This window comes from Leptinotarsa decemlineata, unplaced genomic scaffold, assembly GCF_025532065.1.
Source record: "Leptinotarsa decemlineata unplaced genomic scaffold, Ldec_3_MD MMD2_tig00026305, whole genome shotgun sequence".
NCBI classification, from domain to species: domain Eukaryota; kingdom Metazoa; phylum Arthropoda; class Insecta; order Coleoptera; family Chrysomelidae; genus Leptinotarsa; species Leptinotarsa decemlineata.
The window spans coordinates 1-59306 of record NW_027412678.1 but is presented as its reverse complement, the minus strand read 5'-3'; the positions used below and the strand labels follow the sequence as shown (position 1 = coordinate 59306).

General features: G+C 36.8%; 12 long non-coding RNA genes across 12 annotated transcripts; all 12 read right to left on the bottom strand.

The window, feature by feature from the left end:
- Positions 1 to 16249: 16249 nt before the first annotated feature.
- Positions 16250 to 17460, bottom strand: LOC141485011 (uncharacterized). The gene is made up of 2 exons (XR_012466950.1): positions 17262 to 17460; positions 16250 to 17183 (listed from the first exon to the last, which is right to left on the bottom strand). It is a non-coding gene; the product is annotated as an uncharacterized lncRNA (long non-coding RNA).
- A 2145-nt stretch (positions 17461 to 19605) lies between these two features.
- On the bottom strand, positions 19606 to 20133 carry LOC141485010 (uncharacterized). The gene is made up of 2 exons (XR_012466949.1): positions 19935 to 20133; positions 19606 to 19856 (listed from the first exon to the last, which is right to left on the bottom strand). It is a non-coding gene; the product is annotated as an uncharacterized lncRNA (long non-coding RNA).
- Positions 20134 to 22276: 2143 nt separating this feature from the next.
- On the bottom strand, positions 22277 to 22804 carry LOC141485009 (uncharacterized). Its single transcript, XR_012466948.1, has 2 exons — positions 22606 to 22804; positions 22277 to 22527 (listed from the first exon to the last, which is right to left on the bottom strand). It is a non-coding gene; the product is annotated as an uncharacterized lncRNA (long non-coding RNA).
- Positions 22805 to 26107: 3303 nt separating this feature from the next.
- On the bottom strand, positions 26108 to 27342 carry LOC141485008 (uncharacterized). Its single transcript, XR_012466947.1, has 2 exons — positions 27120 to 27342; positions 26108 to 27041 (listed from the first exon to the last, which is right to left on the bottom strand). It is a non-coding gene; the product is annotated as an uncharacterized lncRNA (long non-coding RNA).
- A 1437-nt stretch (positions 27343 to 28779) lies between these two features.
- On the bottom strand, positions 28780 to 30113 carry LOC141485007 (uncharacterized). Its single transcript, XR_012466946.1, has 2 exons — positions 29792 to 30113; positions 28780 to 29713 (listed from the first exon to the last, which is right to left on the bottom strand). It is a non-coding gene; the product is annotated as an uncharacterized lncRNA (long non-coding RNA).
- Positions 30114 to 31456: 1343 nt separating this feature from the next.
- Positions 31457 to 32691, bottom strand: LOC141485006 (uncharacterized). The gene is made up of 2 exons (XR_012466945.1): positions 32469 to 32691; positions 31457 to 32390 (listed from the first exon to the last, which is right to left on the bottom strand). It is a non-coding gene; the product is annotated as an uncharacterized lncRNA (long non-coding RNA).
- A 3284-nt stretch (positions 32692 to 35975) lies between these two features.
- LOC141485005 (uncharacterized) lies at positions 35976 to 37210 on the bottom strand. Its single transcript, XR_012466944.1, has 2 exons — positions 36988 to 37210; positions 35976 to 36909 (listed from the first exon to the last, which is right to left on the bottom strand). It is a non-coding gene; the product is annotated as an uncharacterized lncRNA (long non-coding RNA).
- A 1437-nt stretch (positions 37211 to 38647) lies between these two features.
- Positions 38648 to 39845, bottom strand: LOC141485004 (uncharacterized). Its single transcript, XR_012466943.1, has 2 exons — positions 39660 to 39845; positions 38648 to 39581 (listed from the first exon to the last, which is right to left on the bottom strand). It is a non-coding gene; the product is annotated as an uncharacterized lncRNA (long non-coding RNA).
- Positions 39846 to 41318: 1473 nt separating this feature from the next.
- LOC141485003 (uncharacterized) lies at positions 41319 to 42516 on the bottom strand. Its single transcript, XR_012466942.1, has 2 exons — positions 42331 to 42516; positions 41319 to 42252 (listed from the first exon to the last, which is right to left on the bottom strand). It is a non-coding gene; the product is annotated as an uncharacterized lncRNA (long non-coding RNA).
- A 4820-nt stretch (positions 42517 to 47336) lies between these two features.
- On the bottom strand, positions 47337 to 47816 carry LOC141485001 (uncharacterized). The gene is made up of 2 exons (XR_012466940.1): positions 47665 to 47816; positions 47337 to 47587 (listed from the first exon to the last, which is right to left on the bottom strand). It is a non-coding gene; the product is annotated as an uncharacterized lncRNA (long non-coding RNA).
- A 2189-nt stretch (positions 47817 to 50005) lies between these two features.
- LOC141485000 (uncharacterized) lies at positions 50006 to 50494 on the bottom strand. Its single transcript, XR_012466939.1, has 2 exons — positions 50335 to 50494; positions 50006 to 50256 (listed from the first exon to the last, which is right to left on the bottom strand). It is a non-coding gene; the product is annotated as an uncharacterized lncRNA (long non-coding RNA).
- A 4839-nt stretch (positions 50495 to 55333) lies between these two features.
- Positions 55334 to 55848, bottom strand: LOC141485002 (uncharacterized). The gene is made up of 2 exons (XR_012466941.1): positions 55663 to 55848; positions 55334 to 55584 (listed from the first exon to the last, which is right to left on the bottom strand). It is a non-coding gene; the product is annotated as an uncharacterized lncRNA (long non-coding RNA).
- Between the last annotated feature and the right edge of the window lie 3458 nt (positions 55849 to 59306).

Genomic DNA, 59306 nt, shown 5'->3' with positions numbered 1-59306 from the left:
AAACAGATAGATATCAAGTTGACAATGTTATTGAATTTAAAATAAGATTCGTTGATAGAAAAGTTTACGCGGACGCCACCTAGAGTTGACTAGCAGAACTTACTGGAATGAAAGATCCAATGGAAATGTAGAAATTTTTGTGCCTATGGAATGTTTTCATGTCGAGGTTATATAGTTCACGCCTTCACAGATAGATGGCAAAGGAGGTCCAATAGCAATATAAAATAGCTCATTTTAATTTTTTTCTCAATCTATTTTGATACCAGATCATGTAAATGGTTTCACATACTATAATACTTTATAAAGTTTGAATAGTTCATAATTGAACAACATACATACAACAGAAGTACATCTATGTTGATTCTCTTCTTTACCTTGTATGAGACAGAAGCTTTACTTTTCCATAAAGTTAATTTTGTCTGAACTCGGACGTAATTTTACAAAACCCACAAAAAATCATGATTACTTTCATAATCGATAATGATCCCATGTTATTCAAAGTCTAAAGTCAGAAAACCGAGATTGAAGTCATTGAATAAAAATGAAGAAATCAAAATCATTGTGAAATGATATACAACAAAATAAATGTCAGGAATAATTCACAGATGATGTGTGTGCTGCAGGTTTTTCCGGGTTTTCCTGCAGCTGAAAAAGCAAATGCGCCACTGAATCAATGAAGTCGCCCCGAGCGCCAATTAATTTTTTATTGTTGTATTATTTTATTTTTTATCGTTGTTTTAACACATTGTAATAATTCTGTAATCAAATATTCCAGTCATTCTCCCCAAAATATGGTAGATCGGTGACCAGAGCCGAGTTTAAACTGTGATGTGATCTAAGTTTCAACTGTCTCAGGAGCCAAGTTTCGACTGTGAAGGATGACGGGTTTCAATTTTGACGGGGCTCAGTTTTCAACTGAGGAAAAAGACCAGTTGAACTGTTGCAGGAGTCGTGTTTCAACTGTGGCGGGTGCTGGCTGACGGGTCCCAAATGATATGCTATTCACTGGCTCGTATCACCGTTTATTCCTGAAGAGATGGATATTGAACATTAATAAATTGTGGATGTAGCCGTCACTACGTGGTAGAAAACATAATGAAAAAAAAGAAAGAAACTCTTTATGTTTTCACCGCTTTTATTTGTAACTAACGTTACTGCAGTTTCATCCTATACGGTGTTACGGTTTCATTTTGTCATTTATTCTGTTTTGTGAGGTCGACGACTATCTAAACCTGAAATGAATACTTCCTTGAAAGTTTTGGATATTTTAATACCTCGTCATTCGTTTAGTTCTCATTCCACTGACAAACAACTATACAAGGATAATTCGAACGCATTAATTATATTCGAACACATATTCGAATCCCTTTAAGGATTCCGTGCTCCGACGAACACGGAACGGTGAATTGACGACTTTGGTTCCGTGAATGTCTTGCCGCCGAAATTCAAAATTTGTTGTGATACTTTTGGTAGCCATTTGCTAATTTTCGAGTTTATGTCTAAACTTCTCGATTTTTCGGATTAATCAAGTATGATCATTCTTTTATAAGAATAGGAAATTTTTTATTCTTGGCATTTGGATGCTGGTAAAACATTCAACTCACTTGTTGGATTCGATTGCTTATGGAGAACAGAATCTTACTGATTGAATTTTGGCTTCTTGGGACAAAAGTAAACCTATAGGCCACACGACACTACAGGCGAGTTGATATTTATCAACGAGACAACTCATATATTCAGAGAATGAGCTTGATCATTCTGTCCAGACTCCAGACGTATCGTCCCGGACATCACTTCCAGTGAACCGTTTCCATCTAAATGAATGTTTTCATTTTAGGCTTTCTTTCATCTGAATACCGCTTCCTCGTGTTAGTATTGCTATAAGACTAGACATCCTTGCATGAATTGCCTAATACAGTAGTAGCAGTAGTTAGTAGTTAACCGCTGTTGTACCGATCACAATTGTTGTACGGACAGAGCACTGCAGACCTAAGTTTGTAACTCAAAACCATTCTTGTTCTGCAAGCCAACTAGGGAGACACACACATATAAGCTTAGTTATTAAGATAGGGACAAATAAAAACTGAGATAGATTTTTGATGCTTGATCTATTATCTCAACAAAGATTTATGTTCTTCAAACCTGCCCAAAAGGGGAAGAATATTAGTGTAGGAATATGCTTTTATGCCTATGTAGATGAATTCATTCTCTCGACCTACTGTAAGCTGGCGATATAGCTATAAAGGGGTGTTGGTGAGGAAACTTTTTTGCAGTTTGAGTCGAACTGCAGTTCATCGAGCAATACATGAAGTATCAATTCGAATAGTTGAAGTGATGGGTGCAGAATGTATAGTATTCCTCAGAATATTCGGGAAAGGAATGTATTGAAAATGGCTTTCATGGAGAAATGGAGAGGACAATTTGCTGTAGAAGGAATGAGGGTTAGAGATAGAATTGTCTAGCAGTATTACCTGTTGTAATTTGTAGGAAATCGAACTGTAAACTCTACTGAACCAGGTTTTAATCATGAATATACAAACGATACATTTTATTATGTATTAACAATGACATTAAAACTCATTCAATCAACAACGATTTCCAAGGAATCATAAAAACAAGATCAATCGAAATGAAGTGAACATGGATTACTTCAACACTCCCACTCTTTGTTCACTTCGAAGACGTTACCCACAGACCTTGTCGATTTGTTGAAAATTTTTCTCGTGGTAAGGGTTTGGTTAAAATATCTGCCAACTGGTTTTCTGATTGGGTGTAAACAACAGTGATATTTTTTTCGTTTGTGATGATCATTATAGCTCATCAAGTTTATAGCACTTCTATTATCAACAAAAAGTTCCGTTGGATTCGAAACGTCAACATCAATTTCTTTAAGCAACCTTCTCAACCATATTATTTCTCGTGCGGCATCCCAAGCTGCAATATAATCAGATTCTGTCGTGGATGTTGCAACACTTTTGTCGTTGAGATGTCCATGTAACTGGACAACCTGATAATAAAGTAACATAGCCAGTTGTTGAATATCTAGTATCAATGTCTCCTGCAAAATCTGCATCTGAATACGCTTTTTAAATATTCGTTGCTCCCACCATTGTATAGAATTCCATAACTTTTAGTACCCTTTAGGTATCTGAAAATACGTTTGACTGCTTTCCAGTGCTGCTTTCCTGGATTTTCCAAATATCTGCTAACTCTGCTCACTGAGAATGATATATCTGGACGAGTGACAACCGCTAAAAACATGAGACCTCCTAAGCTTCTCTGTACGGAATATTTTTCATATATTATTTTTCTTCCTCGTTTTGGGGGCTTTGAGCTGCATTCAGAATAACATTCATTGTGGAAGTCCATTTTGTGTCTCTTATGTGGTGGTTCCATCTCTGGGGACATCTCTCTGTCTTTGATGTTGACGGTTGGTTTATGTTCTTCAAACCTGCCCAAAAGGGGAAGAATATTAGTGTAGGATATATGCTTTTATGCCTATGTAGATGAATTCATTCTCTCAACCTACTGTAAGCTGGCGATATGGCTATATCTAAGGTAAAGTATAACTTCAAAACAGCGACGTCTCAAGTATCGAAGAGACATCCTCCTTTTTTCCTTGGGGAGCCTGGGTTCATTAAAGTCCCCTTAGAATTGAAACATTTGTGCTATAGGTGTAATATAATTTATATCTTATGAACATTTTTGGTATTGTTTACAATTAGAAAAGTGAAATCTTCTCACATTTGAAACTTTGTGGCCTCAGGAGCTCAAGGCTCCTTGCCCTGCCAGTATTATAGGGGAGTCCTATAATGACGGTTGAATAAAATTTATAAACTGACAGATAAATCAAGGGATTTGTTAACAAATTTGGAATCAACTGAGAAAGGTGTAGATGTTAGGGAAAGGAATTATGAATATTTTAACTGGATTCGAGTTTGATTCGATCGGTTACCGTTTAGAGTTAATTTCCCGTTTTTGTTTCGTATGCTATATAAGCTCCAGGGTTGATCAAGCGGGTGGCGCTCTACCCTCCATCTTATCCACGCCTTCTTCACTGTTAAACAGCTGGCGGCCTACCCTGGGAGCTATGATCTCTCTCTATCTAGTCTAAATTTTATTTTGTTAAAAGTGAAGTTCACGCGGACGCCACCTAGTGTTCACTAGCTGAACTTATTGGAATACGGATCCAATAGAAATGTAGAAATTTTTCTGGCTATGGAATGTTTCATTGTCGGGTTACATAGTTCGTACCCTCACAAACAGATGGCAAAAAAGGTGCCAAATCAATTTTTTTCTTTCCGTGATTTCGTTTTTGGAAATTACATCCGATTACATTACTCAAAGCATTGGGTATCATTATGAAACTATACTGTGACGCAACTCCCTCTCCTAACCCTTGAATTTTTTTAGTACAGAAGAGTCATTGTAGAAACCGAGTATTCCTATCGAGTATTCTAATTGGTTCGTTTACGAAATGATATGCTATTCAACGGCTTGTATTATCGTTCATTTCTGAAACAGATAGATATCAAGTTGACAATGTTATTGAATTTAAAATAAGATTCGTTGATAGAAAAGTTTACGCGGACGCCACCTAGAGTTGACTAGCAGAACTTACTGGAATGAAGATCCAATGGAAATGTAGAAATTTTGTGCCTATGGAATGTTTTCATGTCGAGGTTATATAGTTCACGCCTTCACAGATAGATGGCAAAGGAGGTCCAATAGCAATATAAAATAGCTCATTTTAATTTTTTCTCAATCTATTTTGATACCAGATCAATGTAAATGGGTTCACATGACTATATACTTTATAAATTTGAATAGTTCATAATTGAACTACATACATACAACAGAAGTACATCTATGTTGATTCTCTTCTTTTACTTGTATGAGACTGAAGCTTTACTTTTCATAAAGTTATTTTGTCTGAACTCGGACGTAATTTTACAAAACCCACAAAAAAATCATGATTACTTTCATAATCGATAATGATCCCATGTTATTCAAAGTCTAAAGTCAGAAAACCGAGATTGAAGTCATTGAATAAAATGAAGAAATCAAAATCATTGTGAAATGATATACAACAAAATAAATGTCAGGAATAATTCTCAGATGATGAGTTGTGCTGCAGTTTTTTCCGGGTTTTCCTGCAGCTGAAAAAGCAAATGCGCCACTGGAATCAATGAAGTCGCCCCGGAGCGCCAATTAATTTTTATTGTTGTATTTATTTTATTTTTATCGTTGTTTTAACACATTGTAATAATTCTGTAATCAAATATTCCAGTCATTCTCCCCAAAATATGGTAGATCGGTGACCAGAGCCGAGTTTAAACTGTGATGTGATCTAAGTTTCAACTGTCTCAGGAGCCAAGTTTCGACTGTGAATGATGACGGGTTTCAATTTTGACGGGGCTCAGTTTCAACTGAGGAAAAAGACCAGTTTGAACTGTTGCAGGAGTCGTGTTTCAACTGTGGCGGGTGCTGGCTGACGGGTCCCAAATGATATGCTATTCACTGGCTCGTATCACCGTTTATTCCTGAAAGAGATGGATATTGAATCATTAATAAATTGGTGGATGTAGCCGTCACTACGTGGTAGGAAATCATAATGAAAAAAAGAGAAATGAAACTCTTTATGTTTTTACCGCTTTTATTTGTAACTAACGTTACTGCAGTTTCATCCTATACGGTGTTACGGTTTCATTTTGTCATTTATTCTGTTTTGAGGTCGACGACTATCTAAACCTGAAATGAATACTTCCTTGAAAGTTTTGGGATATTTTAATACCTCGTCATTCGTTTAGTTCTCATTCACTGACAAACAACTATACAAGGATATATTCGAACGCATTAATTATATTCGAACACATATTCGAATCCCTTTAAGGATTCCGTGCTCCGACGGAACACGGAACGGTGAATTGACGACTTTGGTTCCGTGAATGTCTTGCCGCCGAAATTCAAAATTTGTTGTGATACTTTTGGTAGCCATTTGCTAATTTTCGAGTTTATGTCTAAACTTCTCGATTTTTCGGATTAATCAAGTATGATCATCTTTTATAAGAATAGGAAATTTTTATTCTTGGCATTTGGATGCTGGTAAAACATTCAACTCACTTGTTGGATTCAATTGCTTATGGAGAACAGAATCTTACTGATTTGAATTTTGGCTTCTTGGGACAAAAGTAAACCTATAGGCCACACGACACTACAGGCGAGTTGATATTTATCAACGAGACAACTCATATATTCAGAGAATGAGCTTGATCATTCTGTCCAGACTCCAGACGTATCGTCCCGACATCACTTCCAGTGAACCGTTTCCATCTAATATGAATTGTTTCATTTTAGTTTTGGCTTTCTTCATCTGAATACCGCTTCCTCGTGTTAGTATTGCTATAAGACTAGACATCCTTGCATGAATGCCTAATACAGTAGTAGCAGTAGTTAGTAGTTAACCGCTGTTGTACCGATCACAATTGTTGTACGGACAGAGCACTGCAGACCTAAGTTTGTAACTCTAAAACCATTCTTGTTCTGCAAGCCACCTTGAGGAACACACACATATAAGCTTAGTTATTAAGATAGGGACAAATAACTTATCAGAGACTAGATTTTTGATGCTTGATCTATTATCTCAACAAAGATTTATGTTCTTCAAACCTGCCCAAAAGGGGAAGAATATTAGTGTAGGATATATGCTTTTATGCCTATGTAGATGAATTCATTCTCTCGACCTACTGTAAGCTGGCGATATAGCTATAAAGGGGTGTTGGTGAGGAAACTTTTTGCAGTTTGAGTCGAACTGCAGTTCATCGAGCAATACATGAAGTATCAATTCGAATAGTTGAAGTGATGGGTGCAGAATGTATAGTATTCCCTCAGAATATTCGGGAAAGGAATGTATTGAAAATGGCTTTCATGGAGAAATGGAGAGGACAATTTGCTGTAGAAGGAATGAGGGTTAGAGATAGAATTGTCTAGCAGTATTACCTGTTGTAATTTGTAGGAAATCGAACTGTAAACTCTACTGAACCAGGTTTAATCATGAATATACAAACGATACATTTTATATGTATTAACAATGACATTAAAACTCATTCAATCAACAACGATTTCCAAGGAATCATAAAAACAAGATCAATCGAAATGAAGTGAACATGGATTACTTCAACACTCCCACTCTTTGTTCACTTCGAAGACGTTACCCACAGACCTTGTCGATTTGTTGAAAATTTTTCTCGTGGTAAGGGTTTGGTTAAAATATCTGCCAACTGGTTTTCTGATTGGGTGTAAACAACAGTGATATTTTTTTCGTTTGTGATGATCATTATAGCTCATCAAGTTTATAGCACTTCTATTATCAACAAAAAGTTCCGTTGGATTTGAAACGTCAACATCAATTTCTTTAAGCAACCTTCTCAACCATATTATTTCTCGTGCGGCATCCCAAGCTGCAATATATTCAGATTCTGTCGTGGATGTTGCAACACTTTTGTCGTTGAGATGTCCATGTAACTGGACAACCTGATAATAAAGTAACATAGCCAGTTGTTGAATATCTAGTATCAATGTCTCCTGCAAAATCTGCATCTGAATACGCTTTTAAATATTCGTTGCTCCCACCATTGTATAGAATTCCATAACTTTTAGTACCCTTTAGGTATCTGAAAATACGTTTGACTGCTTTCCAGTGCTGCTTTCCTGGATTTTCCAAATATCTGCTAACTCTGCTCACTGAGAATGATATATCTGGACGAGTGACAACCGCTAAAAACATGTTCTCTTCTGTACGGAATATTTTTCATATATTATTTTTCTTCCTCGTTGAGGGGGCTTTGAGCTGCATTCAGAATAACATTCATTGTGGAAGTCCATTTTGTGTCTCTTATGTGGTGGTTCCACATCATCTCTCTGGGGCATAGTCTTTGATGTTGACGGTTGGTTTATGTTCTTCAAACCTGCCCAAAAGGGGAAGAATATTAGTGTAGGATATATGCTTTTATGCCTATGTAGATGAATTCATTCTCTCAACCTACTGTAAGCTGGCGATATAGCTATATCAAAGGTAAAGTATAACTTCAAAACAGCGACGTCTCAAGTATCGAAGAGACATCCTCCTTTTTTCCTTGGGGAGCCTGGGTTCATTAAAGTCCCCTTAGAATTGAAACATTTGTGCTATAGGTGTAATATAATTTATATCTTATGAACATTTTGGTATTGTTTACAATTAGAAAAGTGAAATCTTCTCACATTTGAAACTTTGTGGCCTCAGGAGCTCAAGGCTCCTTGCCCTGCCAGTATTATAGGGGGAGTCCTATAATAACGGTTGAATAAAATTTATAAACTGACAGATAAATCAAGGGATTTGTTAACAAATTTGGAATCAACTGAGAAAGGTGTAGATGTTAGGGAAAGGAATTATGAATATTTTAACTGGATTCGAGTTTGATTCGATCGGTTACCGTTTACAGTTAATTTCCCATTTTTGTTTCGTATGCTATATAAGCTCCAGGGTTGATCAAGCGGGTGGCGCTCTACCCTCCATCTTATCCACGCCCTTCTTCACTGTTAAACAGCTGGCGGCCTACCCTGGGAGCTATGATCTCTCTCTATCTAGTCTAAATTTTATTTTGTTAAAAGTGAAGTTCACGCGGACGCCACCTAGTGTTCACTAGCTGAACTTATTGGAATACGGATCCAATAGAAATGTAGAAATTTTTCTGGCTATGGAATGTTTCATTGTCGGGGTTACATAGTTCGTACCCTCACAAACAGGGCAAAAAAGGTGCCAAATCAATTTTTTTCTTTCCGTGATTTCGTTTTTCGAAATTACATCCGATTACATTACTATAAAGGGGTATCATTATGAAACTATACTGTGACGCAACTCCCTCTCCTAACCCTTGAATTTTTTAGTACAGAAGAGTCATTGTAGAAACCGAGTATTCCTATCGAGTATTCTAATTGGTTGTTTACGAAATGATATGCTATGGAGAAACGGTTGTATTATCGTTCATTTCTGAAACAGATAGATATCAAGTTGACAATGTTATTGAATTTTAAAATAAGATTCGTTGATAGAAAGGTTTTACGCGGACGCCACCTAGAGTTGACTAGCAGAACTTACTGGAATGAAGATCCAATGGAAATGTAGAAATTTTTGTGCCTATGGAATGTTTTCATGTCGAGGTTATATAGTTCACGCCTTCACAGATAGATGGCAAAGGAGGTCGTTAGCAATATAAAATAGCTCATTTGTTGAAAATTTTTCTCGTGGTAAGGGTTTGGTTAAAATATCTGCCAACTGGTTTTCTGATTGGGTGTAAACAACAGTGATATTTTTTTCGTTTGTGATGATCATTATAGCTCATCAAGTTTATAGCACTTCTATTATCAACAAAAAGTTCCGTTGGATTTGAAACGTCAACATCAATTTCTTTAAGCAACCTTCTCAACCATATTATTTCTCGTGCGGCATCCCAAGCTGCAATATATTCAGATTCTGTCGTGGATGTTGCAACACTTTTGTCGTTGAGATGTCCATGTAACTGGACAACCGATAATAAAGTAACATAGCCAGTTGTTGAATATCTAGTATCAATGTCTCCTGCAAAATCTGCATCTGAATACGCTTTTAAATATTCGTTGCTCCCACCATTGTATAGAATTCCATAACTTTTAGTACCCTTTAGGTATCTGAAAATACGTTTGACTGCTTCCAGTGCTGCTTTCCTGGATTTTCCAAATATCTGCTAACTCTGCTCACTGAGAATGATATATCTGGACGAGTGACAACCGCTAAAAACATGCTTCTTCTGTACGGAATATTTTTATATATTATTTTTCTTCCTCGTTTTGGGGGCTTTGAGCTGCATTCAGAATAACATTCATTGTGGAAGTCCATTTTGTGTCTCTTATGTGGTGGTTCCACATCATCTCTCTGGGGCATAGTCTTTGATGTTGACGGTTGGTTTATGTTCTTCAAACCTGCCCAAAAGGGAAGAATATTAGTGTAGGATATATGCTTTTATGCCTATGTAGATGAATTCATTCTCTCAACCTACTGTAAGCTGGCGATATGGCTATATCAAAGGTAAAGTATAACTTCAAAACAGCGACGTCTCAAGTATCGAAGAGACATCCTCCTTTTTTCCTCGGGGAGCCTGGGTTCATTAAAGTCCCTTAGAATTGAAACATTTGTGCTATAGGTGTAATATAATTTATATCTTATGAACATTTTGGTATTGTTTACAATTAGAAAAGTGAAATCTTTCACATTTGAAACTTTGTGGCCTCAGGAGCTCAAGGCTCCCTGCCCTGCCAGTATTTAGGGGGAGTCCTATAATACGGTTGAATAAAATTTATAAACTGACAGATAAATCAAGGGATTTGTTAACAAATTTGGAATCAACTGAGAAAGGTGTAGATGTTAGGGAAAGGAATTATGAATATTTTAACTGGATTCGAGTTTGATTCGATCGGTTACCGTTTACAGTTAATTTCCCGTTTTTGCAAACAACTATACAAGGATATATTCGAACGCATTAATTATATTCGAACACATATTCGAATCCCTTTAAGGATTCCGTGCTCCGACGGAACACGGAACGGTGAATTGACGACTTTGGTTCCGTGAATGTCTTGCCGCCGAAATTCAAAATTTGTTGTGATACTTTTGGTAGCCATTTGCTAATTTTCGAGTTTATGTCTAAACTTCTCGATTTTTCGGATTAATCAAGTATGATCATCTTTTATAAGAATAGGAAATTTTTATTCTTGGCATTTGGATGCTGGTAAAACATTCAACTCACTTGTTGGATTCAATTGCTTATGGAGAACAGAATCTTACTGATTTGAATTTTGGCTTCTTGGGACAAAAGTAAACCTATAGGCCACACGACACTACAGGCGAGTTGATATTTATCAACGAGACAACTCATATATTCAGAGAATGAGCTTGATCATTCTGTCCAGACTCCAGACGTATCGTCCCGGACATCACTTCCAGTGAACCGTTTCCATCTAATATGAATTGTTTCATTTTAGGCTTTCTTTCATCTGAATACCGCTTCCTCGTGTTAGTATTGCTATAAGACTAGACATCCTTGCATGAATGCCTAATACAGTAGTAGCAGTAGTTAGTAGTTAACCGCTGTTGTACCGATCACAATTGTTGTACGGACAGAGCACTGCAGACCTAAGTTTGTAACTCTAAAACCATTCTTGTTCTGCAAGCCACCTTGAGGGAGACACACACATATAAGCTTAGTTATTAAGATAGGGACAAATAACTTATCAGAGACTAGATTTTTGATGCTTGATCTATTATCTCAACAAAGATTTATGTTCTTCAAACCTGCCCAAAAGGGGAAGAATATTAGTGTAGGATATATGCTTTTATGCCTATGTAGATGAATTCATTCTCTCGACCTACTGTAAGCTGGCGATATAGCTATAAAGGGGTGTTGGTGAGGAAACTTTTTTGCAGTTTGAGTCGAACTGCAGTTCATCGAGCAATACATGAAGTATCAATTCGAATAGTTGAAGTGATGGGTGCAGAATGTATAGTATTCCCTCAGAATATTCGGGAAAGGAATGTATTGAAAATGGCTTTCATGGAGAAATGGAGAGGACAATTTGCTGTAGAAGGAATGAGGGTTAGAGATAGAATTGTCTAGCAGTATTACCTGTTGTAATTTGTAGGAAATCGAACTGTAAACTCTACTGAACCAGGTTTTAATCATGAATATACAAACGATACATTTTATATGTATTAACAATGACATTAAAACTCATTCAATCAACAACGATTTCCAAGGAATCATAAAAACAAGATCAATCGAAATGAAGTGAACATGGATTACTTCAACACTCCCACTCTTTGTTCACTTCGAAGACGTTACCCACAGACCTTGTCGATTTGTTGAAAATTTTTCTCGTGGTAAGGGTTTGGTTAAAATATCTGCCAACTGGTTTTCTGATTGGGTGTAAACAACAGTGATATTTTTTTCGTTTGTGATGATCATTATAGCTCATCAAGTTTATAGCACTTCTATTATCAACAAAAAGTTCCGTTGGATTCGAAACGTCAACATCAATTTCTTTAAGCAACCTTCTCAACCATATTATTTCTCGTGCGGCATCCCAAGCTGCAATATATTCAGATTCTGTCGTGGATGTTGCAACACTTTTGTCGTTGAGATGTCCATGTAACTGGACAACCTGATAATAAAGTAACATAGCCAGTTGTTGAATATCTAGTATCAATGTCTCCTGCAAAATCTGCATCTGAATACGCTTTTAAATATTCGTTGCTCCCACCATTGTATAGAATTCCATAACTTTTAGTACCCTTTAGGTATCTGAAAATACGTTTGACTGCTTTCCAGTGCTGCTTTCCTGGATTTTCCAAATATCTGCTAACTCTGCTCACTGAGAATGATATATCTGGACGAGTGACAACCGCTAAAAACATGAGACTATTCTCTGTACGGAATATTTTTCATATATTATTTTTCTTCCTCGTTTTGGGGCTTTGAGCTGCATTCAGAATAACATTCATTGTGGAAGTCCATTTTGTGTCTCTTATGTGGTGGTTCCACATCATCTCTCTGGGGCATAGTCTTTGATGTTGACGGTTGGTTTATGTTCTTCAAACCTGCCCAAAAGGGGAAGAATATTAGTGTAGGATATATGCTTTTATGCCTATGTAGATGAATTCATTCTCTCAACCTACTGTAAGCTGGCGATATAGCTATATCAAAGGTAAAGTATAACTTCAAAACAGCGACGTCTCAAGTATCGAAGAGACATCCTCCTTTTTTCCTTGGGGAGCCTGGGTTCATTAAAGTCCCCTTAGAATTGAAACATTTGTGCTATAGGTGTAATATAATTTATATCTTATGAACATTTTGGTATTGTTTACAATTAGAAAAGTGAAATCTTCTCACATTTGAAACTTTGTGGCCTCAGGAGCTCAAGGCTCCTTGCCCTGCCAGTATTATAGGGGGAGTCCTATAATAACGGTTGAATAAAATTTATAAACTGACAGATAAATCAAGGGATTTGTTAACAAATTTGGAATCAACTGAGAAAGGTGTAGATGTTAGGGAAAGGAATTATGAATATTTTAACTGGATTCGAGTTTGATTCGATCGGTTACCGTTTAGAGTTAATTTCCCGTTTTTGTTTCGTATGCTATATAAGCTCCAGGGTTGATCAAGCGGGTGGCGCTCTACCCTCCATCTTATCCACGCCCTTCTTCACTGTTAAACAGCTGGCGGCCTACCCTGGGAGCTATGATCTCTCTCTATCTAGTCTAAATTTTATTTTGTTAAAAGTGAAGTTCACGCGGACGCCACCTAGTGTTCACTAGCTGAACTTATTGGAATACGGATCCAATAGAAATGTAGAAATTTTTCTGGCTATGGAATGTTTCATTGTCGGGGTTACATAGTTCGTACCCTCACAAACAGATGGCAAAAAAGGTGCCAAATCAATTTTTTTCTTTCCGTGATTTCGTTTTTGGAAATTACATCCGATTACATTACTCAAAGCATTGGGTATCATTATGAAACTATACTGTGACGCAACTCCCTCTCCTAACCCTTGAATTTTTTTAGTACAGAAGAGTCATTGTAGAAACCGAGTATTCCTATCGAGTATTCTAATTGGTTCGTTTACGAAATGATATGCTATTAACGGCTTGTATTATCGTTCATTTCTGAAACAGATAGATATCAAGTTGACAATGTTATTGAATTTTAAAATAAGATTCGTTGATAGAAAAGTTTACGCGGACGCCACCTAGAGTTGACTAGCAGAACTTACTGGAATGAAGATCCAATGGAAATGTAGAAATTTTTGTGCCTATGGAATGTTTTCATGTCGAGGTTATATAGTTCACGCCTTCACAGATAGATGGCAAAGGAGGTCCAATAGCAATATAAAATAGCTCATTTTAATTTTTTTCTCAATCTATTTTGATACCAGATCAATGTAAATGGGTTCACATGACTATATACTTTATAAAATTTGAATAGTTCATAATTGAACTACATACATACAACAGAAGTACATCTATGTTGATTCTCTTCTTTTACTTGTATGAGACTGAAGCTTTACTTTTCATAAAGTTATTTTGTCTGAACTCGGACGTAATTTTACAAAACCCACAAAAAATCATGATTACTTTCATAATCGATAATGATCCCATGTTATTCAAAGTCTAAAGTCAGAAAACCGAGATTGAAGTCATTGAATAAAATGAAGAAATCAAAATCATTGTGAAATGATATACAACAAAATAAATGTCAGGAATAATTCTCAGATGATGTGGTGCTGCAGGTTTTTCCGGGTTTTCCTGCAGCTGAAAAAGCAAATGCGCCACTGGAATCAATGAAGTCGCCCCGGAGCGCCAATTAATTTTTATTGTTGTATTTATTTTATTTTTATCGTTGTTTTAACACATTGTAATAATTCTGTAATCAAATATTCCAGTCATTCTCCCCAAAATATGGTAGATCGGTGACCAGAGCCGAGTTTAAACTGTGATGTGATCTAAGTTTCAACTGTCTCAGGAGCCAAGTTTCGACTGTGAAGGATGACGGGTTTCAATTTTGACGGGGGCTCAGTTTCAACTGAGGAAAAAGACCAGTTTGAACTGTTGCAGGAGTCGTGTTTCAACTGTGGCGTGCTGGCTGACGGGTCCCAAATGATATGCTATTCACTGGCTCGTATCACCGTTTATTCCTGAAAGAGATGGATATTGAATCATTAATAAATTGGTGGATGTAGCCGTCACTACGTGGTAGGAAATCATAATGAAAAAAAGAGAAATGAAACTCTTTATGTTTTTACCGCTTTTATTTGTAACTAACGTTACTGCAGTTTCATCCTATACGGTGTTACGGTTTCATTTTGTCATTTATTCTGTTTTGAGGTCGACGACTATCTAAACCTGAAATGAATACTTCCTTGAAAGTTTTGGGATATTTTAATACCTCGTCATTCGTTTAGTTCTCATTCACTGACAAACAACTATACAAGGATATATTCGAACGCATTAATTATATTCGAACACATATTCGAATCCCTTTAAGGATTCCGTGCTCCGACGGAACACGGAACGGTGAATTGACGACTTTGGTTCCGTGAATGTCTTGCCGCCGAAATTCAAAATTTGTTGTGATACTTTTGGTAGCCATTTGCTAATTTTCGAGTTTATGTCTAAACTTCTCGATTTTTCGGATTAATCAAGTATGATCATCTTTTATAAGAATAGGAAATTTTTATTCTTGGCATTTGGATGCTGGTAAAACATTCAACTCACTTGTTGGATTCAATTGCTTATGGAGAACAGAATCTTACTGATTTGAATTTTGGCTTCTTGGGACAAAAGTAAACCTATAGGCCACACGACACTACAGGCGAGTTGATATTTATCAACGAGACAACTCATATATTCAGAGAATGAGCTTGATCATTCTGTCCAGACTCCAGACGTATCGTCCCGGACATCACTTCCAGTGAACCGTTTCCATCTAATATGAATTGTTTCATTTTAGGCTTTCTTTCATCTGAATACCGCTTCCTCGTGTTAGTATTGCTATAAGACTAGACATCCTTGCATGAATGCCTAATACAGTAGTAGCAGTAGTTAGTAGTTAACCGCTGTTGTACCGATCACAATTGTTGTACGGACAGAGCACTGCAGACCTAAGTTTGTAACTCTAAAACCATTCTTGTTCTGCAAGCCACCTTGAGGGAGACACACACATATAAGCTTAGTTATTAAGATAGGGACAAATAACTTATCAGAGACTAGATTTTTGATGCTTGATCTATTATCTCAACAAAGATTTATGTTCTTCAAACCTGCCCAAAAGGGGAAGAATATTAGTGTAGGATATATGCTTTTATGCCTATGTAGATGAATTCATTCTCTCGACCTACTGTAAGCTGGCGATATAGCTATAAAGGGGTGTTGGTGAGGAAACTTTTTTGCAGTTTGAGTCGAACTGCAGTTCATCGAGCAATACATGAAGTATCAATTCGAATAGTTGAAGTGATGGGTGCAGAATGTATAGTATTCCCTCAGAATATTCGGGAAAGGAATGTATTGAAAATGGCTTTCATGGAGAAATGGAGAGGACAATTTGCTGTAGAAGGAATGAGGGTTAGAGATAGAATTGTCTAGCAGTATTACCTGTTGTAATTTGTAGGAAATCGAACTGTAAACTCTACTGAACCAGGTTTTAATCATGAATATACAAACGATACATTTTATATGTATTAACAATGACATTAAAACTCATTCAATCAACAACGATTTCCAAGGAATCATAAAAACAAGATCAATCGAAATGAAGTGAACATGGATTACTTCAACACTCCCACTCTTTGTTCACTTCGAAGACGTTACCCACAGACCTTGTCGATTTGTTGAAAATTTTTCTCGTGGTAAGGGTTTGGTTAAAATATCTGCCAACTGGTTTTCTGATTGGGTGTAAACAACAGTGATATTTTTTTCGTTTGTGATGATCATTATAGCTCATCAAGTTTATAGCACTTCTATTATCAACAAAAAGTTCCGTTGGATTCGAAACGTCAACATCAATTTCTTTAAGCAACCTTCTCAACCATATTATTTCTCGTGCGGCATCCCAAGCTGCAATATATTCAGATTCTGTCGTGGATGTTGCAACACTTTTGTCGTTGAGATGTCCATGTAACTGGACAACCTGATAATAAAGTAACATAGCCAGTTGTTGAATATCTAGTATCAATGTCTCCTGCAAAATCTGCATCTGAATACGCTTTTAAATATTCGTTGCTCCCACCATTGTATAGAATTCCATAACTTTTAGTACCCTTTAGGTATCTGAAAATACGTTTGACTGCTTTCCAGTGCTGCTTTCCTGGATTTTCCAAATATCTGCTAACTCTGCTCACTGAGAATGATATATCTGGACGAGTGACAACCGCTAAAAACATGCTTCTCTGTACGGAATATTTTTCATATATTATTTTTCTTCCTCGTTTTGGGGGCTTTGAGCTGCATTCAGAATAACATTCATTGTGGAAGTCCATTTTGTGTCTCTTATGTGGTGGTTCCACATCATCTCTCTGGGGCATAGTCTTTGATGTTGACGGTTGGTTTATGTTCTTCAAACCTGCCCAAAAGGGGAAGAATATTAGTGTAGGATATATGCTTTTATGCCTATGTAGATGAATTCATTCTCTCAACCTACTGTAAGCTGGCGATATAGCTATATCAAAGGTAAAGTATAACTTCAAAACAGCGACGTCTCAAGTATCGAAGAGACATCCTCCTTTTTTCCTTGGGGAGCCTGGGTTCATTAAAGTCCCCTTAGAATTGAAACATTTGTGCTATAGGTGTAATATAATTTATATCTTATGAACATTTTGGTATTGTTTACAATTAGAAAAGTGAAATCTTCTCACATTTGAAACTTTGTGGCCTCAGGAGCTCAAGGCTCCTTGCCCTGCCAGTATTATAGGGGGAGTCCTATAATAACGGTTGAATAAAATTTATAAACTGACAGATAAATCAAGGGATTTGTTAACAAATTTGGAATCAACTGAGAAAGGTGTAGATGTTAGGGAAAGGAATTATGAATATTTTAACTGGATTCGAGTTTGATTCGATCGTTACCGTTTACAGTTAATTTCCCGTTTTTGCAAACAACTATACAAGGATATATTCGAACGCATTAATTATATTCGAACACATATTCGAATCCCTTTAAGGATTCCGTGCTCCGACGGAACACGGAACGGTGAATTGACGACTTTGGTTCCGTGAATGTCTTGCCGCCGAAATTCAAAATTTGTTGTGATACTTTTGGTAGCCATTTGCTAATTTTCGAGTTTATGTCTAAACTTCTCGATTTTTCGGATTAATCAAGTATGATCATCTTTTATAAGAATAGGAAATTTTTATTCTTGGCATTTGGATGCTGGTAAAACATTCAACTCACTTGTTGGATTCAATTGCTTATGGAGAACAGAATCTTACTGATTTGAATTTTGGCTTCTTGGGACAAAAGTAAACCTATAGGCCACACGACACTACAGGCGAGTTGATATTTATCAACGAGACAACTCATATATTCAGAGAATGAGCTTGATCATTCTGTCCAGACTCCAGACGTATCGTCCCGGACATCACTTCCAGTGAACCGTTTCCATCTAATATGAATTGTTTCATTTTAGGCTTTCTTTCATCTGAATACCGCTTCCTCGTGTTAGTATTGCTATAAGACTAGACATCCTTGCATGAATGCCTAATACAGTAGTAGCAGTAGTTAGTAGTTAACCGCTGTTGTACCGATCACAATTGTTGTACGGACAGAGCACTGCAGACCTAAGTTTGTAACTCTAAAACCATTCTTGTTCTGCAAGCCACCTTGAGGGAGACACACACATATAAGCTTAGTTATTAAGATAGGGACAAATAACTTATCAGAGACTAGATTTTTGATGCTTGATCTATTATCTCAACAAAGATTTATGTTCTTCAAACCTGCCCAAAAGGGGAAGAATATTAGTGTAGGATATATGCTTTTATGCCTATGTAGATGAATTCATTCTCTCGACCTACTGTAAGCTGGCGATATAGCTATAAAGGGGTGTTGGTGAGGAAACTTTTTTGCAGTTTGAGTCGAACTGCAGTTCATCGAGCAATACATGAAGTATCAATTCGAATAGTTGAAGTGATGGGTGCAGAATGTATAGTATTCCCTCAGAATATTCGGGAAAGGAATGTATTGAAAATGGCTTTCATGGAGAAATGGAGAGGACAATTTGCTGTAGAAGGAATGAGGGTTAGAGATAGAATTGTCTAGCAGTATTACCTGTTGTAATTTGTAGGAAATCGAACTGTAAACTCTACTGAACCAGGTTTTAATCATGAATATACAAACGATACATTTTATATGTATTAACAATGACATTAAAACTCATTCAATCAACAACGATTTCCAAGGAATCATAAAAAAACAAGATCAATCGAAATGAAGTGAACATGGATTACTTCAACACTCCCACTCTTTGTTCACTTCGAAGACGTTACCCACAGACCTTGTCGATTTGTTGAAAATTTTTCTCGTGGTAAGGGTTTGGTTAAAATATCTGCCAACTGGTTTTCTGATTGGGTGTAAACAACAGTGATATTTTTTTCGTTTGTGATGATCATTATAGCTCATCAAGTTTATAGCACTTCTATTATCAACAAAAAGTTCCGTTGGATTTGAAACGTCAACATCAATTTCTTTAAGCAACCTTCTCAACCATATTATTTCTCGTGCGGCATCCCAAGCTGCAATATATTCAGATTCTGTCGTGGATGTTGCAACACTTTTGTCGTTGAGATGTCCATGTAACTGGACAACCTGATAATAAAGTAACATAGCCAGTTGTTGAATATCTAGTATCAATGTCTCCTGCAAAATCTGCATCTGAATACGCTTTTAAATATTCGTTGCTCCCACCATTGTATAGAATTCCATAACTTTTAGTACCCTTTAGGTATCTGAAAATACGTTTGACTGCTTTCCAGTGCTGCTTTCCTGGATTTTCCAAATATCTGCTAACTCTGCTCACTGAGAATGATATATCTGGACGAGTGACAACCGCTAAAAACATGCTTCTCTGTACGGAATATTTTTCATATATTATTTTTCTTCCTCGTTTTGGGGGCTTTGAGCTGCATTCAGAATAACATTCATTGTGGAAGTCCATTTTGTGTCTCTTATGTGGTGGTTCCACATCATCTCTCTGGGGCATAGTCTTTGATGTTGACGGTTGGTTTATGTTCTTCAAACCTGCCCAAAAGGGGAAGAATATTAGTGTAGGATATATGCTTTTATGCCTATGTAGATGAATTCATTCTCTCAACCTACTGTAAGCTGGCGATATAGCTATATCAAAGGTAAAGTATAACTTCAAAACAGCGACGTCTCAAGTATCGAAGAGACATCCTCCTTTTTTCCTTGGGGAGCCTGGGTTCATTAAAGTCCCCTTAGAATTGAAACATTTGTGCTATAGGTGTAATATAATTTATATCTTATGAACATTTTGGTATTGTTTACAATTAGAAAAGTGAAATCTTCTCACATTTGAAACTTTGTGGCCTCAGGAGCTCAAGGCTCCTTGCCCTGCCAGTATTATAGGGGGAGTCCTATAATAACGGTTGAATAAAATTTATAAACTGACAGATAAATCAAGGGATTTGTTAACAAATTTGGAATCAACTGAGAAAGGTGTAGATGTTAGGGAAAGGAATTATGAATATTTTAACTGGATTCGAGTTTGATTCGATCGGTTACCGTTTACAGTTAATTTCCCGTTTTTGCAAACAACTATACAAGGATATATTCGAACGCATTAATTATATTCGAACACATATTCGAATCCCTTTAAGGATTCCGTGCTCCGACGGAACACGGAACGGTGAATTGACGACTTTGGTTCCGTGAATGTCTTGCCGCCGAAATTCAAAATTTGTTGTGATACTTTTGGTAGCCATTTGCTAATTTTCGAGTTTATGTCTAAACTTCTCGATTTTTCGGATTAATCAAGTATGATCATCTTTTATAAGAATAGGAAATTTTTATTCTTGGCATTTGGATGCTGGTAAAACATTCAACTCACTTGTTGGATTCAATTGCTTATGGAGAACAGAATCTTACTGATTTGAATTTTGGCTTCTTGGGACAAAAGTAAACCTATAGGCCACACGACACTACAGGCGAGTTGATATTTATCAACGAGACAACTCATATATTCAGAGAATGAGCTTGATCATTCTGTCCAGACTCCAGACGTATCGTCCCGGACATCACTTCCAGTGAACCGTTTCCATCTAATATGAATTGTTTCATTTTAGGCTTTCTTTCATCTGAATACCGCTTCCTCGTGTTAGTATTGCTATAAGACTAGACATCCTTGCATGAATGCCTAATACAGTAGTAGCAGTAGTTAGTAGTTAACCGCTGTTGTACCGATCACAATTGTTGTACGGACAGAGCACTGCAGACCTAAGTTTGTAACTCTAAAACCATTCTTGTTCTGCAAGCCACCTTGAGGGAGACACACACATATAAGCTTAGTTATTAAGATAGGGACAAATAACTTATCAGAGACTAGATTTTTGATGCTTGATCTATTATCTCAACAAAGATTTATGTTCTTCAAACCTGCCCAAAAGGGGAAGAATATTAGTGTAGGATATATGCTTTTATGCCTATGTAGATGAATTCATTCTCTCGACCTACTGTAAGCTGGCGATATAGCTATAAAGGGGTGTTGGTGAGGAAACTTTTTTGCAGTTTGAGTCGAACTGCAGTTCATCGAGCAATACATGAAGTATCAATTCGAATAGTTGAAGTGATGGGTGCAGAATGTATAGTATTCCCTCAGAATATTCGGGAAAGGAATGTATTGAAAATGGCTTTCATGGAGAAATGGAGAGGACAATTTGCTGTAGAAGGAATGAGGGTTAGAGATAGAATTGTCTAGCAGTATTACCTGTTGTAATTTGTAGGAAATCGAACTGTAAACTCTACTGAACCAGGTTTTAATCATGAATATACAAACGATACATTTATATGTATTAACAATGACATTAAAACTCATTCAATCAACAACGATTTCCAAGGAATCATAAAAACAAGATCAATCGAAATGAAGTGAACATGGATTACTTCAACACTCCCACTCTTTGTTCACTTCGAAGACGTTACCCACAGACCTTGTCGATTTGTTGAAAATTTTTCTCGTGGTAAGGGTTTGGTTAAAATATCTGCCAACTGGTTTTCTGATTGGGTGTAAACAACAGTGATATTTTTTTCGTTTGTGATGATCATTATAGCTCATCAAGTTTATAGCACTTCTATTATCAACAAAAAGTTCCGTTGGATTTGAAACGTCAACATCAATTTCTTTAAGCAACCTTCTCAACCATATTATTTCTCGTGCGGCATCCCAAGCTGCAATATATTCAGATTCTGTCGTGGATGTTGCAACACTTTTGTCGTTGAGATGTCCATGTAACTGGACAACCTGATAATAAAGTAACATAGCCAGTTGTTGAATATCTAGTATCAATGTCTCCTGCAAAATCTGCATCTGAATACGCTTTTAAATATTCGTTGCTCCCACCATTGTATAGAATTCCATAACTTTTAGTACCCTTTAGGTATCTGAAAATACGTTTGACTGCTTTCCAGTGCTGCTTTCCTGGATTTTCCAAATATCTGCTAACTCTGCTCACTGAGAATGATATATCTGGACGAGTGACAACCGCTAAAAACATGCTTCTCTGTACGGAATATTTTTCATATATTATTTTTCTTCCTCGTTTTGGGGGCTTTGAGCTGCATTCAGAATAACATTCATTGTGGAAGTCCATTTTGTGTCTCTTATGTGGTGGTTCCACATCATCTCTCTGGGGCATAGTCTTTGATGTTGACGGTTGGTTTATGTTCTTCAAACCTGCCCAAAAGGGGAAGAATATTAGTGTAGGATATATGCTTTTATGCCTATGTAGATGAATTCATTCTCTCAACCTACTGTAAGCTGGCGATATAGCTATATCAAAGGTAAAGTATAACTTCAAAACAGCGACGTCTCAAGTATCGAAGAGACATCCTCCTTTTTTCCTTGGGGAGCCTGGGTTCATTAAAGTCCCCTTAGAATTGAAACATTTGTGCTATAGGTGTAATATAATTTATATCTTATGAACATTTTGGTATTGTTTACAATTAGAAAAGTGAAATCTTCTCACATTTGAAACTTTGTGGCCTCAGGAGCTCAAGGCTCCTTGCCCTGCCAGTATTATAGGGGGAGTCCTATAATAACGGTTGAATAAAATTTATAAACTGACAGATAAATCAAGGGATTTGTTAACAAATTTGGAATCAACTGAGAAAGGTGTAGATGTTAGGGAAAGGAATTATGAATATTTTAACTGGATTCGAGTTTGATTCGATCGGTTACCGTTTAGAGTTAATTTCCCGTTTTTGTTTCGTATGCTATATAAGCTCCAGGGTTGATCAAGCGGGTGGCGCTCTACCCTCCATCTTATCCACGCCCTTCTTCACTGTTAAACAGCTGGCGGCCTACCCTGGGAGCTATGATCTCTCTCTATCTAGTCTAAATTTTATTTTGTTAAAAGTGAAGTTCACGCGGACGCCACCTAGTGTTCACTAGCTGAACTTATTGGAATACGGATCCAATAGAAATGTAGAAATTTTTCTGGCTATGGAATGTTTCATTGTCGGGGTTACATAGTTCGTACCCTCACAAACAGACGGCAAAAAAGGTGCCAAATCAATTTTTTTCTTTCCGTGATTTCGTTTTTGGAAATTACATCCGATTACATTACTCAAAGCATTGGGTATCATTATGAAACTATACTGTGACGCAACTCCCTCTCCTAACCCTTGAATTTTTTTAGTACAGAAGAGTCATTGTAGAAACCGAGTATTCCTATCGAGTATTCTAATTGGTTCGTTTACGAAATGATATGCTATTTAACGGCTTGTATTATCGTTCATTTCTGAAACAGATAGATATCAAGTTGACAATGTTATTGAATTTTAAAATAAGATTCGTTGATAGAAAAGTTTACGCGGACGCCACCTAGAGTTGACTAGCAGAACTTACTGGAATGAAGATCCAATGGAAATGTAGAAATTTTTGTGCCTATGGAATGTTTTCATGTCGAGGTTATATAGTTCACGCCTTCACAGATAGATGGCAAAGGAGGTCCAATAGCAATATAAAATAGCTCATTTTAATTTTTTTCTCAATCTATTTTGATACCAGATCAATGTAAATGGGTTCACATGACTATATACTTTATAAATTTTGAATAGTTCATAATTGAACTACATACATACAACAGAAGTACATCTATGTTGATTCTCTTCTTTTACTTGTATGAGACTGAAGCTTTACTTTTCATAAAGTTATTTTGTCTGAACTCGGACGTAATTTTACAAAACCCACAAAAAATCATGATTACTTTCATAATCGATAATGATCCCATGTTATTCAAAGTCTAAAGTCAGAAAACCGAGATTGAAGTCATTGAATAAAATGAAGAAATCAAAATCATTGTGAAATGATATACAACAAAATAAATGTCAGGAATAATTCTCAGATGATGTGGTGCTGCAGGTTTTTCCGGGTTTTCCTGCAGCTGAAAAAGCAAATGCGCCACTGGAATCAATGAAGTCGCCCCGGAGCGCCAATTAATTTTTATTGTTGTATTTATTTTATTTTTATCGTTGTTTTAACACATTGTAATAATTCTGTAATCAAATATTCCAGTCATTCTCCCCAAAATATGGTAGATCGGTGACCAGAGCCGAGTTTAAACTGTGATGTGATCTAAGTTTCAACTGTCTCAGGAGCCAAGTTTCGACTGTGAAGGATGACGGGTTTCAATTTTGACGGGGGCTCAGTTTCAACTGAGGAAAAAGACCAGTTTGAACTGTTGCAGGAGTCGTGTTTCAACTGTGGCGGGTGCTGACGGGTCCCAAATGATATGCTATTCACTGGCTCGTATCACCGTTTATTCCTGAAAGAGATGGATATTGAATCATTAATAAATTGGTGGATGTAGCCGTCACTACGTGGTAGGAAATCATAATGAAAAAAGAGAAATGAAACTCTTTATGTTTTTACCGCTTTTATTTGTAACTAACGTTACTGCAGTTTCATCCTATACGGTGTTACGGTTTCATTTTGTCATTTATTCTGTTTTGAGGTCGACGACTATCTAAACCTGAAATGAATACTTCCTTGAAAGTTTTGGGATATTTTAATACCTCGTCATTCGTTTAGTTCTCATTCACTGACAAACAACTATACAAGGATATATTCGAACGCATTAATTATATTCGAACACATATTCGAATCCCTTTAAGGATTCCGTGCTCCGACGGAACACGGAACGGTGAATTGACGACTTTGGTTCCGTGAATGTCTTGCCGCCGAAATTCAAAATTTGTTGTGATACTTTTGGTAGCCATTTGCTAATTTTCGAGTTTATGTCTAAACTTCTCGATTTTTCGGATTAATCAAGTATGATCATCTTTTATAAGAATAGGAAATTTTTATTCTTGGCATTTGGATGCTGGTAAAACATTCAACTCACTTGTTGGATTCAATTGCTTATGGAGAACAGAATCTTACTGATTTGAATTTTGGCTTCTTGGGACAAAAGTAAACCTATAGGCCACACGACACTACAGGCGAGTTGATATTTATCAACGAGACAACTCATATATTCAGAGAATGAGCTTGATCATTCTGTCCAGACTCCAGACGTATCGTCCCGGACATCACTTCCAGTGAACCGTTTCCATCTAATATGAATTGTTTCATTTTAGGCTTTCTTTCATCTGAATACCGCTTCCTCGTGTTAGTATTGCTATAAGACTAGACATCCTTGCATGAATGCCTAATACAGTAGTAGCAGTAGTTAGTAGTTAACCGCTGTTGTACCGATCACAATTGTTGTACGGACAGAGCACTGCAGACCTAAGTTTGTAACTCTAAAACCATTCTTGTTCTGCAAGCCACCTTGAGGGAGACACACACATATAAGCTTAGTTATTAAGATAGGGACAAATAACTTATCAGAGACTAGATTTTTGATGCTTGATCTATTATCTCAACAAAGATTTATGTTCTTCAAACCTGCCCAAAAGGGGAAGAATATTAGTGTAGGATATATGCTTTTATGCCTATGTAGATGAATTCATTCTCTCGACCTACTGTAAGCTGGCGATATAGCTATAAAGGGGTGTTGGTGAGGAAACTTTTTTGCAGTTTGAGTCGAACTGCAGTTCATCGAGCAATACATGAAGTATCAATTCGAATAGTTGAAGTGATGGGTGCAGAATGTATAGTATTCCCTCAGAATATTCGGGAAAGGAATGTATTGAAAATGGCTTTCATGGAGAAATGGAGAGGACAATTTGCTGTAGAAGGAATGAGGGTTAGAGATAGAATTGTCTAGCAGTATTACCTGTTGTAATTTGTAGGAAATCGAACTGTAAACTCTACTGAACCAGGTTTTAATCATGAATATACAAACGATACATTTTATATGTATTAACAATGACATTAAAACTCATTCAATCAACAACGATTTCCAAGGAATCATAAAAACAAGATCAATCGAAATGAAGTGAACATGGATTACTTCAACACTCCCACTCTTTGTTCACTTCGAAGACGTTACCCACAGACCTTGTCGATTTGTTGAAAATTTTTCTCGTGGTAAGGGTTTGGTTAAAATATCTGCCAACTGGTTTTCTGATTGGGTGTAAACAACAGTGATATTTTTTTCGTTTGTGATGATCATTATAGCTCATCAAGTTTATAGCACTTCTATTATCAACAAAAAGTTCCGTTGGATTTGAAACGTCAACATCAATTTCTTTAAGCAACCTTCTCAACCATATTATTTCTCGTGCGGCATCCCAAGCTGCAATATATTCAGATTCTGTCGTGGATGTTGCAACACTTTTGTCGTTGAGATGTCCATGTAACTGGACAACCTGATAATAAAGTAACATAGCCAGTTGTTGAATATCTAGTATCAATGTCTCCTGCAAAATCTGCATCTGAATACGCTTTTAAATATTCGTTGCTCCCACCATTGTATAGAATTCCATAACTTTTAGTACCCTTTAGGTATCTGAAAATACGTTTGACTGCTTTCCAGTGCTGCTTTCCTGGATTTTCCAAATATCTGCTAACTCTGCTCACTGAGAATGATATATCTGGACGAGTGACAACCGCTAAAAACATGCTTCTCTGTACGGAATATTTTTCATATATTATTTTTCTTCCTCGTTTTGGGGGCTTTGAGCTGCATTCAGAATAACATTCATTGTGGAAGTCCATTTTGTGTCTCTTATGTGGTGGTTCCACATCATCTCTCTGGGGCATAGTCTTTGATGTTGACGGTTGGTTTATGTTCTTCAAACCTGCCCAAAAGGGGAAGAATATTAGTGTAGGATATATGCTTTTATGCCTATGTAGATGAATTCATTCTCTCAACCTACTGTAAGCTGGCGATATAGCTATATCAAAGGTAAAGTATAACTTCAAAACAGCGACGTCTCAAGTATCGAAGAGACATCCTCCTTTTTTCCTTGGGGAGCCTGGGTTCATTAAAGTCCCCTTAGAATTGAAACATTTGTGCTATAGGTGTAATATAATTTATATCTTATGAACATTTTGGTATTGTTTACAATTAGAAAAGTGAAATCTTCTCACATTTGAAACTTTGTGGCCTCAGGAGCTCAAGGCTCCCTGCCCTGCCAGTATTATAGGGGGAGTCCTATAATAACGGTTGAATAAAATTTATAAACTGACAGATAAATCAAGGGATTTGTTAACAAATTTGGAATCAACTGAGAAAGGTGTAGATGTTAGGGAAAGGAATTATGAATATTTTAACTGGATTCGAGTTTGATTCGATCGGTTACCGTTTACAGTTAATTTCCCGTTTTTGCAAACAACTATACAAGGATATATTCGAACGCATTAATTATATTCGAACACATATTCGAATCCCTTTAAGGATTCCGTGCTCCGACGGAACACGGAACGGTGAATTGACGACTTTGGTTCCGTGAATGTCTTGCCGCCGAAATTCAAAATTTGTTGTGATACTTTTGGTAGCCATTTGCTAATTTTCGAGTTTATGTCTAAACTTCTCGATTTTTCGGATTAATCAAGTATGATCATCTTTTATAAGAATAGGAAATTTTTATTCTTGGCATTTGGATGCTGGTAAAACATTCAACTCACTTGTTGGATTCAATTGCTTATGGAGAACAGAATCTTACTGATTTGAATTTTGGCTTCTTGGGACAAAAGTAAACCTATAGGCCACACGACACTACAGGCGAGTTGATATTTATCAACGAGACAACTCATATATTCAGAGAATGAGCTTGATCATTCTGTCCAGACTCCAGACGTATCGTCCCGGACATCACTTCCAGTGAACCGTTTCCATCTAATATGAATTGTTTCATTTTAGGCTTTCTTTCATCTGAATACCGCTTCCTCGTGTTAGTATTGCTATAAGACTAGACATCCTTGCATGAATGCCTAATACAGTAGTAGCAGTAGTTAGTAGTTAACCGCTGTTGTACCGATCACAATTGTTGTACGGACAGAGCACTGCAGACCTAAGTTTGTAACTCTAAAACCATTCTTGTTCTGCAAGCCACCTTGAGGGAGACACACACATATAAGCTTAGTTATTAAGATAGGGACAAATAACTTATCAGAGACTAGATTTTTGATGCTTGATCTATTATCTCAACAAAGATTTATGTTCTTCAAACCTGCCCAAAAGGGGAAGAATATTAGTGTAGGATATATGCTTTTATGCCTATGTAGATGAATTCATTCTCTCGACCTACTGTAAGCTGGCGATATAGCTATAAAGGGGTGTTGGTGAGGAAACTTTTTTGCAGTTTGAGTCGAACTGCAGTTCATCGAGCAATACATGAAGTATCAATTCGAATAGTTGAAGTGATGGGTGCAGAATGTATAGTATTCCCTCAGAATATTCGGGAAAGGAATGTATTGAAAATGGCTTTCATGGAGAAATGGAGAGGACAATTTGCTGTAGAAGGAATGAGGGTTAGAGATAGAATTGTCTAGCAGTATTACCTGTTGTAATTTGTAGGAAATCGAACTGTAAACTCTACTGAACCAGGTTTTAATCATGAATATACAAACGATACATTTTATATGTATTAACAATGACATTAAAACTCATTCAATCAACAACGATTTCCAAGGAATCATAAAAACAAGATCAATCGAAATGAAGTGAACATGGATTACTTCAACACTCCCACTCTTTGTTCACTTCGAAGACGTTACCCACAGACCTTGTCGATTTGTTGAAAATTTTTCTCGTGGTAAGGGTTTGGTTAAAATATCTGCCAACTGGTTTTCTGATTGGGTGTAAACAACAGTGATATTTTTTTCGTTTGTGATGATCATTATAGCTCATCAAGTTTATAGCACTTCTATTATCAACAAAAAGTTCCGTTGGATTTGAAACGTCAACATCAATTTCTTTAAGCAACCTTCTCAACCATATTATTTCTCGTGCGGCATCCCAAGCTGCAATATATTCAGATTCTGTCGTGGATGTTGCAACACTTTTGTCGTTGAGATGTCCATGTAACTGGACAACCTGATAATAAAGTAACATAGCCAGTTGTTGAATATCTAGTATCAATGTCTCCTGCAAAATCTGCATCTGAATACGCTTTTAAATATTCGTTGCTCCCACCATTGTATAGAATTCCATAACTTTTAGTACCCTTTAGGTATCTGAAAATACGTTTGACTGCTTTCCAGTGCTGCTTTCCTGGATTTTCCAAATATCTGCTAACTCTGCTCACTGAGAATGATATATCTGGACGAGTGACAACCGCTAAAAACATGCTTCTCTGTACGGAATATTTTTCATATATTATTTTTCTTCCTCGTTTTGGGGGCTTTGAGCTGCATTCAGAATAACATTCATTGTGGAAGTCCATTTTGTGTCTCTTATGTGGTGGTTCCACATCATCTCTCTGGGGCATAGTCTTTGATGTTGACGGTTGGTTTATGTTCTTCAAACCTGCCCAAAAGGGGAAGAATATTAGTGTAGGATATATGCTTTTATGCCTATGTAGATGAATTCATTCTCTCAACCTACTGTAAGCTGGCGATATAGCTATATCAAAGGTAAAGTATAACTTCAAAACAGCGACGTCTCAAGTATCGAAGAGACATCCTCCTTTTTTCCTTGGGGAGCCTGGGTTCATTAAAGTCCCCTTAGAATTGAAACATTTGTGCTATAGGTGTAATATAATTTATATCTTATGAACATTTTGGTATTGTTTACAATTAGAAAAGTGAAATCTTCTCACATTTGAAACTTTGTGGCCTCAGGAGCTCAAGGCTCCCTGCCCTGCCCTGCCAGTATTATAGGGGGAGTCCTATAATAACGGTTGAATAAAATTTATAAACTGACAGATAAATCAAGGGATTTGTTAACAAATTTGGAATCAACTGAGAAAGGTGTAGATGTTAGGGAAAGGAATTATGAATATTTTAACTGGATTCGAGTTTGATTCGATCGGTTACCGTTTACAGTTAATTTCCCGTTTTTGCAAACAACTATACAAGGATATATTCGAACGCATTAATTATATTCGAACACATATTCGAATCCCTTTAAGGATTCCGTGCTCCGACGGAACACGGAACGGTGAATTGACGACTTTGGTTCCGTGAATGTCTTGCCGCCGAAATTCAAAATTTGTTGTGATACTTTTGGTAGCCATTTGCTAATTTTCGAGTTTATGTCTAAACTTCTCGATTTTTCGGATTAATCAAGTATGATCATCTTTTATAAGAATAGGAAATTTTTATTCTTGGCATTTGGATGCTGGTAAAACATTCAACTCACTTGTTGGATTCAATTGCTTATGGAGAACAGAATCTTACTGATTTGAATTTTGGCTTCTTGGGACAAAAGTAAACCTATAGGCCACACGACACTACAGGCGAGTTGATATTTATCAACGAGACAACTCATATATTCAGAGAATGAGCTTGATCATTCTGTCCAGACTCCAGACGTATCGTCCCGGACATCACTTCCAGTGAACCGTTTCCATCTAATATGAATTGTTTCATTTTAGGCTTTCTTTCATCTGAATACCGCTTCCTCGTGTTAGTATTGCTATAAGACTAGACATCCTTGCATGAATGCCTAATACAGTAGTAGCAGTAGTTAGTAGTTAACCGCTGTTGTACCGATCACAATTGTTGTACGGACAGAGCACTGCAGACCTAAGTTTGTAACTCTAAAACCATTCTTGTTCTGCAAGCCACCTTGAGGGAGACACACACATATAAGCTTAGTTATTAAGATAGGGACAAATAACTTATCAGAGACTAGATTTTTGATGCTTGATCTATTATCTCAACAAAGATTTATGTTCTTCAAACCTGCCCAAAAGGGGAAGAATATTAGTGTAGGATATATGCTTTTATGCCTATGTAGATGAATTCATTCTCTCGACCTACTGTAAGCTGGCGATATAGCTATAAAGGGGTGTTGGTGAGGAAACTTTTTTGCAGTTTGAGTCGAACTGCAGTTCATCGAGCAATACATGAAGTATCAATTCGAATAGTTGAAGTGATGGGTGCAGAATGTATAGTATTCCCTCAGAATATTCGGGAAAGGAATGTATTGAAAATGGCTTTCATGGAGAAATGGAGAGGACAATTTGCTGTAGAAGGAATGAGGGTTAGAGATAGAATTGTCTAGCAGTATTACCTGTTGTAATTTGTAGGAAATCGAACTGTAAACTCTACTGAACCAGGTTTTAATCATGAATATACAAACGATACATTTTATATGTATTAACAATGACATTAAAACTCATTCAATCAACAACGATTTCCAAGGAATCATAAAAACAAGATCAATCGAAATGAAGTGAACATGGATTACTTCAACACTCCCACTCTTTGTTCACTTCGAAGACGTTACCCACAGACCTTGTCGATTTGTTGAAAATTTTTCTCGTGGTAAGGGTTTGGTTAAAATATCTGCCAACTGGTTTTCTGATTGGGTGTAAACAACAGTGATATTTTTTTCGTTTGTGATGATCATTATAGCTCATCAAGTTTATAGCACTTCTATTATCAACAAAAAGTTCCGTTGGATTTGAAACGTCAACATCAATTTCTTTAAGCAACCTTCTCAACCATATTATTTCTCGTGCGGCATCCCAAGCTGCAATATATTCAGATTCTGTCGTGGATGTTGCAACACTTTTGTCGTTGAGATGTCCATGTAACTGGACAACCTGATAATAAAGTAACATAGCCAGTTGTTGAATATCTAGTATCAATGTCTCCTGCAAAATCTGCATCTGAATACGCTTTTAAATATTCGTTGCTCCCACCATTGTATAGAATTCCATAACTTTTAGTACCCTTTAGGTATCTGAAAATACGTTTGACTGCTTTCCAGTGCTGCTTTCCTGGATTTTCCAAATATCTGCTAACTCTGCTCACTGAGAATGATATATCTGGACGAGTGACAACCGCTAAAAACATGCTTCTCTGTACGGAATATTTTTCATATATTATTTTTCTTCCTCGTTTTGGGGGCTTTGAGCTGCATTCAGAATAACATTCATTGTGGAAGTCCATTTTGTGTCTCTTATGTGGTGGTTCCACATCATCTCTCTGGGGCATAGTCTTTGATGTTGACGGTTGGTTTATGTTCTTCAAACCTGCCCAAAAGGGGAAGAATATTAGTGTAGGATATATGCTTTTATGCCTATGTAGATGAATTCATTCTCTCAACCTACTGTAAGCTGGCGATATAGCTATATCAAAGGTAAAGTATAACTTCAAAACAGCGACGTCTCAAGTATCGAAGAGACATCCTCCTTTTTTCCTTGGGGAGCCTGGGTTCATTAAAGTCCCCTTAGAATTGAAACATTTGTGCTATAGGTGTAATATAATTTATATCTTATGAACATTTTGGTATTGTTTACAATTAGAAAAGTGAAATCTTCTCACATTTGAAACTTTGTGGCCTCAGGAGCTCAAGGCTCCCTGCCCTGCCAGTATTATAGGGGGAGTCCTATAATAACGGTTGAATAAAATTTATAAACTGACAGATAAATCAAGGGATTTGTTAACAAATTTGGAATCAACTGAGAAAGGTGTAGATGTTAGGGAAAGGAATTATGAATATTTTAACTGGATTCGAGTTTGATTCGATCGGTTACCGTTTAGAGTTAATTTCCCGTTTTTGTTTCGTATGCTATATAAGCTCCAGGGTTGATCAAGCGGGTGGCGCTCTACCCTCCATCTTATCCACGCCCTTCTTCACTGTTAAACAGCTGGCGGCCTACCCTGGGAGCTATGATCTCTCTCTATCTAGTCTAAATTTTATTTTGTTAAAAGTGAAGTTCACGCGGACGCCACCTAGTGTTCACTAGCTGAACTTATTGGAATACGGATCCAATAGAAATGTAGAAATTTTTCTGGCTATGGAATGTTTCATTGTCGGGGTTACATAGTTCGTACCCTCACAAACAGACGGCAAAAAAGGTGCCAAATCAATTTTTTTCTTTCCGTGATTTCGTTTTTGGAAATTACATCCGATTACATTACTCAAAGCATTGGGTATCATTATGAAACTATACTGTGACGCAACTCCCTCTCCTAACCCTTGAATTTTTTTAGTACAGAAGAGTCATTGTAGAAACCGAGTATTCCTATCGAGTATTCTAATTGGTTCGTTTACGAAATGATATGCTATTTAACGGCTTGTATTATCGTTCATTTCTGAAACAGATAGATATCAAGTTGACAATGTTATTGAATTTTAAAATAAGATTCGTTGATAGAAAAGTTTACGCGGACGCCACCTAGAGTTGACTAGCAGAACTTACTGGAATGAAGATCCAATGGAAATGTAGAAATTTTTGTGCCTATGGAATGTTTTCATGTCGAGGTTATATAGTTCACGCCTTCACAGATAGATGGCAAAGGAGGTCCAATAGCAATATAAAATAGCTCATTTTAATTTTTTTCTCAATCTATTTTGATACCAGATCAATGTAAATGGGTTCACATGACTATATACTTTATAAATTTTGAATAGTTCATAATTGAACTACATACATACAACAGAAGTACATCTATGTTGATTCTCTTCTTTTACTTGTATGAGACTGAAGCTTTACTTTTCATAAAGTTATTTTGTCTGAACTCGGACGTAATTTTACAAAACCCACAAAAAATCATGATTACTTTCATAATCGATAATGATCCCATGTTATTCAAAGTCTAAAGTCAGAAAACCGAGATTGAAGTCATTGAATAAAATGAAGAAATCAAAATCATTGTGAAATGATATACAACAAAATAAATGTCAGGAATAATTCTCAGATGATGTGGTGCTGCAGGTTTTTCCGGGTTTTCCTGCAGCTGAAAAAGCAAATGCGCCACTGGAATCAATGAAGTCGCCCCGGAGCGCCAATTAATTTTTATTGTTGTATTTATTTTATTTTTATCGTTGTTTTAACACATTGTAATAATTCTGTAATCAAATATTCCAGTCATTCTCCCCAAAATATGGTAGATCGGTGACCAGAGCCGAGTTTAAACTGTGATGTGATCTAAGTTTCAACTGTCTCAGGAGCCAAGTTTCGACTGTGAAGGATGACGGGTTTCAATTTTGACGGGGGCTCAGTTTCAACTGAGGAAAAAGACCAGTTTGAACTGTTGCAGGAGTCGTGTTTCAACTGTGGCGGGTGCTGGCTGACGGGTCCCAAATGATATGCTATTCACTGGCTCGTATCACCGTTTATTCCTGAAAGAGATGGATATTGAATCATTAATAAATTGGTGGATGTAGCCGTCACTACGTGGTAGGAAATCATAATGAAAAAAAGAGAAATGAAACTCTTTATGTTTTTACCGCTTTTATTTGTAACTAACGTTACTGCAGTTTCATCCTATACGGTGTTACGGTTTCATTTTGTCATTTATTCTGTTTTGAGGTCGACGACTATCTAAACCTGAAATGAATACTTCCTTGAAAGTTTTGGGATATTTTAATACCTCGTCATTCGTTTAGTTCTCATTCACTGACAAACAACTATACAAGGATATATTCGAACGCATTAATTATATTCGAACACATATTCGAATCCCTTTAAGGATTCCGTGCTCCGACGGAACACGGAACGGTGAATTGACGACTTTGGTTCCGTGAATGTCTTGCCGCCGAAATTCAAAATTTGTTGTGATACTTTTGGTAGCCATTTGCTAATTTTCGAGTTTATGTCTAAACTTCTCGATTTTTCGGATTAATCAAGTATGATCATCTTTTATAAGAATAGGAAATTTTTATTCTTGGCATTTGGATGCTGGTAAAACATTCAACTCACTTGTTGGATTCAATTGCTTATGGAGAACAGAATCTTACTGATTTGAATTTTGGCTTCTTGGGACAAAAGTAAACCTATAGGCCACACGACACTACAGGCGAGTTGATATTTATCAACGAGACAACTCATATATTCAGAGAATGAGCTTGATCATTCTGTCCAGACTCCAGACGTATCGTCCCGGACATCACTTCCAGTGAACCGTTTCCATCTAATATGAATTGTTTCATTTTAGGCTTTCTTTCATCTGAATACCGCTTCCTCGTGTTAGTATTGCTATAAGACTAGACATCCTTGCATGAATGCCTAATACAGTAGTAGCAGTAGTTAGTAGTTAACCGCTGTTGTACCGATCACAATTGTTGTACGGACAGAGCACTGCAGACCTAAGTTTGTAACTCTAAAACCATTCTTGTTCTGCAAGCCACCTTGAGGGAGACACACACATATAAGCTTAGTTATTAAGATAGGGACAAATAACTTATCAGAGACTAGATTTTTGATGCTTGATCTATTATCTCAACAAAGATTTATGTTCTTCAAACCTGCCCAAAAGGGGAAGAATATTAGTGTAGGATATATGCTTTTATGCCTATGTAGATGAATTCATTCTCTCGACCTACTGTAAGCTGGCGATATAGCTATAAAGGGGTGTTGGTGAGGAAACTTTTTTGCAGTTTGAGTCGAACTGCAGTTCATCGAGCAATACATGAAGTATCAATTCGAATAGTTGAAGTGATGGGTGCAGAATGTATAGTATTCCCTCAGAATATTCGGGAAAGGAATGTATTGAAAATGGCTTTCATGGAGAAATGGAGAGGACAATTTGCTGTAGAAGGAATGAGGGTTAGAGATAGAATTGTCTAGCAGTATTACCTGTTGTAATTTGTAGGAAATCGAACTGTAAACTCTACTGAACCAGGTTTTAATCATGAATATACAAACGATACATTTTATATGTATTAACAATGACATTAAAACTCATTCAATCAACAACGATTTCCAAGGAATCATAAAAACAAGATCAATCGAAATGAAGTGAACATGGATTACTTCAACACTCCCACTCTTTGTTCACTTCGAAGACGTTACCCACAGACCTTGTCGATTTGTTGAAAATTTTTCTCGTGGTAAGGGTTTGGTTAAAATATCTGCCAACTGGTTTTCTGATTGGGTGTAAACAACAGTGATATTTTTTTCGTTTGTGATGATCATTATAGCTCATCAAGTTTATAGCACTTCTATTATCAACAAAAAGTTCCGTTGGATTTGAAACGTCAACATCAATTTCTTTAAGCAACCTTCTCAACCATATTATTTCTCGTGCGGCATCCCAAGCTGCAATATATTCAGATTCTGTCGTGGATGTTGCAACACTTTTGTCGTTGAGATGTCCATGTAACTGGACAACCTGATAATAAAGTAACATAGCCAGTTGTTGAATATCTAGTATCAATGTCTCCTGCAAAATCTGCATCTGAATACGCTTTTAAATATTCGTTGCTCCCACCATTGTATAGAATTCCATAACTTTTAGTACCCTTTAGGTATCTGAAAATACGTTTGACTGCTTTCCAGTGCTGCTTTCCTGGATTTTCCAAATATCTGCTAACTCTGCTCACTGAGAATGATATATCTGGACGAGTGACAACCGCTAAAAACATGCTTCTCTGTACGGAATATTTTTCATATATTATTTTTCTTCCTCGTTTTGGGGGCTTTGAGCTGCATTCAGAATAACATTCATTGTGGAAGTCCATTTTGTGTCTCTTATGTGGTGGTTCCACATCATCTCTCTGGGGCATAGTCTTTGATGTTGACGGTTGGTTTATGTTCTTCAAACCTGCCCAAAAGGGGAAGAATATTAGTGTAGGATATATGCTTTTATGCCTATGTAGATGAATTCATTCTCTCAACCTACTGTAAGCTGGCGATATAGCTATATCAAAGGTAAAGTATAACTTCAAAACAGCGACGTCTCAAGTATCGAAGAGACATCCTCCTTTTTTCCTTGGGGAGCCTGGGTTCATTAAAGTCCCCTTAGAATTGAAACATTTGTGCTATAGGTGTAATATAATTTATATCTTATGAACATTTTGGTATTGTTTACAATTAGAAAAGTGAAATCTTCTCACATTTGAAACTTTGTGGCCTCAGGAGCTCAAGGCTCCCTGCCCTGCCAGTATTATAGGGGGAGTCCTATAATAACGGTTGAATAAAATTTATAAACTGACAGATAAATCAAGGGATTTGTTAACAAATTTGGAATCAACTGAGAAAGGTGTAGATGTTAGGGAAAGGAATTATGAATATTTTAACTGGATTCGAGTTTGATTCGATCGGTTACCGTTTACAGTTAATTTCCCGTTTTTGCAAACAACTATACAAGGATATATTCGAACGCATTAATTATATTCGAACACATATTCGAATCCCTTTAAGGATTCCGTGCTCCGACGGAACACGGAACGGTGAATTGACGACTTTGGTTCCGTGAATGTCTTGCCGCCGAAATTCAAAATTTGTTGTGATACTTTTGGTAGCCATTTGCTAATTTTCGAGTTTATGTCTAAACTTCTCGATTTTTCGGATTAATCAAGTATGATCATCTTTTATAAGAATAGGAAATTTTTATTCTTGGCATTTGGATGCTGGTAAAACATTCAACTCACTTGTTGGATTCAATTGCTTATGGAGAACAGAATCTTACTGATTTGAATTTTGGCTTCTTGGGACAAAAGTAAACCTATAGGCCACACGACACTACAGGCGAGTTGATATTTATCAACGAGACAACTCATATATTCAGAGAATGAGCTTGATCATTCTGTCCAGACTCCAGACGTATCGTCCCGGACATCACTTCCAGTGAACCGTTTCCATCTAATATGAATTGTTTCATTTTAGGCTTTCTTTCATCTGAATACCGCTTCCTCGTGTTAGTATTGCTATAAGACTAGACATCCTTGCATGAATGCCTAATACAGTAGTAGCAGTAGTTAGTAGTTAACCGCTGTTGTACCGATCACAATTGTTGTACGGACAGAGCACTGCAGACCTAAGTTTGTAACTCTAAAACCATTCTTGTTCTGCAAGCCACCTTGAGGGAGACACACACATATAAGCTTAGTTATTAAGATAGGGACAAATAACTTATCAGAGACTAGATTTTTGATGCTTGATCTATTATCTCAACAAAGATTTATGTTCTTCAAACCTGCCCAAAAGGGGAAGAATATTAGTGTAGGATATATGCTTTTATGCCTATGTAGATGAATTCATTCTCTCGACCTACTGTAAGCTGGCGATATAGCTATAAAGGGGTGTTGGTGAGGAAACTTTTTTGCAGTTTGAGTCGAACTGCAGTTCATCGAGCAATACATGAAGTATCAATTCGAATAGTTGAAGTGATGGGTGCAGAATGTATAGTATTCCCTCAGAATATTCGGGAAAGGAATGTATTGAAAATGGCTTTCATGGAGAAATGGAGAGGACAATTTGCTGTAGAAGGAATGAGGGTTAGAGATAGAATTGTCTAGCAGTATTACCTGTTGTAATTTGTAGGAAATCGAACTGTAAACTCTACTGAACCAGGTTTTAATCATGAATATACAAACGATACATTTTATATGTATTAACAATGACATTAAAACTCATTCAATCAACAACGATTTCCAAGGAATCATAAAAACAAGATCAATCGAAATGAAGTGAACATGGATTACTTCAACACTCCCACTCTTTGTTCACTTCGAAGACGTTACCCACAGACCTTGTCGATTTGTTGAAAATTTTTCTCGTGGTAAGGGTTTGGTTAAAATATCTGCCAACTGGTTTTCTGATTGGGTGTAAACAACAGTGATATTTTTTTCGTTTGTGATGATCATTATAGCTCATCAAGTTTATAGCACTTCTATTATCAACAAAAAGTTCCGTTGGATTTGAAACGTCAACATCAATTTCTTTAAGCAACCTTCTCAACCATATTATTTCTCGTGCGGCATCCCAAGCTGCAATATATTCAGATTCTGTCGTGGATGTTGCAACACTTTTGTCGTTGAGATGTCCATGTAACTGGACAACCTGATAATAAAGTAACATAGCCAGTTGTTGAATATCTAGTATCAATGTCTCCTGCAAAATCTGCATCTGAATACGCTTTTAAATATTCGTTGCTCCCACCATTGTATAGAATTCCATAACTTTTAGTACCCTTTAGGTATCTGAAAATACGTTTGACTGCTTTCCAGTGCTGCTTTCCTGGATTTTCCAAATATCTGCTAACTCTGCTCACTGAGAATGATATATCTGGACGAGTGACAACCGCTAAAAACATGCTTCTCTGTACGGAATATTTTTCATATATTATTTTTCTTCCTCGTTTTGGGGGCTTTGAGCTGCATTCAGAATAACATTCATTGTGGAAGTCCATTTTGTGTCTCTTATGTGGTGGTTCCACATCATCTCTCTGGGGCATAGTCTTTGATGTTGACGGTTGGTTTATGTTCTTCAAACCTGCCCAAAAGGGGAAGAATATTAGTGTAGGATATATGCTTTTATGCCTATGTAGATGAATTCATTCTCTCAACCTACTGTAAGCTGGCGATATAGCTATATCAAAGGTAAAGTATAACTTCAAAACAGCGACGTCTCAAGTATCGAAGAGACATCCTCCTTTTTTCCTTGGGGAGCCTGGGTTCATTAAAGTCCCCTTAGAATTGAAACATTTGTGCTATAGGTGTAATATAATTTATATCTTATGAACATTTTGGTATTGTTTACAATTAGAAAAGTGAAATCTTCTCACATTTGAAACTTTGTGGCCTCAGGAGCTCAAGGCTCCTGCCCTGCCAGTATTATAGGGGGAGTCCTATAATAACGGTTGAATAAAATTTATAAACTGACAGATAAATCAAGGGATTTGTTAACAAATTTGGAATCAACTGAGAAAGGTGTAGATGTTAGGGAAAGGAATTATGAATATTTTAACTGGATTCGAGTTTGATTCGATCGGTTACCGTTTACAGTTAATTTCCCGTTTTTGCAAACAACTATACAAGGATATATTCGAACGCATTAATTATATTCGAACACATATTCGAATCCCTTTAAGGATTCCGTGCTCCGACGGAACACGGAACGGTGAATTGACGACTTTGGTTCCGTGAATGTCTTGCCGCCGAAATTCAAAATTTGTTGTGATACTTTTGGTAGCCATTTGCTAATTTTCGAGTTTATGTCTAAACTTCTCGATTTTTCGGATTAATCAAGTATGATCATCTTTTATAAGAATAGGAAATTTTTATTCTTGGCATTTGGATGCTGGTAAAACATTCAACTCACTTGTTGGATTCAATTGCTTATGGAGAACAGAATCTTACTGATTTGAATTTTGGCTTCTTGGGACAAAAGTAAACCTATAGGCCACACGACACTACAGGCGAGTTGATATTTATCAACGAGACAACTCATATATTCAGAGAATGAGCTTGATCATTCTGTCCAGACTCCAGACGTATCGTCCCGGACATCACTTCCAGTGAACCGTTTCCATCTAATATGAATTGTTTCATTTTAGGCTTTCTTTCATCTGAATACCGCTTCCTCGTGTTAGTATTGCTATAAGACTAGACATCCTTGCATGAATGCCTAATACAGTAGTAGCAGTAGTTAGTAGTTAACCGCTGTTGTACCGATCACAATTGTTGTACGGACAGAGCACTGCAGACCTAAGTTTGTAACTCTAAAACCATTCTTGTTCTGCAAGCCACCTTGAGGGAGACACACACATATAAGCTTAGTTATTAAGATAGGGACAAATAACTTATCAGAGACTAGATTTTTGATGCTTGATCTATTATCTCAACAAAGATTTATGTTCTTCAAACCTGCCCAAAAGGGGAAGAATATTAGTGTAGGATATATGCTTTTATGCCTATGTAGATGAATTCATTCTCTCGACCTACTGTAAGCTGGCGATATAGCTATAAAGGGGTGTTGGTGAGGAAACTTTTTTGCAGTTTGAGTCGAACTGCAGTTCATCGAGCAATACATGAAGTATCAATTCGAATAGTTGAAGTGATGGGTGCAGAATGTATAGTATTCCCTCAGAATATTCGGGAAAGGAATGTATTGAAAATGGCTTTCATGGAGAAATGGAGAGGACAATTTGCTGTAGAAGGAATGAGGGTTAGAGATAGAATTGTCTAGCAGTATTACCTGTTGTAATTTGTAGGAAATCGAACTGTAAACTCTACTGAACCAGGTTTTAATCATGAATATACAAACGATACATTTTATATGTATTAACAATGACATTAAAACTCATTCAATCAACAACGATTTCCAAGGAATCATAAAAACAAGATCAATCGAAATGAAGTGAACATGGATTACTTCAACACTCCCACTCTTTGTTCACTTCGAAGACGTTACCCACAGACCTTGTCGATTTGTTGAAAATTTTTCTCGTGGTAAGGGTTTGGTTAAAATATCTGCCAACTGGTTTTCTGATTGGGTGTAAACAACAGTGATATTTTTTTCGTTTGTGATGATCATTATAGCTCATCAAGTTTATAGCACTTCTATTATCAACAAAAAGTTCCGTTGGATTTGAAACGTCAACATCAATTTCTTTAAGCAACCTTCTCAACCATATTATTTCTCGTGCGGCATCCCAAGCTGCAATATATTCAGATTCTGTCGTGGATGTTGCAACACTTTTGTCGTTGAGATGTCCATGTAACTGGACAACCTGATAATAAAGTAACATAGCCAGTTGTTGAATATCTAGTATCAATGTCTCCTGCAAAATCTGCATCTGAATACGCTTTTAAATATTCGTTGCTCCCACCATTGTATAGAATTCCATAACTTTTAGTACCCTTTAGGTATCTGAAAATACGTTTGACTGCTTTCCAGTGCTGCTTTCCTGGATTTTCCAAATATCTGCTAACTCTGCTCACTGAGAATGATATATCTGGACGAGTGACAACCGCTAAAAACATGCTTCTCTGTACGGAATATTTTTCATATATTATTTTTCTTCCTCGTTTTGGGGGCTTTGAGCTGCATTCAGAATAACATTCATTGTGGAAGTCCATTTTGTGTCTCTTATGTGGTGGTTCCACATCATCTCTCTGGGGCATAGTCTTTGATGTTGACGGTTGGTTTATGTTCTTCAAACCTGCCCAAAAGGGGAAGAATATTAGTGTAGGATATATGCTTTTATGCCTATGTAGATGAATTCATTCTCTCAACCTACTGTAAGCTGGCGATATAGCTATATCAAAGGTAAAGTATAACTTCAAAACAGCGACGTCTCAAGTATCGAAGAGACATCCTCCTTTTTTCCTTGGGGAGCCTGGGTTCATTAAAGTCCCCTTAGAATTGAAACATTTGTGCTATAGGTGTAATATAATTTATATCTTATGAACATTTTGGTATTGTTTACAATTAGAAAAGTGAAATCTTCTCACATTTGAAACTTTGTGGCCTCAGGAGCTCAAGGCTCCCTGCCCTGCCAGTATTATAGGGGGAGTCCTATAATAACGGTTTAATAAAATTTATAAACTGACAGATAAATCAAGGGATTTGTTAACAAATTTGGAATCAACTGAGAAAGGTGTAGATGTTAGGGAAAGGAATTATGAATATTTTAACTGGATTCGAGTTTGATTCGATCGGTTACCGTTTACAGTTAATTTCCCGTTTTTGCAAACAACTATACAAGGATATATTCGAACGCATTAATTATATTCGAACACATATTCGAATCCCTTAAGGATTCCGTGCTCCGACGGAACACGGAACGGTGAATTGACGACTTTGGTTCCGTGAATGTCTTGCCGCCGAAATTCAAAATTTGTTGTGATACTTTTGGTAGCCATTTGCTAATTTTCGAGTTTATGTCTAAACTTCTCGATTTTTCGGATTAATCAAGTATTATCATCTTTTATAAGAATAGGAAATTTTTATTCTTGGCATTTGGATGCTGGTAAAACATTCAACTCACTTGTTGGATTCAATTGCTTATGGAGAACAGAATCTTACTGATTTGAATTTTGGCTTCGGACAAAAGTAAACCTATAGGCCACACGACACTACAGGCGAGTTGATATTTATCAACGAGACAACTCATATATTCAGAGAATGAGCTTGATCATTCTGTCCAGACTCCAGACGTATCGTCCCGGACATCACTTCCAGTGAACCGTTTCCATCTAATATGAATTGTTTCATTTTAGGCTTTCTTTCATCTGAATACCGCTTCCTCGTGTTAGTATTGCTATAAGACTAGACATCCTTGCATGAATGCCTAATACAGTAGTAGCAGTAGTTAGTAGTTAACCGCTGTTGTACCGATCACAATTGTTGTACGGACAGAGCACTGCAGACCTAAGTTTGTAACTCTAAAACCATTCTTGTTCTGCAAGCCACCTTGAGGGAGACACACACATATAAGCTTAGTTATTAAGATAGGGACAAATAACTATCAGAGACTAGATTTTTGATGCTTGATCTATTATCTCAACAAAGATTTATGTTCTTCAAACCTGCCCAAAAGGGGAAGAATATTAGTGTAGGATATATGCTTTTATGCCTATGTAGATGAATTCATTCTCTCGACCTACTGTAAGCTGGCGATATAGCTATAAAGGGGTGTTGGTGAGGAAACTTTTTTGCAGTTTGAGTCGAACTGCAGTTCATCGAGCAATACATGAAGTATCAATTCGAATAGTTGAAGTGATGGGTGCAGAATGTATAGTATTCCTCAGAATATTCGGGAAAGGAATGTATTGAAAATGGCTTTCATGGAGAAATGGAGAGGACAATTTGCTGTAGAAGGAATGAGGGTTAGAGATAGAATTGTCTAGCAGTATTACCTGTTGTAATTTGTAGGAAATCGAACTGTAAACTCTACTGAACCAGGTTTTAATCATGAATATACAAACGATACATTTTATATGTATTAACAATGACATTAAAACTCATTCAATCAACAACGATTTCCAAGGAATCATAAAAACAAGATCAATCGAAATGAAGTGAACATGGATTACTTCAACACTCCCACTCTTTGTTCACTTCGAAGACGTTACCCACAGACCTTGTCGATTTGTTGAAAATTTTTCTCGTGTAAGGGTTGGGTTAAAATATCTGCCAACTGGTTTTCTGATTGGGTGTAAACAACAGTGATATTTTTTTCGTTTGTGATGATCATATAGCTCATCAAGTTTATAGCACTTCTATTATCAACAAAAAGTTCCGTTGGATTTGAAACGTCAACATCAATTTCTTTAAGCAACCTTCTCAACCATATTATTTCTCGTGCGGCATCCCAAGCTGCAATATATTCAGATTCTGTCGTGGATGTTGCAACACTTTTGTCGTTGAGATGTCCATGTAACTGGACAACCTGATAATAAAGTAACATAGCCAGTTGTTGAATATCTAGTATCAATGTCTCCTGCAAAATCTGCATCTGAATACGCTTTTAAATATTCGTTGCTCCCACCATTGTATAGAATTCCATAACTTTTAGTACCCTTTAGGTATCTGAAAATACGTTTGACTGCTTTCCAGTGCTGCTTTCCTGGATTTTCCAAATATCTGCTAACTCTGCTCACTGAGAATGATATATCTGGACGAGTGACAACCGCTAAAAACATGCTTCTCTGTACGGAATATTTTTCATATATTATTTTTCTTCCTCGTTTTGGGGGCTTTGAGCTGCATTCAGAATAACATTCATTGTGGAAGTCCATTTTGTGTTCTTATGTGGTGGTTCCACATCATCTCTCTGGGGCATAGTCTTTGATGTTGACGGTTGGTTTATGTTCTTCAAACCTGCCCAAAAGGGGAAGAATATTAGTGTAGGATATATGCTTTTATGCCTATGTAGATGAATTCATTCTCTCAACCTACTGTAAGCTGGCGATATAGCTATATCAAAGGTAAAGTATAACTTCAAAACAGCGACGTCTCAAGTATCGAAGAGACATCCTCCTTTTTTCCTTGGGGAGCCTGGGTTCATTAAAGTCCCCTTAGAATTGAAACATTTGTGCTATAGGTGTAAATTTATATCTTATGAACATTTTGGTATTGTTTACAATTAGAAAAGTGAAATCTTCTCACATTTGAAACTTTGTGGCCTCAGGAGCTCAAGGCTCCTTGCCCTGCCAGTATTATAGGGGGAGTCCTATAATAACGGTTGAATAAAATTTATAAACTGACAGATAAATCAAGGGATTTGTTAACAAATTTGGAATCAACTGAGAAAGGTGTAGATGTTAGGGAAAGGAATTATGAATATTTTAACTGGATTCGAGTTTGATTCGATCGGTTACCGTTTACAGTTAATTTCCCGTTTTTGTTTCGTACAACTATACAAGGATATATTCGAACGCATTAATTATATTCGAACACATATTCGAATCCCTTTAAGGATTCCGTGCTCCGACGGAACACGGAACGGTGAATTGACGACTTTGGTTCCGTGAATGTCTTGCCGCCGAAATTCAAAATTTGTTGTGATACTTTTGGTAGCCATTTGCTAATTTTCGAGTTTATGTCTAAACTTCTCGATTTTTCGGATTAATCAAGTATGATCATCTTTTATAAGAATAGGAAATTTTTATTCTTGGCATTTGGATGCTGGTAAAACATTCAACTCACTTGTTGGATTCAATTGCTTATGGAGAACAGAATCTTACTGATTTGAATTTTGGCTTCTTGGGACAAAAGTAAACCTATAGGCCACACGACACTACAGGCGAGTTGATATTTATCAACGAGACAACTCATATATTCAGAGAATGAGCTTGATCATTCTGTCCAGACTCCAGACGTATCGTCCCGGACATCACTTCCAGTGAACCGTTTCCATCTAATATGAATTGTTTCATTTTAGGCTTTCTTTCATCTGAATACCGCTTCCTCGTGTTAGTATTGCTATAAGACTAGACATCCTTGCATGAATGCCTAATACAGTAGTAGCAGTAGTTAGTAGTTAACCGCTGTTGTACCGATCACAATTGTTGTACGGACAGAGCACTGCAGACCTAAGTTTGTAACTCTAAAACCATTCTTGTTCTGCAAGCCACCTTGAGGGAGACACACACATATAAGCTTAGTTATTAAGATAGGGACAAATAACTTATCAGAGACTAGATTTTTGATGCTTGATCTATTATCTCAACAAAGATTTATGTTCTTCAAACCTGCCCAAAAGGGGAAGAATATTAGTGTAGGATATATGCTTTTATGCCTATGTAGATGAATTCATTCTCTCGACCTACTGTAAGCTGGCGATATAGCTATAAAGGGGTGTTGGTGAGGAAACTTTTTTGCAGTTTGAGTCGAACTGCAGTTCATCGAGCAATACATGAAGTATCAATTCGAATAGTTGAAGTGATGGGTGCAGAAGAATGTATAGTATTCCCTCAGAATATTCGGGAAAGGAATGTATTGAAAATGGCTTTCATGGAGAAATGGAGAGGACAATTTGCTGTAGAAGGAATGAGGGTTAGAGATAGAATTGTCTAGCAGTATTACCTGTTGTAATTTGTAGGAAATCGAACTGTAAACTCTACTGAACCAGGTTTTAATCATGAATATACAAACGATACATTTTATATGTATTAACAATGACATTAAAACTCATTCAATCAACAACGATTTCCAAGGAATCATAAAAACAAGATCAATCGAAATGAAGTGAACATGGATTACTTCAACACTCCCACTCTTTGTTCACTTCGAAGACGTTACCCACAGACCTTGTCGATTTGTTGAAAATTTTTCTCGTGGTAAGGGTTTGGTTAAAATATCTGCCAACTGGTTTTCTGATTGGGTGTAAACAACAGTGATATTTTTTTCGTTTGTGATGATCATTATAGCTCATCAAGTTTATAGCACTTCTATTATCAACAAAAAGTTCCGTTGGATTTGAAACGTCAACATCAATTTCTTTAAGCAACCTTCTCAACCATATTATTTCTCGTGCGGCATCCCAAGCTGCAATATATTCAGATTCTCGTGGATGTTGCAACACTTTTGTCGTTGAGATGTCCATGTAACTGGACAACCTGATAATAAAGTAACATAGCCAGTTGTTGAATATCTAGTATCAATGTCTCCTGCAAAATCTGCATCTGAATACGCTTTTAAATATTCGTTGCTCCCACCATTGTATAGAATTCCATAACTTTTAGTACCCTTTAGGTATCTGAAAATACGTTTGACTGCTTTCCAGTGCTGCTTTCCTGGATTTTCCAAATATCTGCTAACTCTGCTCACTGAGAATGATATATCTGGACGAGTGACAACCGCTAAAAACATGCTTCTCTGTACGGAATATTTTTCATATATTATTTTTCTTCCTCGTTTTGGGGGCTTTGAGCTGCATTCAGAATAACATTCATTGTGGAAGTCCATTTTGTGTCTCTTATGTGGTGGTTCCACATCATCTCTCTGGGGCATAGTCTTTGATGTTGACGGTTGGTTTATGTTCTTCAAACCTGCCAAAAGGGGAAGAATATTAGTGTAGGATATATGCTTTTATGCCTATGTAGATGAATTCATTCTCTCAACCTACTGTAAGCTGGCGATATAGCTATATCAAAGGTAAAGTATAACTTCAAAACAGCGACGTCTCAAGTATCGAAGAGACATCCTCCTTTTTTCCTTGGGAGCCTGGGTTCATTAAAGTCCCCTTAGAATTGAAACATTTGTGCTATAGGTGTAATATAATTTATATCTTATGAACATTTTGGTATTGTTTACAATTAGAAAAGTGAAATCTTCTCACATTTGAAACTTTGTGGCCTCAGGAGCTCAAGGCTCCTTGCCCTGCCAGTATTATAGGGGGAGTCCTATAATAACGGTTGAATAAAATTTATAAACTGACAGATAAATCAAGGGATTTGTTAACAAATTTGGAATCAACTGAGAAAGGTGTAGATGTTAGGGAAAGGAATTATGAATATTTTAACTGGATTCGAGTTTGATTCGATCGGTTACCGTTTACAGTTAATTCCCGTTTTTGCAAACAACTATACAAGGATATATTCGAACGCATTAATTATATTCGAACACATATTCGAATCCCTTTAAGGATTCCGTGCTCCGACGGAACACGGAACGGTGAATTGACGACTTTGGTTCCGTGAATGTCTTGCCGCCGAAATTCAAAATTTGTTGTGATACTTTTGGTAGCCATTTGCTAATTTTCGAGTTTATGTCTAAACTTCTCGATTTTTCGGATTAATCAAGTATGATCATCTTTTATAAGAATAGGAAATTTTTATTCTTGGCATTTGGATGCTGGTAAAACATTCAACTCACTTGTTGGATTCAATTGCTTATGGAGAACAGAATCTTACTGATTTGAATTTTGGCTTCTTGGGACAAAAGTAAACCTATAGGCCACACGACACTACAGGCGAGTTGATATTTATCAACGAGACAACTCATATATTCAGAGAATGAGCTTGATCATTCTGTCCAGACTCCAGACGTATCGTCCCGGACATCACTTCCAGTGAACCGTTTCCATCTAATATGAATTGTTTCATTTTAGGCTTTCTTTCATCTGAATACCGCTTCCTCGTGTTAGTATTGCTATAAGACTAGACATCCTTGCATGAATGCCTAATACAGTAGTAGCAGTAGTTAGTAGTTAACCGCTGTTGTACCGATCACAATTGTTGTACGGACAGAGCACTGCAGACCTAAGTTTGTAACTCTAAAACCATTCTTGTTCTGCAAGCCACCTTGAGGGAGACACACACACACACATATAAGCTTATTAAGATAGGGACAAATAACTTATCAGAGACTAGATTTTTGATGCTTGATCTATTATCTCAACAAAGATTTATGTTCTTCAAACCTGCCCAAAAGGGGAAGAATATTAGTGTAGGATATATGCTTTTATGCCTATGTAGATGAATTCATTCTCTCGACCTACTGTAAGCTGGCGATATAGCTATAAAGGGGTGTTGGTGAGGAAACTTTTTTGCAGTTTGAGTCGAACTGCAGTTCATCGAGCAATACATGAAGTATCAATTCGAATAGTTGAAGTGATGGGTGCAGAATGTATAGTATTCCCTCAGAATATTCGGGAAAGGAATGTATTGAAAATGGCTTTCATGGAGAAATGGAGAGGACAATTTGCTGTAGAAGGAATGAGGGTTAGAGATAGAATTGTCTAGCAGTATTACCTGTTGTAATTTGTAGGAAATCGAACTGTAAACTCTACTGAACCAGGTTTTAATCATGAATATACAAACGATACATTTTATATGTATTAACAATGACATTAAAACTCATTCAATCAACAACGATTTCCAAGGAATCATAAAAACAAGATCAATCGAAATGAAGTGAACATGGATTACTTCAACACTCCCACTCTTTGTTCACTTCGAAGACGTTACCCCACAGACCTTGTCGATTTGTTGAAAATTTTCTCGTGGTAAGGGTTTGGTTAAAATATCTGCCAACTGGTTTTCTGATTGGGTGTAAACAACAGTGATATTTTTTTCGTTTGTGATGATCATTATAGCTCATCAAGTTTATAGCACTTCTATTATCAACAAAAAGTTCCGTTGGATTTGAAACGTCAACATCAATTTCTTTAAGCAACCTTCTCAACCATATTATTTCTCGTGCGGCATCCCAAGCTGCAATATATTCAGATTCTGTCGTGGATGTTGCAACACTTTTGTCGTTGAGATGTCCATGTAACTGGACAACCTGATAATAAAGTAACATAGCCAGTTGTTGAATATCTAGTATCAATGTCTCCTGCAAAATCTGCATCTGAATACGCTTTTAAATATTCGTTGCCCACCATTGTATAGAATTCCATAACTTTTAGTACCCTTTAGGTATCTGAAAATACGTTTGACTGCTTTCCAGTGCTGCTTTCCTGGATTTTCCAAATATCTGCTAACTCTGCTCACTGAGAATGATATATCTGGACGAGTGACAACCGCTAAAAACATGCTTCTCTGTACGGAATATTTTTCATATATTATTTTTCTTCCTCGTTTTGGGGGCTTTGAGCTGCATTCAGAATAACATTCATTGTGGAAGTCCATTTTGTGTCTCTTATGTGGTGGTTCCACATCATCTCTCTGGGGCATAGTCTTTGATGTTGACGGTTGGTTTATGTTCTTCAAACCTGCCCAAAAGGGGAAGAATATTAGTGTAGGATATATGCTTTTATGCCTATGTAGATGAATTCATTCTCTCAACCTACTGTAAGCTGGCGATATAGCTATATCAAAGGTAAAGTATAACTTCAAAACAGCGACGTCTCAAGTATCGAAGAGACATCCTCCTTTTTTCCTTGGGGAGCCTGGGTTCATTAAAGTCCCCTTAGAATTGAAACATTTGTGCTATAGGTGTAATATAATTTATATCTTATGAAATTTTGGTATTGTTTACAATTAGAAAAGTGAAATCTTCTCACATTTGAAACTTTGTGGCCTCAGGAGCTCAAGGCTCCTTGCCCTGCCAGTATTATAGGGGGAGTCCTATAATAACGGTTGAATAAAATTTATAAACTGACAGATAAATCAAGGGATTTGTTAACAAATTTGGAATCAACTGAGAAAGGTGTAGATGTTAGGGAAAGGAATTATGAATATTTTAACTGGATTCGAGTTTGATTCGATCGGTTACCGTTTACAGTTAATTTCCCGTTTTTGCAAACAACTATACAAGGATATATTCGAACGCATTAATTATATTCGAACACATATTCGAATCCCTTTAAGGATCCGTGCTCCGACGGAACACGGAACGGTGAATTGACGACTTTGGTTCCGTGAATGTCTTGCCGCCGAAATTCAAAATTTGTTGTGATACTTTTGGTAGCCATTTGCTAATTTTCGAGTTTATGTCTAAACTTCTCGATTTTTCGGATTAATCAAGTATGATCATCTTTTATAAGAATAGGAAATTTTTATTCTTGGCATTTGGATGCTGGTAAAACATTCAACTCACTTGTTGGATTCAATTGCTTATGGAGAACAGAATCTTACTGATTTGAATTTTGGCTTCTTGGGACAAAAGTAAACCTATAGGCCACACGACACTACAGGCGAGTTGATATTTATCAACGAGACAACTCATATATTCAGAGAATGAGCTTGATCATTCTGTCCAGACTCCAGACGTATCGTCCCGGACATCACTTCCAGTGAACCGTTTCCATCTAATATGAATTGTTTCATTTTAGGCTTTCTTTCATCTGAATACCGCTTCCTCGTGTTAGTATTGCTATAAGACTAGACATCCTTGCATGAATGCCTAATACAGTAGTAGCAGTAGTTAGTAGTTAACCGCTGTTGTACCGATCACAATTGTTGTACGGACAGAGCACTGCAGACCTAAGTTTGTAACTCTAAAACCATTCTTGTTCTGCAAGCCACCTTGAGAGGGAGACACACACATATAAGCTTAGTTATTAAGATAGGGACAAATAACTTATCAGAGACTAGATTTTTGATGCTTGATCTATTATCTCAACAAAGATTTATGTTCTTCAAACCTGCCCAAAAGGGGAAGAATATTAGTGTAGGATATATGCTTTTATGCCTATGTAGATGAATTCATTCTCTCGACCTACTGTAAGCTGGCGATATAGCTATAAAGGGGTGTTGGTGAGGAAACTTTTTTGCAGTTTGAGTCGAACTGCAGTTCATCGAGCAATACATGAAGTATCAATTCGAATAGTTGAAGTGATGGGTGCAGAATGTATAGTATTCCCTCAGAATATTCGGGAAAGGAATGTATTGAAAATGGCTTTCATGGAGAAATGGAGAGGACAATTTGCTGTAGAAGGAATGAGGGTTAGAGATAGAATTGTCTAGCAGTATTACCTGTTGTAATTTGTAGGAAATCGAACTGTAAACTCTACTGAACCAGGTTTTAATCATGAATATACAAACGATACATTTTATATGTATTAACAATGACATTAAAACTCATTCAATCAACAACGATTTCCAAGGAATCATAAAAACAAGATCAATCGAAATGAAGTGAACATGGATTACTTCAACACTCCCACTCTTTGTTCACTTCGAAGACGTTACCCACAGACCTTGTCGATTTGTTGAAAATTTTTCTCGTGGTAAGGGTTTGGTTAAAATATCTGCCAACTGGTTTTCTGATTGGGTGTAAACAACAGTGATATTTTTTCGTTTGTGATGATCATTATAGCTCATCAAGTTTATAGCACTTCTATTATCAACAAAAAGTTCCGTTGGATTTGAAACGTCAACATCAATTTCTTTAAGCAACCTTCTCAACCATATTATTTCTCGTGCGGCATCCCAAGCTGCAATATATTCAGATTCTGTCGTGGATGTTGCAACACTTTTGTCGTTGAGATGTCCATGTAACTGGACAACCTGATAATAAAGTAACATAGCCAGTTGTTGAATATCTAGTATCAATGTCTCCTGCAAAATCTGCATCTGAATACGCTTTTAAATATTCGTTGCTCCCACCATTGTATAGAATTCCATAACTTTTAGTACCCTTTAGGTATCTGAAAATACGTTTGACTGCTTTCCAGTGCTGCTTTCCTGGATTTTCCAAATATCTGCTAACTCTGCTCACTGAGAATGATATATCTGGACGAGTGACAACCGCTAAAAAACATGCTTCTCTGTACGGAATATTTTTCATATATTATTTTTCTTCCTCGTTTTGGGGGCTTTGAGCTGCATTCAGAATAACATTCATTGTGGAAGTCCATTTTGTGTCTCTTATGTGGTGGTTCCACATCATCTCTCTGGGGCATAGTCTTTGATGTTGACGGTTGGTTTATGTTCTTCAAACTGCCCAAAAGGGGAAGAATATTAGTGTAGGATATATGCTTTTATGCCTATGTAGATGAATTCATTCTCTCAACCTACTGTAAGCTGGCGATATAGCTATATCAAAGGTAAAGTATAACTTCAAAACAGCGACGTCTCAAGTATCGAAGAGACATCCTCCTTTTTTCCTTGGGGAGCCTGGGTTCATTAAAGTCCCTTAGAATTGAAACATTTGTGCTATAGGTGTAATATAATTTATATCTTATGAACATTTTGGTATTGTTTACAATTAGAAAAGTGAAATCTTCTCACATTTGAAACTTTGTGGCCTCAGGAGCTCAAGGCTCCTTGCCCTGCAGTATTATAGGGGGAGTCCTATAATAACGGTTGAATAAAATTATAAACTGACAGATAAATCAAGGGATTTGTTAACAAATTTGGAATCAACTGAGAAAGGTGTAGATGTTAGGGAAAGGAATTATGAATATTAACTGGATTCGAGTTTGATTCGATCGGTTACCGTTTACAGTTAATTTCCCGTTTTTGCAAACAACTATACAAGGATATATTCGAACGCATTAATTATATTCGAACACATATTCGAATCCCTTTAAGGATTCCGTGCTCCGACGGAACACGGAACGGTGAATTGACGACTTTGGTTCCGTGAATGTCTTGCCGCCGAAATTCAAAATTGTTGTGATACTTTTGGTAGCCATTTGCTAATTTTCGAGTTTATGTCTAAACTTCTCGATTTTTCGGATTAATCAAGTATGATCATCTTTTATAAGAATAGGAAATTTTATTCTTGGCATTTGGATGCTGGTTAAACATTCAACTCACTTGTTGGATTCAATTGCTTATGGAGAACAGAATCTTACTGATTTGAATTTGGCTTCTTGGGACAAAAGTAAACCTATAGGCACACGACACTACAGGCGAGTTGATATTTATCAACGAGACAACTCATATATTCAGAGAATGAGCTTGATCATTCTGTCCAGACTCCAGACGTATCGTCCCGGACATCACTTCCAGTGAACCGTTTCCATCTAATATGAATTGTTTCATTTTAGGCTTTCTTTCATCTGAATACCGCTTCCTCGTGTTAGTATTGCTATAAGACTAGACATCCTTGCATGAATGCCTAATACAGTAGTAGCAGTAGTTAGTAGTTAACGCTGTGTACCGATCACAATTGTTGTACGGACAGAGCACTGCAGACCTAAGTTTGTAACTCTAAAACCATTCTTGTTCTGCAAGCCACCTTGAGGGAGACACACACATATAAGCTTAGTTATTAAGATAGGGACAAATAACTTATCAGAGACTAGATTTTTGATGCTTGATCTATTATCTCAACAAAGATTTATGTTCTTCAAACCTGCCCAAAAGGGGAAGAATATTAGTGTAGGATATATGCTTTTATGCCTATGTAGATGAATTCATTCTCTCGACCTACTGTAAGCTGGCGATATAGCTATAAAGGGTGTGGTGGGAGGAAACTTTTTTGCAGTTTGAGTCGAACTGCAGTTCATCGAGCAATACATGAAGTATCAATTCGAATAGTTGAAGTGATGGGTGCAGAATGTATAGTATTCCCTCAGAATATTCGGGAAAGGAATGTATTGAAAATGGCTTTCATGGAGAAATGGAGAGGACAATTTGCTGTAGAAGGAATGAGGGTTAGAGATAGAATTGTCTAGCAGTATTACCTGTTGTAATTTGTAGGAAATCGAACTGTAAACTCTACTGAACCAGGTTTTAATCATGAATATACAAACGATACATTTTATATGTATTAACAATGACATTAAAACTCATTCAATCAACAACGATTTCCAAGGAATCATAAAACAAGATCAATCGAAATGAAGTGAACATGGATTACTTCAACACTCCCACTCTTTGTTCACTTCGAAGACGTTACCCACAGACCTTGTCGATTTGTTGAAAATTTTTCTCGTGGTAAGGGTTTGGTTAAAATATCTGCCAACTGGTTTCTGATTGGGTGTAAACAACAGTGATATTTTTTTCGTTTTGATGATCATTATAGCTCATCAAGTTTATAGCACTTCTATTATCAACAAAAAGTTCCGTTGGATTTGAAACGTCAACATCAATTTCTTTAAGCAACCTTCTCAACCATATTATTTCTCGTGCGGCATCCCAAGCTGCAATATATTCAGATTCTGTCGTGGATGTTGCAACACTTTTGTCGTTGAGATGTCCATGTAACTGGACAACCTGATAATAAAGTAACATAGCCAGTTGTTGAATATCTAGTATCAATGTCTCCTGCAAAATCTGCATCTGAATACGCTTTTAAATATTCGTTGCTCCCACCATTGTATAGAATTCCATAACTTTTAGTACCTTTAGGTATCTGAAAATACGTTTGACTGCTTTCCAGTGCTGCTTTCCTGGATTTTCCAAATATCTGCTAACTCTGCTCACTGAGAATGATATATCTGGACGAGTGACAACCGCTAAAAACATGCTTCTCTGTACGGAATATTTTTCATATATTATTTTTCTTCCTCGTTTTGGGGGCTTTGAGCTGCATTCAGAATAACATTCATTGTGGAAGTCCATTTTGTGTCTCTTATGTGGTGGTTCCACATCATCTCTCTGGGGCATAGTCTTTGATGTTGACGGTTGGTTTATGTTCTTCAAACCTGCCCAAAAGGGGAAGAATATTAGTGTAGGATATATGCTTTTATGCCTATGTAGATGAATTCATTCTCTCAACCTACTGTAAGCTGGCGATATAGCTATATCAAAGGTAAAGTATAACTTCAAAACAGCGACGTCTCAAGTATCGAAGAGACATCCTCCTTTTTTCCTTGGGGAGCCTGGGTTCATTAAAGTCCCCTTAGAATTGAAACATTTGTGCTATAGGTGTAATATAATTTATATCTTATGAACATTTTGGTATTGTTTACAATTAGAAAAGTGAAATCTTCTCACATTTGAAACTTTGTGGCTCAGGAGCTCAAGGCTCCTTGCCTGCCTGCCAGTATTATAGGGGGAGTCCTATAATAACGGTTGAAATAATAATTTATAAACTGACAGATAAATCAAGGGATTTGTTAACAAATTTGGAATCAACTGAGAAAGGTGTAGATGTTAGGGAAAGGAATTATGAATATTTTAACTGGATTCGAGTTTGATTCGATCGGTTACCGTTTACAGTTAATTTCCCGTTTTTGCAAACAACTATACAAGGATATATTCGAACGCATTAATTATATTCGAACAAATTCGAATCCCTTAAGGATTCCGTGCTCCGACGGAACACGGAACGGTGAATTGACGACTTTGGTTCCGTGAATGTCTTGCCGCCGAAATTCAAAATTTGTTGTGATACTTTTGGTAGCCATTTGCTAATTTTCGAGTTTATGTCTAAACTTCTCGATTTTTCGGATTAATCAAGTATGATCATCTTTTATAAGAATAGGAAATTTTTATTCTTGGCATTTGGATGCTGGTTAAAACATTCAACTCACTTGTTGGATTCAATTGCTTATGGAGAACAGAATCTTACTGATTTGAATTTTGGCTTCTTGGGACAAAAGTAAACCTATAGGCCACACGACACTACAGGCGAGTTGATATTTATCAACGAGACAACTCATATATTCAGAGAATGAGCTTGATCATTCTGTCCAGACTCCAGACGTATCGTCCCGGACATCACTTCCAGTGAACCGTTTCCATCTAATATGAATTGTTTCATTTTAGGCTTTCTTTCATCTGAATACCGCTTCCTCGTGTTAGTATTGCTATAAGACTAGACATCCTTGCATGAATGCCTAATACAGTAGTAGCAGTAGTTAGTAGTTAACCGCTGTTGTACCGATCACAATTGTTGTACGGACAGAGCACTGCAGACCTAAGTTTGTAACTCTAAAACCATTCTTGTTCTGCAAGCCACCTTGAGGGAGACACACACATATAAGCTTAGTTATTAAGATAGGGACAAATAACTTATCAGAGACTAGATTTTTGATGCTTGATCTATTATCTCAACAAAGATTTATGTTCTTCAAACCTGCCCAAAAGGGGAAGAATATTAGTGTAGGATATATGCTTTTATGCCTATGTAGATGAATTCATTCTCTCGACCTACTGTAAGCTGGCGATATAGCTATAAAGGGGTGTTGGTGAGGAAACTTTTTTGCAGTTTGAGTCGAACTGCAGTTCATCGAGCAATACATGAAGTATCAATTCGAATAGTTGAAGTGATGGGTGCAGAATGTATAGTATTCCCTCAGAATATTCGGGAAAGGAATGTATTGAAAATGGCTTTCATGGAGAAATGGAGAGGACAATTTGCTGTAGAAGGAATGAGGGTTAGAGATAGAATTGTCTAGCAGTATTACCTGTTGTAATTTGTAGGAAATCGAACTGTAAACTCTACTGAACAGGTTTTAATCATGAATATACAAACGATACATTTTATATGTATTAACAATGACATTAAAACTCATTCAATCAACAACGATTTCCAAGGAATCATAAAAAACAAGATCAATCGAAATGAAGTGAACATGGATTACTTCAACACTCCCACTCTTTGTTCACTTCGAAGACGTTACCCACAGACCTTGTCGATTTGTTGAAAATTTTTCTCGTGGTAAGGGTTTGGTTAAAATATCTGCCAACTGGTTTTCTGATTGGGTGTTAAACAACACAGTGATATTTTTTTCGTTTGTGATGATCATTATAGCTCATCAAGTTTATAGCACTTCTATTATCAACAAAAAGTTCCGTTGGATTTGAAACGTCAACATCAATTTCTTTAAGCAACCTTCTCAACCATATTATTTCTCGTGCGGCATCCCAAGCTGCAATATATTCAGATTCTGTCGTGGATGTTGCAACACTTTTGTCGTTGAGATGTCCATGTAATGGACAACCTGATAATAAAGTAACATAGCCAGTTGTTGAATATCTAGTATCAATGTCCTGCAAAATCTGCATCTGAATACGCTTTTAAATATTCGTTGCTCCCACCATTGTATAGAATTCCATAACTTTTAGTACCCTTTAGGTATCTGAAAATACGTTTGACTGCTTTCAGTGCTGCTTTCCTGGATTTTCCAAATATCTGCTAACTCTGCTCACTGAGAATGATATATCTGGACGAGTGACAACCGCTAAAAACATGCTTCTCTGTACGGAATATTTTTATATATTATTTTTCTTCCTCGTTTTGGGGGCTTTGAGCTGCATTCAGAATAACATTCATTGTGGAAGTCCATTTTGTGTCTCTTATGTGGTGGTTCCACATCATCTCTCTGGGGCATAGTCTTTGATGTTGACGGTTGGTTTATGTTCTTCAAACCTGCCCAAAAGGGGAAGAATATTAGTGTAGGATATATGCTTTTATGCCTATGTAGATGAATTCATTCTCTCAACCTACTGTAAGCTGGCGATATAGCTATATCAAAGGTAAAGTATAACTTCAAAACAGCGACGTCTCAAGTATCGAAAGAGACATCCTCCTTTTTTCCTTGGGGAGCCTGGGTTCATTAAAGTCCCCTTAGAATTGAAACATTTGTGCTATAGGTGTAATATAATTTATATCTTATGAACATTTTGGTATTGTTTACAATTAGAAAAGTGAAATCTTCTCACATTTGAAACTTTGTGGCCTCAGGAGCTCAAGGCTCCTTGCCCTGCCAGTATTATAGGGGGAGTCCTATAATAACGGTTGAATAAAATTTATAAACTGACAGATAAATCAAGGGATTTGTTAACAAATTTGGAATCAACTGAGAAAGGTGTAGATGTTAGGGAAAGGAATTATGAATATTTTAACTGGATTCGAGTTTGATTCGATCGGTTACCGTTTAGAGTTAATTTCCCGTTTTGTTCGTATGCTTATAAGCTCCGGGTTGATCAAGGGGTGGCGCTCTACCCTCCATCTTATCCACGCCCTTCCTTCATCGTTAAACAGCTGGCGGCCTACCTGGGAGCTATGATCTCTCTCTATCTAGTCTAAATTTATTTTGAAAAGTGAAGTTCACGCGGCCGCCACCTAGTTTTCACTAGCTGAACTTATTGGAATACGGATCAATGAAATGTAGAAATTTTCTGCTATGGAATGTTCATTGTCGGGGTTAAATAGTTCGTACCCTCACAAACAGACGGCAAAAAAAGGTGCCAAATCAATTTTTTTTCTTCCGTGATTTCGTTTTTGGAAATTACATCCGATTTACATTACTCAAAAGCATTGGGTATCATTAGGATAACTATACTGTGACGCAAACTCCTCTCCTAACCCTGAATTTTTTTAGAAGAAGTAGTCATTGTAGAAACGATTGTATTCCTACGAGTATTCTAATTGGTTCGTTTACGAAATGATATGCTATTTAACGGCTTGTATTATCGT